General features: G+C 37.3%; 1 pseudogene; it reads right to left on the minus strand.

The window, feature by feature from the left end:
* Positions 1 to 456: 456 nt before the first annotated feature.
* Positions 457 to 53,243, minus strand: LOC113080838 (xaa-Pro aminopeptidase 2-like; annotated as a pseudogene).
* Between the last annotated feature and the right edge of the window lie 18,846 nt (positions 53,244 to 72,089).

Consider the following 72,089-nt stretch of genomic DNA (forward strand, 5'->3'; position numbering starts at 1 on the left):
CCAATCTAGCAGTTTGGTTTAAGGTTAACTGTGACTTGCCTGTTGTTTTTCTACACAACTTCATATTATCCAATAGTTCGATAATCATGAGACAATAGCAAGTTGGAGCTTGAGTAGATCAATTTTATATAATGATTATCTTGATTTACTCACCTTCAAGTGGTTCTGAACCTGTATGAGTTTATTTCAGCTGTTTAACACAAAATAATGTATTTTGAAAGAACGCTGGCAACCAAACAGTTGATGGCATCCACAGACTTCCATAGTATTTTTTCCATACTTTGGAAGTCAAATGCTACTGTCAACCGTTTAGTAACCAACATTCTTCAAAAGTCTTCTTTTGTGTTCAACAGCTGAAATAAACTCATACAGATTTGAAACCTGTAGGACGGTGCTTAAATGACAGCATTTTCATTTTTAACAAACTCCTCACTTACGTTTTCATCCAGTGTAGGTTCAGAGCTCACTACGGGTGACGACGGCTTTGGCTTCATAAAGTCTTTGAAGCTGCTGGACCTTTGCAGAGTCCAGCTGTGAACACAGAACAGTTTCTCATCAGAGTCTAATTAAAGTTTACAGTACTGTACGGTATTCAGATAGATAGATAGGATTATTGTTCATGATTCCTGACCCAGTTGGCCTTTTGGCTGAATGCAGAGTCATCCAGCATTATGCTGATGAAATTTTATCTCTATGCGTCATGAACAAATCCAGTTCACTTTAACTGACAGCTCATGTTATAATGGCCATTTAATGTTATTGCAATTCCACAAGCATATATCCTGATCAATATTTGGAGGCATTATTAGGCCTCTGGAGCAACACATGAGCAGAAGAAACAACATGATCCTTTTCAGATCCATGGACCAGATGAAATTATAAGCATGGATAACACTTCATAGGCTTTCACAGATAGGATAATGTGTTAGTGACACTTTACATAAGGTCTCAGTGTAACTGATTACAAAAACAATGTGTCAGTATAATCTTTCTACAACAAAGGGCTTTCTGCCCTGGTTTGTGCGCCCGCTGATCTACAGTTTATGATTAAAGTCACTGTAAAAGACAATATATTGCAAAGTATGACTTGTTTGAATAGAACCAGACAAGATTCATTCAAGAATAAAACACTTTTTTGAATTAATGTTTGTCATTCAGTGTGGGTTTTGTGGGCTGTTGTGCATCTCTGTTCCAATTTGACTTTTTTTCTCTCTCTTATCTAAACCTTTCGCTGTGCTGCTTTTCTTCAACTCAGGAAGTGGGTATGTCACAGTCATCATGCAGCCAATCCCTGCAGAGCTGTGCACTATCTAGACAACACACAACAGACTGCAATCTGCTGAGACAACTAAATGCAGAGAGATTGTTCAAAAATCATACTAAACGAAAAGTCCCACTGTTAAACTATCATTGCACAAATCATTCTCATTTGGAAACCTTCCACATAAATTTCTCCAACACAGTGACAACATTCTGCATCATCATGAGATGGTGAAATTACATTTCTGATAGATCTCGACTGAAATGATTACGCATAATCTAAACCATGGCCAAAGAGGAAACTGGAACATTTTAGGTGATGTGCAAAAGCTATTTTCATTTACGTGGTACTGAGCGGGCACCTCTATGGTACATCCTGTATTCTGGATAAGGATATGAGAAAGGCATTGGTGTAAAACATATAAATAAAAGACAGCAAAATTAACCTTGATGCACAGCAGCAAGATTTTCAGTTCTCACTTTGCTTGGGTTCCGGGCCTTTACCAAAGCACATGCAGTTTCACAGAGGAGAAATATCGAAAACTGTTGGCTGTCACACGCAAGATGAACCAAATCAAATGGAAAATAAGAGTAATGCTGTAGAACAGTTAACCGCTGATTGCTGTGATGACCTACGTAAATCTCACTTTGAATTGAGGAGCTTTGGTTGCTTTGCTCTGATGATGTATGAACTGTTTCAGGATGTGTGGTACGGTCTGCTGTATCTCTACAGGAACTGCTGCACAGCCATGCATTTCACCCAGAACAATCATAGAGTTTCAGTTCTTACCGGTCTCAAGTCAAAACTACATATTACAATAGGACTATTATTAATGCAGATGAATGGAAACACTTGAAAAAGCTTCTCAAAGTAGTGTTGTTAAGCAGTTAGCAACAAAACCACATGTTCTGCATAATGTGTTTGTGTCATTTACCATGTGCTTTTTAAACAGTTTATTACGTGTGTGTGCTCCCTTGGATTAAAGACGCTCTAGAATGAAATCTTCAAGAGCATAATTTCTACTCTTGCTTAAACTCTTCAAAACAGGGCCACACAGGCATTAAGACACAAACTCCTACCTTCTTCTTTTGCACCTGGCCCTGTTCTTTTTCAGATGCATTGGATGGTTTCCGTCGTAACATGTTGATCCTGTAGTGGGTGGGCAATATTCTCCTGAGGACCACGACTATAGCTGTGGCAGTATGACACTTGGTTGTGCTAAACGAACTGTCAGTCTCACTGCCAAGGTGCCACTCACAAAGAGACAAAAGCCACCAGAGGAGGAAGAGGCAGAAGAAAAGTTCTTCTCTGATCGCAGGAGTAGAGAACTAAATGCTTGAGGAAGTAAGTCACATGACTAGACAGGAACTTCTTTTTTAGGAGGTGGTTTTGGTTGAAATGGTTCATATCAGATAAAAACCAAACCATAGATAAAAAGATAATAAAAAAAAAGACCAGATATATTCAGTCATACAGAACATCCTCACCCTGAAGATTTGTCATGGAGTTCAGAACATGATGAATTATTATTATTTGTTATATAATATTATTATTTAATTTATTATTTCTTGAGTTAAACATTCAGTCTCTGACTCTAAATAGTTTGAATACTTGAATAGTTTAATATTCTAATATTTTTAAATCAAGTACATTTTTAATCCATTTATTCACACCCTGTATATTAATTATACATTAGTTAAAAACATATAATAAAAACATTAACCTTTTCTAATGCTTAGAAATATTGCATATAAACATAAACAATATATATTTTTTTTCAATAAATAATTAAAATGTTTAATTTAGAATATTTAAATGAACATTTAAATACATATTTAATTCATATTAATATAAATAAATATATTAAAATGAAAACCATTTAATGCAGAACATTTAAATACTCTAATTCTAAGTAATAGTAATCAAAAGTTCTACTCTAATAGTACTTAGAAATGTATAAATATATAAAAAAAAAAAAGATTACTAATTATTACTAACAATTATTACTAATTACCAATTAATTATTACTATCTATCTCTCTTATTATTATTATTATTTCATATATTACATGGAAACTAACATTCACGATCATGATGCCTCTGAGTCCTGAGACCTTTTGCATGTAAGTTCAGCCAGCTGGTACAGATCACAGAGGAAGTGGTGTGTATGAGTTGTCAGAGTTATTTTTATATTTATTTTTACACCACATGGCAAGATGCCTGACAAAAATAAGCATGTCATAAAGTATGAAATGTTTAGGTCAAATAGGCCGGTGCTTACAGCACATACAAGCTGTAAGTAACATGTAATACATGACTTTAGACAAAAACAGTCTTTTCTGTTGTACAGCCAGCGGTCAAGTACAATGACAACTTTAATGAAGTCATTGTTTTCAAAACCTCCTGTTGCTGCAGTTCCTCTTTATTGTAAGGTCAGAGCCTCAGCAAAGAAACAAACAACAAATATACAGAATCACACCAATCAGTCCTTTTTTTGAAAAGATAAGAAACAACGTTGAAAGTTGTTTTGAGCTGGAGGAGAACAGTCAAACAAAGAAGCGCAGAGAGAGAGCATGAGTGAGTGAGCGGACGTCAGAAACCACACTCACACCTTACTGCGGTTCTGACGGAACTGTTGCCAAGCAACAGCACCTCTGCAGACATGAGACATGCAGCAGTGCTGCTGACAGCACCTCGCTTCAGGCCTGTGACCATTAAAGGGGATTGTAAGCTGGTTCTCAGAAAGCACTGTTAAGATGTGCGTCTGCTTTGATATATGTGTGAAAGATGTCATGTCAGTTTCAGTGCCCTAAACCATGTCCGGCCCTAAAACCAACACACCCAACAGCCAATCACACATTGGGCCAATATTTTAGAAAGGATTGGTCACAAGTAATTTTTACACGCAAAAAATATGGAATTCATGGAAAGCATGATTAAATTTTTTTAATGATTGCTGACAGTTTGTAATGAAATGTATACTATTAATTATGACGTCTGACATATTAATGGCAATGAATGTGAATTTCAGAAAATTTGCAGTTTGGAGTTTAGAGGCAAATTGTTTTACTGAGCTAGTTTAATTACTGAAGTTGTTACCTCCACATAAAATCTTACAATCAAAAATATTTTGATATATATGAGCTTTTTTCAAAACATATCACGCAGGTAATGCCAGGGCCATCTCTAGACCTATTTTAGGAAATTAGGAAATATTGCACTGTGTGTAAATTATAATTGATAAATCCTTATGTCAATGGGATTATTAATGTATACTGTCCTAAAAATCATTTTCGTTTGGTGGGTTTGCAAAAAAGTCTGAAATGGTTTGTAATTCAGTTGATTTATTCACTCATGCACTGGATCGTTTCACATTGCAATAGGAATGGGATAAAGGATAAGGAAAGTTCAGCCCAGCTGACAAAAAATTCAGATCCAGTTTTGTCTTTACATTTTTATGCGTGTTCATCATGTGCTTTCATGCCTTGCAAACTTATATATTTTTATATATAGTTATACATTTGATTTTCTCTGATGCATCACTGAGAATGGGCTAAATGTAAACCACTCAATGCTGTGCATTGCACTGTATGCAAAAGTGTCTATGAATGTCCTTATAGCTGGCGTTATAATTTTTTTGGTGTCATAAGGTGTTATGTTGAGGAGGTGTTGATGGTGTCTGGATAGTATTTTCACTCAGTAGAGTGAACTCTGTTTGTCATCTACTATTGTGACTTAAGTATGAAATCATTAATAAATATATAAAATAAAAAATTTAATATTCACTTATTACCAAAGTTCTCTATATTTTCTTGAAGATCATTAGACTGTTATTCTGCCTTAGAAGGCTGTCTGAAATCTGTTTTGTGAGGTATCTTCACATGCAAATGCTGCCTGAAAAGTCATTGCCTGATAGCCCGCCTAAGATTTCAGACGCAGTCATAGACGAACCAAAGTAGTGGAGATACTGTAGTAATCTTACTTTAGTAATCTAGAAATCAACAATGATTGTCAATACAATACAAACAATGCAATGCATCATTTTTAAAACTAAATACTGTCTTTTTTAATGAAACGTATAAACGTTTGTCATAGAATACATTATAAAATACAAACACAAGTTCAAACATAGGACAAATCCTAATTAGATGGTAAATCCACCGAAAATGGCTTAAAAAAATTCCAGAAAAAAAGAGAAAAAATAGAAGAGAAAGAAAGAACACTGTATATTATAGACAACTTAACATTGAAGCTTTTCTGTTTGTACCTGAAAGTGAGTTTGTCACCTCGGCCCACAATAAGAGCAGAGGCTGTACTGAACGCTGTGAAGTGGGTTATGCTCTTCAGTGGTTGTTTTACAGCAGATTATGCAGGAAAACAGAGGGCAGCATTGTTACTAAGAGTGTGACTGAGGAGAGGACAGCTGAAGCTCCAGCACTAAGGAAGGGTGCTGTATGCTTCACCTTCCAGTCATACCCTCTCCAGCTCGGGACCCACCACGCTCCGGATGCTCTCATAGTATCTGTTGAGCCAGTGCACCTACAAGACAACACATAAAATGCTGTCAGACAGAGATGCAATCAGCACTGCTAGCCATAGCTGAGATCAGTAAGCTATTCCTGTTTCGTCATAAATGAAAACAAGGCCATTTTCAGACGTGTGCTAAGCCAATGTACCTTTGTAGTAACTGGAACAGTGACAGCAATGTCATCTATCCTTAAACTAAAGTCACTCTCCTTGTAAGAACCAGGTTCTACGGGAGAGTTTGTCAGTTTATAACCGTAATTATCACTAAGTCAATCATTATCATAATCATAAATGATTCCTCACCAATTGATGAAAAAATAAAAATAAATAAAAATAATATATATATATATATATATATATATATATATATATATATATATAGGATGGGAATAAAGACACATTAAAGGTGAGCACTTGGCAGGTTTTGTGAAGGTATCTGTGAAAAGTCTGCTGTGGATATGGCGCCCTCTTGTGGAAGTATCATGGCATGGTTGCTTGAAGGGATAATGTGATTGAATATTAGGAGATCATCATCTCTAGGAAAGACGCTTCTTGAAATCTCAAAATTTCCCATGAGCACTCTTGTGTAGGCCTCCTATTAGAGTGAGAAATAGAGAAAAACAGTTTTCTTTTCAGTATAAGCATCCTATTACACTCTGCATCATCAATAACTTCCTATGAATTTCATTCAGTACCTTCTGAAAGTCAGTCGGTTTACCCCTGTGCACAGTGCGCGTTATATCAGTAGTACCATCCCTGTAACATTGAATTAGGGGGTTTAGGTAACATAAATCAGGAAGAATGCATGCATGAGCTTGGCCATGTATTATTTTTGTTTTGAACACAAAAATAACTATGCACTATTATTACTCTGAAACTCACAGGTTCTGTCTTCCAGAGTCCAAAGGATACATCTCATCCACTGACAGCTTCCTTGCAGTTTCATTAGATGGACTAATAAATAACAGCCCTCTGCTGTTCTTCTGTTTGCTGCCAAACAGCAAAGGGTTTGTGGTTCTCAAGAAAAAGGAAGTTTACACAAGTAAATCATCTTCCGTATTAACATCCTTGATGTACTAACATGTTCTAATTGTGGAAATGATGTTATTCGAATCATGCAAGGTTAGAAAGATGGCTAATATAGAGTTCTAGAGTCTGTTTTTTTAAAGTAAATATTTCATTGATTTCTCCATATGTAAACTAATATTTAGCCATAATGGACCAACTACTCATTTTTCATTAAAAAAAGTTTCATTATTATTATTATTTGTTTCTTAGGTATTACATACTCTTGCACTTTTCTTTCTTATATTTTCACACTTTTTTGCTCTCAATAAGAATTTGTAATGTACTGACTGATCTTGGAGCTGGTTTTCAAATATTATCTAATAGTACATATACTCTTGGAACCGCAGGTCTTCAAAAAAAAAAAAAAAAACTTGATATAATCACTGTCAGTAGAATGTGTTTATCAGTGATGAGGGTTTAGCTTCACAGTTCTGTACCTGTGACACTGATCGACAAAATGTGCTGCTGTGAGCTCGGTCTCTGTCTCTTCTGGAGCTTTCTTCTCAAGCCATACCAGCAGCTGCATGACTGCGACTGCATCCCTAAGCTCTGGGAGAGAGGATGCTCAGCCATCATTGCGGATAAGAACAAAATCACTTGCTTGAGACCAGACGAATGCCAGACGGAGGCGATTAATTGTAAGCATTCAACTGAGGTATAAAAAAACAGAACTAAGATGTTTGTCCATGCATGTTGCATGTTGCAAATGCAGTTGTTTTCAATTCTCACTCTGCAAAAAATGTCAACAGAACACTGAATACAACAAACACCATCAGTAATAAAAGGTCCCAATATGTCTGATAGAGGTTTTAGGATAAGGGGCATTTCGACATTGATTCAGCAACATTTAGCTGCAATGAATGTCTGTCTGGCCTCTCAATGTGGCTTTATGATGTGATAAGGTGGCCCTCAATCTTTACAATTAAATTACGATAATACAACACAAGTATCAGTCAACAGTGTCCATCACGGTTATGACTGTTTACAAAAGTCATTTGGGGAGAAGACTGTGTGTGTGTCCTCTTACAGTACATGAGAAATTTAATTAAGTTGTCTCTAATGTAATGGTCACATTGTATTTATTTACATATCTGTCAATAATATAATTTTATTTCAGAGAGACCTGGAAGGGCAAAATAAAGTAGCTGAAATAGCTGTGTAGTGTGTCAAAAATAAAAATGGGTCCACCAATTATAGCAATCTAATTTTGTCACATGGTGTTATGTGCATGATGCAGATGTACGTAACTAAACATTTTTGACAGATGCAAGAACATAGGCTTGTTTGCTGTCTCCTAGATTACAGTTACATATTTACATTTATGTTTTCAGCCTTTAAAAAGCCATATGGGAAAAATAAACTATAGGCTACAGTACTATTTAAGAATTAAGCAAAAAATGAGAATCAGTTATTAACTCTCGAGGGGCTTGACTGAAACCATCTCAGCCATAATCAGCAATCAGACAGTTTAAGACTTTTTATTTGAGCATCCAAGCTTTCATACACATACAAATAGTCTATATTTTGGATCCAGGTCATACCTCAGCAGTGATGAGCTCATACGGGGCTTGGTTGGTGTCCTCTGTACCCACCCACACCTTCACGTTGAGTCTCTGTAGATAGGACTGCAGCTACGAGCGCACAGAGCTGTACTCAAGCAGCTGCACACAATAGGAATGGTAGAATGAAGTGTTCAGGTACACCTTCAACTCTTCTGTTTTTCATTCAATGTGCACAAAGAGCCTGGTGAAGGAGGTTACAGTAGTTAGAAACTGTACAGCAAACCAACTAAGCATAGTGCTATTAATATGAAACAGAGGAACCTGCCATATCGCATCCCTTGATAGCAGAGTGTAAGACTAGAAGAATGAATTAAAAGGGATGTTGGTTGCCTCGTAGATTAAACAGGCCTGAAAATAGGGACGCAAACTCAAATGCTTGGCCTGACTAGAGTTTTACAGAATAATTCAGAGGAAATCTCCTGCATGAGATGGCTTTGTGTTGTGCTGTTTTGTGCTTACATGCGGTCTTGTCCAGAGCTGAAAGCAGCACAGTGGTGGGCTTGTATGGATTGTCTCTTATCTGGGTTCGTATATGATCTATTTTCATTGGCTAGGTCCTCTCTGAACATCCGAACAAACACACACAGGCACAATGTTAACTTTAATTACATCAAAACCTTAAAGAAACAGTTCACCCCAAAATTAGAATTCTGTACCATTTACTAACCCTTGGGATCTGACTGTGGCACAGTCACTAACCCTTCGGTCACTCTTTTCCATGCAATTACAATAAAAGGGACCATAGAAGTAGAGACGATTGATTTTAGTAAAATCTATTCAGTGAATCACTCATCCACTTCACCAAAATGATTGAATACATTTTTGAATATTGGTTTAAAGGATTCATTAATTTGGCTCTCAAGTTCACCACGTTGACTCAACAATTAGTCTTAGCAAGAAAATTATTAGTAAACCATACTGAAAGGTTTGATATGTTCCTCACACAAAGTTATCATATGAATTCAGAAACTTGTAAGCACTGATTTTAAGATTCTTTTTTGAATCTTTTTTGAGGCTTAAAAGCCTCTTTTATGGAAAAGAGCAATAAGCAGAGAATTTCTCCTTTTATGTCCCACAGAAAAAAAAAACATGAAGTTTTTTTTTTTTTAGGTTGACTATTGCTTTATTCAGTCCTCACTGACTTTATATTGGCACCAGAATCAACTATTATATCCCCTCTATCAACTGTGATTACTGTAAGTTATATCACTAATCATTAAAAGATTAAATAAAAGCTTTAGTCTGATGGCATCATCTTATGTTCCTCTGCCCTATTAGCTTGGTACTTATCAGTCAAGGGATGCTGATAAGACATGCACACACCGATGACACTGTCAGGTAAATGTTTGGGGTTGTCAGGAGGCAGAGGAGGTCGATCTGTCCATATTTTTATCCGCCAGGTTATCAGGAATAGACTTCAGGATCCAGCCCGCTGGAGCCAGGTTGGTGTTGTAGACGTCAAATATGGCTGAAGCAGCAAAGAGTGGTGACCACATGATTCACGAATGATTTGGATAATCTTTAATTTGTTTCTCATGTGATGCATGCAAAAGTTTGCAAAAAGTAGAAAAAAAACATTTTAACATATTTTTGAAAGAAGTCTCTTATAAGTCTGCATTTATTTGATGAAAAATATAGTAAATATATAAGGGATATTGTGAAATATTATACAATTTAAAATAAATGTTTTCCAATTTAATACATTTAATCAGCAGTTTTTTATTTCACAATTATTTGATGGATAGAAAGTTCAAAGTATTTTATTAGCTCTGTTTGCTCATCTGCAGAGAAGAGGAATAGGTCAAAGCCCACCTGACTTCCCTCATGGATCTCTAAGATTAGCCAGTTGGTAAAGCTGCAAACGGAGGCTGTGATCCAGTAGAGTTAGACCAGAATAGTGCTAAAGACTCAAATGAACAACAGACAAATAAGGGGAAAATAAAATAATTCTACACGACAATCAATGGAATAGCATTTTTCAATGTCCTTTGAATATGTCTTTTAATACATTAATTCACCCACGTTCAACTTCACTTAGACAGGTTTACATTTACTGCACATTACATTTAGTCATTTTAGCAGATGCTATTATCCAAAGCGACTTACAAATGAGGACAATGGAAGCAATCAAAATCAAAGTGCTATAACAAGCCTTAGTTTAGTTAGCTTAACACAGTACATGTAGCAAGGTTTTTGTTGTTGTTGTTGTTTTTTTAATTATAGAATAAATAAAAAGAAAACAGCCGGAATAGAAAAAGAATAGAGCAAGCTTTTTTTGTTTTTTTAAGAAAACAAGCAGTTAGTAAATGTATAGAGTGCAAGTCTAAAAGGGGCAATATTTTTTTTAAAGAATAGAATTAGAATAGAGAGTGCTAGAGTTCGAAGGTCAAATAAAGACAGAAAAAATGTGTTTTTTAGCCGATTCTTGAAGCTGCTCAGATTGAGTTGGGCAGGCCATTCCACCAGGAGGGAACATTTAATTCAAAAGTCTGTGGGATGGCACAATACATTTTAGAATATTAATTAACTCGTCACCATCTCGCTCTAGCTCCCAGTTAAAGTCAATTTGTCTCTCTGCCTGAATCCAGTAGCGGCTATCGGTCCACAAAACTGCCTTGTTTTGAGTAATTACTGGGGTTCCTAGAAATTAGAAACAGACTTTTGTTCGGTATAACAGAAGACAGAAGTGGGCCGTTTGTCAAGGACCAAAGAAGTGACAAACATAATGTGACTGAGAATGATGCATGGTGATACAGCAATACTATGATCAGTTGGCTGTAAAACACATGCAGGGCCAGTGAAGCCAGACATCCAGGCCAACCTCGCATCTATTGGGGCAATGTACTCACTCTGCCAATAAAACCACAGTCAGTTACTGTCACAAAGGTAATGTCTGAGAAAAAAGAAGACTCACAGATAACACACACACACACACACACAAACTCTCTGAGCTAAGAATGGGTCTTAAAATATGAACAGAGTAAGGATAGAAGAATAGAATACCGGAGGAATTGCAGAACAGTTCCTGTCACTGCCTGACCCTTCCTCAGACCACGTGATGACACAAGAAGAGACACATGCAGGACAACAGTCACTGTTTTAAACTCACTGTCAGCACATGTGGTGAACAAAAGTCAGCAACTGTGGTTAAACGTATGCCTTTATAATTCAAGGTGACAATGTTTCAATGTCAATATGATTGAAACAGTAAAGCAACACAACAGCTGCGTTACAACTCACAAACATGCATTAAATCTCAAAAACCACAATGTAAGCAAGCCAAATAGTAAGCAAACCATATACCGTATTTTCCGGACTATAAGACGCACTTTTTTTCATAGTTTGGCAGGTCCTGCGACTTATAGTCAGGTGCGACTTTAATTGGACATGAACCAAGAGAAATTAACTAAGAGAAATGAACCAAGAGAAAACATTACCGTCTCCAGCCGCGAGAGGGCGCTTTATGCTGCTTAGTGTTCCTTTAGCATACACTGAACACATAGAGCGCCCTATCGTGGCTCTAGAGGGTAATGTTTTCACTTGGTTTTTGGTTCTAAATAAATGCGACTAATAGTCCAGTGCGACTTATATGTGTTTTTTCCTAATCATGATGTATTTTTGGGCTGATGCGACTTATACTCAGGTGCGACTTATATGGCGAAAAATATGGTATATACAATTTTATAAATAAAAATTGTATAATAATAATAATCATATGTAAAAATTTGTTTTACAGTTAGAGTGAGATAACAAATGGCATTTTATAGCAGAATTCATTTTTAGGCTAATGACATGCAAATATATTTCTAACACACATAAACCAAATACTCATGACACAACAACAGATGGTGAACAGAAATGTTGCCTTATTGAAAGCCTTACTCATACAGTGCATGATTGTCACATAGTTACACCACACTATCAAGACTAAATCACCATCATTTACACATTTTTTTGTTGTTGTTACCTTCAAGAACCACAAGACACACAGCCAGTATCCAGTCTGAGGAGCTCATTTCAGACCGTCTGCTGTGACAGCGGGGCACGAGTGTTTCTGTCTTTTGAGTCTGTGCGTGTGTGTGTGTAAAAGTGTGTGTATGACCTATCTGAAACTACATGCATTACCAGAGGCGTCCTAACCAGCTTCATATGCAATAGCTTAGGAGAAGGAACTTTCCCTGTGACTCTAAACTTTACTACTGTAATAAAAGAACAGTGTCTCTCCCTATGTCCTTCTTTAATGTGCAGTGCATTTACAGAGGCATAGTGAAGCAATTGCAGGTCACACAGTAAATTATAGTCAATGTCTCCTGTTACATATGTACTGTAGACTAGTATGATCCTGAAGTGCACTTCAATACCCTCTTCTAACAACATCAGTCTGTCTTTCAATGCCAGGAAGTTTTGCAAGAAAGATTTTATTGCACAAACACTTCATGAAAGTTCATAGTTCAACCAAAAATGAAAACTCATCATTTACTCATCCTGATGCTGTTACATATCTTTCTTTGTTCTTTGGACCAGATGTTTGGCTGAACATACAGACTGCTCTTCTCTATACAATGGATCTATACAATGTCCTGGATCGACATTACTGTGTCCCAAAATATAGACCTATCCCTTCCCCTTAACCTAACCCTGCTCATAATTTTTTTCCTAATATCAGATGGAAATGAATAACAAGGGTTTAGAAGCTAGCTGTAAGCCTAAAACTGACATTTCTTGAAAACATATTCCTCAATTCTGATTGGTTGATTGGAATGTTGACGATGTTGATCCAGGAACTTTTACTTGGTGAAATCATGTTCACCCAATCCAACAGAAAAGAACTTTGAGTTCATCTCTAATAAACAATAAGAAGCTCAGCTAAATGAAATAATACTGCATGTCACTTGATTGTTATATGAAGACAACTGTCTAGACAGAAATAATGACTGTGCCACAGTCAGATCCCAGTGAACAGCTGAGATGCACGTCTGGCCGTTCCTCTGCCACCAGACTCATTACTGCATAGCAACAGTGTCATTTGCAGACTAGGAGGAGATTTACCTCTTTACTGAGATGTTGTCTTCTTATGAGCAGATTACTACATGCAAAATCTCAACACTCAAGTGTTCAGAAAGTTTGAAATCAAAATCAGCACTTTTTTATTTTAATAGTGAGCACTGCTGCTCTTATTTTGAATTATTCATATCTCATTTCTATCGTTGGAATAGATAATCTTTATTGATGAGATAAAAACTCTTCCTCAGAAATATATTTCTTTTTCCAGTGAAATCACACATCAGTAACAACATAAAAATATTGCAACAAACCATAAAACCCAGCAAAAGCTTGTTACTAATTAACACAAGAACCCACAATCAGCGATGACAAGATAAAACCGCAGGCCCAACGATTCATTGCTCCATCATCAGGGGCATCTTCTGAGGAAATTTCCATAAGAACAAAGACAGACACTGTTTGTTACAAAATAGACATCCAGAGCTTAATGCTCGTCACATGCAAGTGTTACTAATCCACCAATAGGGGGCAGGGCTGCTCCATTAGTTTTAGTTTTAGTTTTTTCTAGCTGTAATGAACTAACTTAATATAGAGGGAAATATTATACAGCATAAATGCCACTGATTATATTATTTACAATTATATGGAACCCTTAAACATAGAATCAGAGCAGGAACATGCTTTTCTCTCTCTCTCTTTTTTATTTTTATTTTTTGTTGTAATGCAACTGGGAATAAATTAATAATAGTGATATGAATACATGATTGATTCAATTAATCCAAGCAATTAAAGCCAGGAAACATATAAAATTAATAAGAAGCTAGACGCAAATAAATCATACATTCACATACTAAAATGCCTCAGTACTTTTTTTTTTGTCAACCAGATTTAATTAGCCTGGTTGACAATTTCCTGTGGCTGCTTATTTACATAAACACAAGCATATGCGATTGCACATACTTTATGCAATATTTTATTCAATTGCACCCTTATTTACAAGCACGCAAACACACAGACAGAATTATGTCCTGTGCACATTAAGTATGTAGATTTGTATGGTCACATGCCAGCGAATCCTCCCCTGAATCCTGTGGTTGTCTTCATAATTTGCTCAAATGAGCACAGTGCTCAAAGTTATAGATAGATATTAATAAATGGTAGCCCTGGCAACCGTTCCCTGGTAATGTGGAGCAGCACAGGGAGCTACAAGCAATACCTCCACTGACACAGAGCAGCAGAGCTCAGATGGCCTTGCACTCACATCCATAGATCACTGATCTCAGATCAGTTCTGAGAGCAGCCCAGTGCATATGTGCCACACACTACATATCCAACTGTACCCACTGTCATCTGTGACTCAGGTAATGCAGCAGTCTCATTTGATATGTGTGCCAGTTAAGACCATCACTACTAAAGTATCTATGGTGTTAAATTTAGTGGATTGTTGAGGTTAGGTGCTTTTACTTTCCTGTGTAATCAGACAGGATTGTTTAATGTTTCCCATGATAATGACTGTGTCCCTTACTTGCTCACTGTTAGTCTCACGCAGTCAATCATTATCTATAATGTGACTACAGCAGTTACTGTTAAATGCCTAGAGGTGCTGGTACATAAATCATAGATATCAATGCTAGTAGAGACCAAGGACACACAGCATGTGTTGTCCACTTGAAATATGTCATGCGGTGAAAAAGAGAGAAAGATAGACAGAGGAAAAGAATGTGCCTACAGAAACAATGTGAAGTGTGCAGAAGAAATCCTTGAGGAGTAACATATACAGTATGACTATGAAGCCTCAGAAGGTTGTGAGCTGTGTCACATAATACAGTCTATCGCTCAACTTCAATCCACAGTCTCTGAGCAGAGAAAACAGAACCCATTGCACTACACAGCCCCTTTTGTCAACACAGACAATTTTAAGTCCCAAAGTCACAGACTATGAACAGAACAGTTTCCCTTTAGATTAGATCGATTACTGTGTTTTTGGCATAGACACGCAGACATTTCTCTTTCAGAATGGTAATTTCTGCAAACTTTGCAAAGTGTGCCAGATTAAAAACAGGTGGAGGTTTCGTGAAGTTTGCAGCACGTTTGAAGTCAGCTTTTAACATCCAATTCCAAACACTGCGAGGACATTTTTTGTCACTGTGAGTGAAATGCTCTTTGAATGTTCTTGTAATATACAATGTATCATGCAGTATACAGTTTTCAAAGCTACAAATGGACGTAATGAAAGTTGAAATCATCACGTGCTGCAATAAACCAGACTGTGATGAAAGGAGACAGGAACGTAAAGACAACACATGGAACGGATCACGAAACCGGATGCATGTCATCAGAGTGATCTCATTGACAAGTCAAGCAAATTATATATGTTATGCTTACTGACATATTAGAAACGAATTATGCGAACCGCACGTTTATTCAGTCATTAGATCCGCCCATTAATCTAATGGATATTCCTGGGACTTCATCTGCCAAATAAGTGAGATAACCTCAGATTGTGGGACTTTGAAGTGAATGTGGAGTGGGGCGGGTGTGGAGAAGGTTCCAGCAAGCCATGGGAGCTGTCAGATGCTAGTCAGAGTGACTGATGATTGGAGCTGGTGTTCGATCCCGATGCTGGTCCCTGATCCGTGTAATCAGAACCTGAGAAACGGCGGGATTATACGGGTCAGACAGGGTCAGGAGAGATGGATGTTGAACTTCCCTCTCGGCTGTGCTTAGACATTCAGAGGCAGAGGAGTTTTACATAATCAGCGGGTGGTCTCCGGGGTGCTGGAGTAGTGCTGTACTAACACACACACAAGCACACACAAACAGAGTCTCACACTCCACACTTACTCAAATACACTCCATGCTGCTCGCACCAGAGGAAGAGACCCCACTGTGTGTCTACTCCTCAGAATTAATGAAGGTATGTGGAAGTGCTCTAGTTTTGAATAACAGAGAGCGCTGAGCTCAGTGCTCCTCAAAAGAGAATATGGCGCCTGAAGTCTGTTTAAATAAATGTAGGCACTGTCTGTGAAGAAGGTAAAAAGAAGAGCCTAAAACAAGTAAAACAAAAATAAAAACAGGTCAGTGAAAGGAGGTAAAAAAAATAATTTCAGATGGTCAAATGAAATGTTGTTTTTAATTTTCTAGGTTTGCAATTTTCACAAGCCTGTTATCAAACAAAAACACTGAATAATCATATTTAAAAGCAAACAATTATTTTTTTTTATTATCGATAATTTAGGTTAAAGATACAATTTATATATATATATATATATATATATATGTATATATATATATATATGAATTGAAAATGGAATCATATTTAAAGCAATTTTATTTAAATATTTAAAGTCTAATTGATGTCAATTTTAAAAACAACGTTACAGATTTTGTAATAGGGTGAAAATCATTCATAACAGAATTTTTTGTTGGTCTTTACAGTTAATTAAAATCCTTTTTACAAAAAAAAAAACTGAATAGATCAGCGTCGAAATTATGACACTGTATGATTTTATCTGTTGAATACAGTTGAGAAAGTCAAGACCTCTGAGCTGAAAGAGACCCAAATCCATTCATGATAGGTTGCATTTTATGCTTATCAAACATCTAATAGTTCTTACAAAAAAATAAATAAATGTGCCTCTAATCATTTACTAAAATATCAGGACACCACAGTATTTGGGAATGTGCCAAGTGTCTTTGATGATTTGGGGTTTGCTGGGTATTTTTATCTACTTTGTAGTAGAAGTGCAATTTATTCTCTTCCTGTGATTGGTCCATCACATTAAATCACATATGCCCTAATAAAACGTCTCTCCCTTCACTACCTTATAAATATTTATGTGAGAGAGAGAGAGGGTGAGGGGTGCTGGAAACAAAGTCAAGCCAAGGGTCTTTTGCAGAGGAAAAGGTGAAAGTGAAGTATCTATTAAAGTCTGCTCTGTTAAATATTTATGGGTCAAGAGTCGCTTTTGGAGATACCAGAAAGCACAATGACAGAGAATAACCTTCCAGACTCGCCAGATAACCTCACAAGGCCTCTGTTCCTCTCTCACACACAGAAAGACTAAAACAAGTGTGTCAAGAACACAAAGAACCAAACAACCTTTGTTAAGCTGAAACTCAGATTTTCCCTCACAAGGCCCTCACGCTATATAGAGAGAATGAGAAGCAGCTGGACAATCATCTCATTACAGTGTGTTATTTGAAAGTGGGACAAGAGAGAAAAAAGCAGATACTCATCTGTCCACTGATGAACAGAAATAGCTGGTTGACCACAGAATGTTTTTGCTGTCTTTATTGCAGTCATATATTCAGTCTGGTATGAGAGTCATCTAATGTCTCTTTCCCACAGTCCTAAATGGGCATGGTTCAAATCAACACATGTGCATCTGAATGGCTGTTTCAAAATCTAGTGAACTATCTAGAGACTATCTGAATGTAGCCCATCTCCCTGTTTTGCCCTGCAGTGGATGCTTAAGCCACATGAAAAGTGAGTCACAGGGTCTGAGACCTGTCACAGGGTCTGAGTGTTTACCAGGAGGAGGAAACGGCGCTCATTATGTTTATGAATGCGGTCAGTGTGGTTAGCTGGACATGAGGTGCGTCACTGAATATTAACCTACACCGTGGCCAAATGAAACTTTAAAGACATGCACAGATAAACACATTCAAGGACATTTATTAAGCCCTTTAACCACAAAAGGGAACAAGGTCAAGCAGAAGCTAAATTTACAAGACTGTTAATGGTTGGAACCTGCTGTGCATTAAGCCAGGACAGTACTTTTCATCGAGTGTTTATACTGATATATTCCTATACATATACAGTACATCAGTGTTTTTATTATTAACTAAGCTAAAACTACTGAAATAACTCTCAGTAATAATAAAAAAACATAATTAGATGAAAACCATAAAAATAATGATCTGAAACAAATAAGTACTAAAATGACTAAAACAAAAATTTACATAAAAATAGAGCAACTTAAACTAAAATTAAAATGAAAAGTAAAATTTTTTTTTTTTAATCCTATTCAAAATATTAATACATCAAATGTGTTTATGTTTGTGGTGTGTTTGTAGATACCATAACAAAAATGTGATCACACACACACACACACACACACCTATAAATTCCCTTCTATCTCTCACTCTCTTTTTTTATGGTTATATTTTCAGATTTTTTTTTAAATTAATGTTTATTTATTTTATTAAATCTAATGTCTGAAGTCTAGACTATAAAAAAGAATTCACATTCCACTTTGGCAAAGAAGAATCTAATTTATGGTTTCAAGCTCTGCTTAATATTTTATAACCATGCAGACAAATTACAAAACCATTAATTTTCTTTATTTCTGCATAAATTTGACCTGCACTGTCATCAGATCTTCATCATAAAGTCATAAGAGAATGCAATTAAACAAGTAATGGTTTTCTATCCCCACTTAATTATCAGCCAAAATGAGTAAATCTCTCTGTGGGAGACAGTTTGTGGATGTCTAAGCTTATCAGCTTATTTAAAGAGGTCATTTGAGGAATCTTAGAAAATGTTGGGTCGATTTTTTCAAATGTGGCATTTGACCTGGAGAGTTTGAGGACCAGTGAGGTAGTGGGCTAAACCACATCCCTAACTGTGCGATAACCAAATAGAATGGGCTGATATGAACCAAATAGAATGGGCTGATATGAACCAAATAGAATGGGCTGATATGAAGGCTCATCACATCTAACAGATGCCATTACTGCTCAGAGACCTGTGTGACCTTTTTTCAAACCACACTGCATCTGAAAGCTTCTCCAGACATTAGGGTCACGAGATCATCAGTGATAAGATGGGAGGAAAAACTAATCTAAATGATACTCAGACTGTACGCAACAGACAAAGAACGGACATGCCATCACTTCAAACGGTACAACAACAGTCATCTTGGCATCCAAACTGTTCAAAGCTCCACATTCATTCTTGCTTTTCCACTCAATAGTTCACACTTAAGTCTGACAGTTAAATATAACATTCATTCGAAGGCATTGTATTTTAAGGTTCAGGTCAGATGCAAAAAGAAAAAAATAATTCCTTTAGCAACTTTCAAGTGGCATTTATTTCTCAACACAGCTCTAGTGGAAAATTAGAGCCTCTTGCAAAAACCCTAAATGAAGAGCTCTAAAATCTGACAAAGGCAAAATCCGAGGCATTTTCCAAACAATGCACCGCACACCAGACTCCATCAGACTTCCCGGAGTCGATATTCTAAGCCTTTTAATGACGTCCGGCAGCCAGAGCGAAGCGATTAAGTCAGGTGAGTGCCTGTGCGCTACAGGAAGATATCGACTCAGGGGACTTGAAGGAAAACATCCAAACAAGTGAGCGAGCAGGTTGGTAAACAGGAAAACACAGAGAGGAAGGGAGGTCTGGAGTGCATGCTGGTTTCAGGGACAGGGCCGCACTCCAACCGCTACTGTCCTCGCTTCCTATCAGCCGGCTCAAGCTTCCCCTCTCTTTGGCATCCTGTCTCTTGGCTCATTTATGTATGTTTGCATCTCTGTGTGTTAAATGATACGGTAATTAATTGCCTCTTAATTTGTCATTGGACATTTTCCAGTTGAATCACAGAGGATGCTGCAGTACCCTCAGCTGGGGAATTCTGCAATGCTTCATGGTGACCCTAATCAGACCAACAGCTCAAACACTCACACACACACACATGTCTGGACAGTATGGAGGTTCTCAGCTGGCCAAATGGACACTCCAGCTTGATTAAGGGCGGATATTTTTAAATTCCTCTTTTTCTTAAAGCCTAATCTTGTATAAGTGATTGCATATCCAAGGGACTAAGCATGTTAGCATGACTAACAATAAGACGAAGGTCTCCCTTTGATTCACAATTAACTGGGTTTTATTGAGACACCATGTGAGGTAGTTTTCATTGTGAAATATGTTTCTTATAGGAATAATTCCAATCAATAGTCTGCATTGAACCTGGCACAGAGTCTGATCCACATATTCATAGAACAATAATTAGCTTGAAGAGGGATTTGCTTGCAGCCTAACCTGACCTTTGTAAGCTTTGTGAATTTGCCTGAGACTTATACTAACAAATGGCACCTGAAGAAAAAAAAGTGATTTTCCCCCCTCTAAATTCAATTGGGAGACTTTTGAGATTTTCCCAGCAGGCCACAGACGTAAAAGAGGAACAAGACCCCAGGACAGCCAGTCAAGATGTGACCATAAGACTGGCTGATTATCATTTTGTTTGTGTGTGTGAACTTCAAACTGCCAGATGTAAAAAAAAAAAAAAAAATCACAACAGTGCATTATTGTGACATTTAGTTATTCTCATTTCTTCTGAATTCATTATCTGGACACTATTGGGAAAAGCAGTAATATTTTCTGAACCGAGACATGATGCATTATTTTAATAAGCTCTAAGGCTTATTATGAAATAATTCAGAAACACTTCACAACAAGGTTCATGTTAACACTTATTAATGAAACAGCTAACACAAAGTAACAAGAATGACCAGTAGTTTTACTGCATTTACTATTCTTTGGTAATGTTCCTTGAAATGTTAACAACGTTTGAAATCTACATGCACTACTCTAATTTTATGTAATAAATGAAATATTATTACAAAATAAAAAATAATTTATTTGAAAAAAAAAAAAACATTTTCAACGATAGTGTATACAAATACATTTTACATTAGTGTATTAATTATAAATAAAAATGAACCTTTAATAAGTTTAACAAATGCTGTACATTTTAATCATTGTAAAGAATTACAAAAATATTTTTCCAATGTCTTTGTATTTTAATTAAAAAAACTTTCTTTCTTTTTTTTTTTACAAGAGAAATCATGCAGCTTTTACATGGTGCATTGCATCAATACAAAACACATTCATTGCATTAATTTTGTTGGAAAATTGAGGCCTGCGAGGCAATATCTTACTGGCAGACAAGGACACATTGATTTTGCTCTCCACTGGGAAAGAGCAAATGAAAGTAAGAGACAAATAGACAGACAACAGAGAGAGAATTAAACCGATAGATGGGCATGAAGGCAGAAGGATCAGCCTGACACGTCAAACCCTCAGTGTGCATCCCTGTTGGCCCATAGAGAAAGGAAGCACAGACACTGACACGCATATACAGTACACACTTCAAACACACGGCCAGACTGCTAGTTCTGACCTCTCTAACACTTTCTTTCCACTCATCTGGTGACAAATAATATTCCTGGCACTCATGCATTTCACCTTTCACTTGCTCATTTAACATTTAAAGACATTAAAGGTGCACTCCCTTCAACTAGCCTTCTAATTCAACAATTTGATATGCAAATGCACATACAATGTTGATTTTAGATCAAAATACAAAATACATTTGAAGGTCACTGGCAGATTGGTAAACACATTCCGTGTGTGGGGTGTTTACTTTCAGGTTTTGTGGCCTTGAGGGCTCCTCAGAACTTGCTAGGTTAAAGTAAACTGCAGTACAAATGGGCCGTGGCAGATTGCCGCATATCTTTCTTGTAGAGAAATCTTTCTGATTAAAGTTGATTGAAGCCCTTCAGATCAGAGACTCTCAGACAGACGCTCACGCAGAGTCCATCACATCATGTTTAAATCAGAACAATTAAGTCTGCATGAGGTTGAGGTACGATCTAACCTGCTCTTCTCTATCATCCCGAGAGCCGTGTAGTTACTCAGAAGGGAGCCGTTTTCCATAAGTCTACTGCTAATGGACAAATGGTCAAAGCGGATGACCAGTTAACATAAGTGTCCCTCTGATACCTGACCTTGCCTTTCGGCTAGTTGATTCATGATCTCAACCTGCAGTCTCTTAAAGACTAGCAAAACAAGAGAAATGCAAAACCAAAAATAGCAGAGATTTCACAAGTTATGGGGATTTCTGAGCCGTTGGGTGTTGTATGAATGAAGGAGGAAAAAGAAAGTTGTGTCGTGGGAATACAGACACCCACTGAGAAAGCTGAGGCCATCACAGAGATTTTCCTGATTGTACATCTAACCTTTCAGCACCTCCTCCTGTGGCCTGCACACATAACAAGGTTGCCAGGTCTGTGTGAAAAAGCCCATTGATCAACACAACCAAACTAAAACTCAGCTCAAACCCTTTAAAGCTTTTTCAAATCATTAGGCCATGTCAAAATTCAATACCCTTATTTTCAAAAGTCTGGGATATATATATATATATATATATATATACATGGTAAAGACAAAGATGCACATCACCTCAGTGACCTTGACTAAAGTTAGGGATGAAGAGAGGATGTGCGCACCATGAGAACATTGCCCTGCACTCAAACAAACACAGGCCTCTCTGTTTCTGTTCTGCGAACATACACTGACAAACACAACCATCAGTCAATACATCTGCTCAGACTGTGAATCAGAATTTCACTAGAGCATGACAAACTCAAAACATTATGAGTAGATAATGACTTTACCACAGTTAAGATCTCTAGTAGCTAAAATGCATTCTGGAAAAAATAAACCATCTAGATCATCACAATAATACTGGGCTCCACAAGTCTGAGATCACATTAAATATTTGGCATTAAATAAAGTTTATAATTGAAATCTGAAATTCATGTTTCAGCTTTTAATTCAAATTGCTGTTATATTATTATTTGTAATGAAAGATTTGTATTAAAACAGAACAATTATTATAGAAAAATGATCAATGGTCTTGGAGTTTAAAGTTTTAGTTCAAACAAACCATTCTGGTCAGTTCTTCTGAGCTTCCTAAAAACAGAAATAAACGAAACAAATGAGGGAAAATTACCCTACAAGTTTCCCTTGATCTCTTGGCTAAAGCTTCAAGGTATAAATGGCTGGGAGAGATGTCTACTCTACGAGTGCTCAGAATGAGCATATTTTAGGCAAAAAAGAAAAAAAAAGAAGTCCAATGGATCTTCAGCAGCTTGTGTCTTTGCACTGAGGCTAACTGCAATGACTCTGCTGTGTTTATGACATGAAAACCCCGCAGCTGGACTTAGAAAGCATAATGAAGCTCTTCATCAAAAAGATGAGTTTGGAACTGTCACCGAATTGATCCATGTTTCATCTCTTTCTCATGAGAGCTGCGTTCAGCCTCTTTCTCATAATCACATCAGATTCAAAACATAAATGGACCGAGAAAAAGAGCTTAATAAAGTGCCGAACATTAACACAGGAAATCATGAGAAGAAAAATATGTTCTTCTGCTCTTAAAACATAAAAGTGCAGTAACAGTTTATAAAACACTCTAGCCTGAAAAGAGTGGCCCACAAGAAGAAAGGAAGAAAAATAATGTGTGACAAGAAAGGCAAAAATATGTGAGAACAATTTTGTAACACAGTCTCTAAACTACCAGACAAAAATTTTTGGACACACTTTCTCATTCTAATAAGTAACACAAATGGAAGTATGCAGTGATTCCATCTGGGATGCTTTTTAATCTGTATGAAAAAAAAATGAATGTATGCTACATGGATACTTGTTGACTGGTTTACCTTGGTTCAGAATTAATAGAAATAATAAGTATAATTACAAAAAATATTCTAGTTTTATTTAAAATAAGTAAGCAACTATGTATTTTATTCTACAAAATAATTTAAACTTTTTTTTAAACCTCATCTCATAATTTTTTTGTACTATTTTATGAGTTGGAAATTCTGTATTAGAATGATTTGATTTCAATGAAAATTGTATTTTTTATAACAAAACTAAGCATTAAGGTCCATTCCTAAACCTAACCCTCAATGTGGTATAAGCAGGTCGTACAAAAAATGTATAAATGAGGTAAACAACTTTGCCAATAATTTGCCATATCATAAAAAAATAGCTGCAAATTGCCATAAAATTGTTTTTTGAAAACCATGAGCAAAATTTTGGTCTGGTATAATATATTATCAGCTATACTGTAGTACAGGTGCATCTCAGTAAATTAGAATATCGAGGAAAAGTTAATTTATTTCAGAAATTCAACTCAAATTGTGAAACTCTGCTCACACAGACTGAAGTAGTTTAAGTCTTTGGTTCTTTTAAATGCCAAGATCTCAATAAATTAGAATACCTCATAAGCAGGGGAGTCGGACTGGGGGTAAAACCAGTACTGATTACCAGGGCCCCAAAGGAAGAGAGGGCCCTTGAAAAGGATATATGGAATATATATTTTCAAGGGGGGGTCATTAGGACTTTCTATGCATAGGGCCCGCGATCTTGTGCAGCGCCCCTGCTCATAAGACCAATAATAAAAAAAATAAATGTTTGGGAATTGTTGGCCTTCTGGAAAGTATGTTCATATACTGTACATGTACTCAATACTTGGTAGGGGCTCCTTTTGATTTAACTAATTGATTTAATGGCTAATTTGATTTAACTTGATTCACTAATGGGGAGGGTTAATCAACCAATAATGACTTACTTTTCTGGATTTTTTGAGTAAACAAATCCTTTAAGAAGGTTAATAGCATATAGCTGACAGTCATTAAACTGTACTTCGAATCAAGAAATCAAGACCAAGTCTCAATCAACCATGAGCTGCTCAGACATCTTTGAGTTTGTGAGGGCTGCCAGTGTGCTTTTCTCTCTCCAGCCCAGGACTTCTGTGAAGTGTCCTCTTTGCTCATCGTGTCACCAATTATGCATTCTGCCGCCACTGAAGCACTGCTGGCAGCGCTATTCTACTGTCAAGGACATTCAGTCTGGCCTCTGTCAGATGGGGCACTTGTCAAGCTGCCAGTGCACTCGGTGACACTACCCTTCAGAGCACACTGTCAGCTGACCGCAACAAATTAATACATAAACCAAAACCACCCATGAGTGTTACACTCCGGTTATCATGGAGAGGCAACCTCATGATCTCTCGCTTTGAGCCGTCAAAACAATTGAATTAGATTAAGCATACAGGTGTTTATATTGATGATTAATAGCATGGGCATTCAAACAATGCTGACATTCCTGGCCATTTCCTCAACGCACACAGTGCGGCTTTAAGGGTCTTCGGCTGCCTGCATACTTTCCAGATCTTGCATCCTCTTTATCAGTGCAGAGACTCCACAGGTCTGGATGGACAGCAGGTGTGAGGCCCAGGCGGACTTTCCAAGGATGTAAAGTCAACAGAAGACCCATTACTGCTCTTCCCTTACATCTGAAAACAAAGGGACTGGAATTCAGGAGGATGCATACTTACATGCATGTGATTTTAAAGATAGGGTCCTCTGTGCTGCATCCTGACCGGTGTGCCAAGATATTGTTTATATTCATTCAGGGGAAGTTTTTCATCTGCTTGAGATAAACCGATAACTGTATTAGTCTAAGAGGGCTCTTCTGCTGATGTCCATGAGAAACAGACAGCAATAAACAAAAGAGAACAATTGAGGATAGAGATAATAAATTAGACTTGATTTACACATATAGAGCCTCTATATTATTTTATATTATAATTTTAAATTTTATTTTTTATTATTACATATAAAAAGCTCATCTAGATGGATGTCTTTGTCTGAGGTTTACAGCGTCTCACGCCATGAGCGCTGGATGTGTTAAGTTAAAAGTAGCTGGGAAATCTATCTCAAGACTTGCACTTCTGTTTTATTCTGTAGTGCTCCGCCTAGCTGTCTTTGTTTATAAATATATACAAATTAGCTAATCTGGCTGTTCCAGTTCCGTGAAGATGAAGGAACATTTGTGCACATGGAAGTACTCCAGTGTGTTTAATCACATTTAAAATATCACCATGGTGATTATGAGAGATGGGCTTAAAAGCAGAAATTACACATAATTGGCTCTTTCTCCACATGAATGCTTTCTCAGAAGGCAAATGACACTGGGCCAAACAAATAAGCCCACAGCATGCATAAATGGCTGTGATGACAGCAGAAAAGCCAATTCACATTTACAGCATATTTAAGTAAATGTATTGAATGTTGATTCTGAGTTGGAAAGAGCAAACTCATTCAAATCAAAGCTTTACGCCACAGGATGTAAACACCAACCAAAAAAAGAATTATTAATGGAGCACTTATGTTGTTGTTTTTTTGGCCAGGAGTTTTGGAAAAGTATTGTAGACAAGTAAACTCCAGGAAAAACAGCATGGTTTGAATATTGGACTCTGGACTGCAAGGTGCTGATTAACAATAACAGTTACAGTGGACGACAAACTTTTCTCAGTCCAACAGGAACTGAACTTCTGGAGTTTGAAACATTGTTATCGAGTAGAGAGGAATGATTTCCTTAACTACTTAAAAAAATAAAAAAATAAACAAATACAGGGTTATGCTGACAAATACAGCATTGCACATTATTGAGATATTGATTCAAACATCATTTCTACCAACTAAATGCATTGCCTTAATTTATAATATAGGATTGAAAAATATTAATTTAGTTTTTAAAATATTATAAATATTTAAATGATATACACTCCCCTTCAAAATCTTCAGTGAGTCAGTGAGACGTTTTTTTTAAAGCTGTTCTTTTTAAAGCTGTTCTTTCTATCAAAGAATTATGAAAAAAGTATCATGGTTTTACATTTACAATAATAATAAATGTTTCTTGGGCAGCACATTAGAATGATTTCTGAAGGATCCTGTGACAGTAAAGACTGGAGTAATGACTGCTGAAAACTCAGTTTTGCTTACACATTAAATTTTTTTATTTTATTTGTATTCGATTAGAAAGCAGTTTTTTTCCCCCATTGTGTTAAAACTTCTGTATTTTTCATCAAATACATGCAGTCTTTGTGAGCATTAACAGCCTTTTTCAAAAGCTTTCAAAAGGCATGCTGACATTAAACTTTTGAACGGTAGTGTTAGATTATTATATTTATCATTTTATATTGTAGGGGAGAGCAGGGGCGAAAGTACCATTTTTCAGAAAAAAATAATTTTAATAACGTTGTAGACAGAGATATATATTTATGCTGTGGTCAGTAACTCATAAGTGTGGTCTAACAATACCAGGTGGTATTTTGTAGAAATGTAGAAAGACTTCAGTATAATTTCACTTTGAACATAAGTTGCACATTGTTACTTTCGACCCCATCGGTTGGGACGAAAGTAACACACAGGTGGGTCAAAAGTAACACAACAATATAAGATAGATTTTTTTCTGTTACTCTTATTTTTATTAAGTAAACCTGATTATGGCCTTGTTAATATGTAACTGAAAACATATTTTGACCTTTATTTTTGCAAAAAAATATTAAATTACAAATTTATATTTTTATTTTAAATTTAAGTTTCATCAAATGTCTCAAAACCCAGTAATGAGACATTTGTATTCAGAAATTTTAGTCAAACTTGATTTTTTGTCAGTGTATTTTTATAAAACATTTTTTCATTAGAATTAACAATATAATAATTAAATTATATTAGCATAATATAAATTCTAAACATAATGTAACAGTAGGCCTATTCATGTTTCCATCCAGTTGTTTTTATGCATAAATTGAAAATGTGCATTAAAACATCTGGAAACACTGCAAATTCATAGGTGGAGGTGTAAAGGCTAAGATATGGCTAAAACCTAATCATAACTAAGGTAAATGTGAGGTAGGAGCTGCCCAGATGTTCCTCTATGTCCAGAAATGCCCTCTCAGAAACATCTGGATAAAACCATACCTCTGTTTGTCTTTCGGACCCTCACTCAGACCTATTCTTTTGGTATAATATGACATTAACATTTTAATAAATGATGCAAGACACAGAAATTCACAGAATAGCATGTATCGGAACAAAATTAATACTTCTTGTCACTGTAGCGGGACAAACGTAACAACTGTTACTTTCGTCCCTCCAGAAACTTCTGACATTTAAACCTGATTTACTTTTATACTAAAAAACTTTGATAATGCAAACTTTAGGATCTGTTAAAACACTAAATAACCTGTAGATTGATCATTACTTTGACACATGAAACAAGAAAAACAACACAACGAATTAAAAAAAAATTACCGCTTAAATAATTTACTTTTTGTTGTGGAAAACAGTTTTACGGACCTAACTGCGGGAAATGATGACGAAATCACGTGATATTTCTCAGCTCTGTGAAGGGTTGCGTGTTGAACATGCTGTCATAGCTTGGCATGCAAATGTGGTAATAGGCTCGGACAAAATCGCTTTGTTACTTTCGTCCCACGTTAATTTCGACCCCGCTCTCCCCTATATATAATTAATAAAATAATATTAAATTCAAACATTATAGCTATATTTAACAAAAATAATATATTCGTTTTATAATTCTAAAATGATTATTTTTCCAAATAATCCTCGTCCTGAGAGATTAATTAGCTATATTTGTGTCTACTGCTTAGTTACTATCAATTTAATAGTTAAAGGGTCTAATGAAGTATTGAAACATCTCAGCTTCCTGTTTGTGTTCAAGATGTCAACCTTGTGCATGTTCACCTCAGCCTCGGCCGTGTTGTCACAGTGTTTCAACAGACTGTGTTGACTGATGAGTCCATTACTGCAGAGCTCCATGCAGCATGTCCAGCTGCAGCCGGACTTGTGCTCGTTCTGTCATAGGATGTCACCTAATTGTTTGCATAAGCGGAAACAAATACATTTGCAAAACAAACAAACAGAAATATCTCCCACCTGACTACTTCCTGATGATAAGAAAAGAAGCTGGCCTGCTGTGTGTGGCTGACAAGCTTGTCAACTGCCGATTGCGGTGGTCAGCCTGGTTCCTGTGGGACAGACGTCTTCCTGAGGTTTTGTCCTTGGGATCTACTTTGCGGGCCGAGGAATGGTGCACACATTTAAAGCATGATGCGAAGAGGAGCAGCTGTTCTGTGTTTCACGTGCACCGCCAATGCACAGTCTTGTAGTTGAGGGATGGGATCACAGACAGAGCTGCAGCAACAAATATAGTTAATGGAAATGAAGGTTTACCATTATCGTTCTGCATGTTATATGAGCCACATTAGTGGGGCCTCTATAAGCACATACACATGCACTCAAACTCACGAAAACTGCATTATGGCCAACAGAATTTCCGTGGCTTCAGGGAGAAAAGCAACAAGCTGGTATGGTGATACTTATGTTTAAAATAACTGTATACATTGGGTCAGCTTGTAGCAAAGCTGAAATTGGATGTATTGTTTTATGAGGGAAGGCATACCGGATTGGTTACACACCCACGCTAATCAGTGACAGGTGTGTCCAGCACTCAGCGGTGCTAACACATGGGCCCAAGCAGTGGAGCCTTAGGGGAGGTCTATGAGCTAAAGTCAAACACACACACACACACACATATATTTATATATAATATACAATTAATTCCTGTGATGGCTGCGTTACTGCAGTTTTCAGAGTCACATGATCCTTCAAAATTCGAATCTAATTTTAATATACTGATGCTCAAGAAACGTTTCTAATGAAGGAGTGGATGCCGATTTGCCATATCCTTCATACTGATATTAATTATTTTATTACATGATTTCTTGTTTGACTATTAATCAAGTTATAGCAAGAGTGAAATGTGTAACCTTATGTGTGCTGTATTTCTTTTCCTCAAGATTAATGTCCACATATTATGTGTGTGTATCCAACCGTAATGATAAGACACTCGCCAGTGCTAGAAAGCCTTGAAATTTAGATAAGTTCTCTGTGTATGTGTGTTAGTATCTGTCTGTACAGGGTGAAGCTCAGACAGTCCCAGGATAAACGATCAACTGCCAGTGTCCAGCATATCAGATATACGTCTTTGGAGAGTTTTATCTAGGTTTTGGAACCAATCAGAATTTTGTTGACTCATGTATTGACGCAATTAGTGTCCTCTGTCAGGGTATAACTGTGGTTGATTTTGTATTGTACGGGGGGCGGCCTGCGAACTCCTTCGAGAGTGTTGAAGCTGACTTCTGCTGATGAAATTGCAAACTATTTTCTTCAAGTAAAATTATTATTATTAATTGAACTCATCTCTGAGTCCTGGTCTTCATTGCGACATATCTGGTCCTTGGGTTTTAACTGTAAATTCCCCTACAGTTAATGGTGGAGGATCGACGGGCAATAGTTCTTTGCTGACATCCCTGATCAATCATCAAACCAAGGTAGGAAAGATTTCAGATTTAATATTATTGGTTAGGGACTGTCTGTAAGTGGAGGGGGTCGAGAGAAGGAGGAACGATAGACTCACTCAGACGTGAGGGGGTAGACACCAGCTCCAGGGTGGAGTAGGTAAATTGGTGTCACAATATACCTGTAAATAAGTAACCTTGTGAGTATAAGGGGTACAAGTACACATCGGTAGGTCTTGATATAAGATATTTAGAGATGTGTACAGTTACAGAGGGAACAGGTGCACACCTATAGGTCTTAGAGAGAGACGTAAAAATTTGTTTCTAGGTGTGCACAGTCCAGGGGGGGACAAAAACGCATTCTTAACAGGCATGTGAACCCGTAAAGGGCAGTGCTGGGTCAAGCACCGAGGGACAAGGGACACATAGGGCCGTAAATAGGCAGTGCTGGGTCAAGCACAGAGAGCCGAAAAGCACGAGAGGCCATAAAGGGCAGTGCATTTACGGCCGGGTAAGCCAAAGTAGGGGTATGGGAAATCCCGAGAAGAATGTAAGACGCTAGACGGGGGTTCTAGTCGTATCTCGCTCTTCCAACTCTCGATTACCCACCATTACAGACAGGGGCGCCCCGAGCTTAGAAATAGGCCAGGTCAGTGGTTAGGGAAAAGAGTATCCAAAATTAGTGTTTAAAAATAAATAGTGATAATTCATATGTGCACCTATAAAAATATAGGGATATATGCAAAGGGAAAGTATTGATTGATCTGGGATGCCTCAGGAACAACCCCAAAAGAGCTAAAATGTAGTTTTCATGACCCTGATTGGATTGGACCAGTATATGGAAATTCTGGAATATACTTTGCAATTTCATCAGGCAGAAGTCAAGTGCTGTTGGTAAGATCGCCGCCTCAATATGTTTTTGGTTTATGATAGAAATATGACTGACAAATTAGGTAACCTGGTCAGCCCTGATAGAAATAATGAAACAGAAGAGAGCAAATGCTGTAAACAGTTTGGCTCTGAAGCTCTGACTTTAAAAAATATATATATTCTCTGAATTCATTTAAAGAATGGTCAGTCTGAGCTTTGATTCTGATTGGAAAGTTAAAACTAAAAAATTGATTGGCTTTAAACAAAGACAGAACCAGAGAAATAAACATTTATAAATGTATGTGCCGATTTGTTAAAAATAATCCCAGAAGTAACTGAGTGATGATTTAATCTGATTCTCTGTGCATAGAAGGTTTAAATGACAAAGAATGATATCATAAGACCTGTTCCAGTTCCTATATAATTGTTGAAAGTCCTGACAAGGAATACTGAACAGAATTCTGGGTTAGTGAAAAAAAAAAAACTGTAGGCACAGAAATTGGCAGTGGCATTTTGGAAAAACTTAGAAGCTTATGTTTTGCTTTAAAAGATAAAATTACTTTGACTACAATGAAGCCGTTGTTTTATCTCATGCTGGCCCCCACCATGACTCTGGCTTAAGCTTTGAAAGTACCAGAGACATGTTCTGAGTAAAAAAAAAAAAAAAAAAAAAAAAAAAAATAATGTAATTCCTATATTTACTAATGTTTGGCCAAAAGAGTAATTTTATTGTTGGATTGCAAAATTGTAGTCACGCAGCATCATAAAAAAAGAAAAAAGAAGAGAAAAGAAAATTATTTTTTGTTTATGAGATGATAAAGTTGTAAACAAGTAACATAAACGGGGGTTTCAAAGTAACTTTGAAGACAGCATGCTAGCAAGACCCAAAGTAATATACCTGGGTCAGATAACCTCTGACAGATTTAAAACCAATGTTGAAATTCAGAAGCCATGGCCAGAATTAAGTGAATGAATAAATACAAGTTGATGTAAAAGTAATGACAATGACTGCAAAGAACTTTGAGAAACATTTGAGTTGCGAAAATAAAGTAAAAATACAAATATAAAGATGTTTATTTTTAAAATGCATATAATTTCTGACAAGTTTTAAACTGGGCTAGAGTAAAATGATAGTACGATGAAATTATGTTAAAAATGAATGAAAATGCATTGTTACGAGTCCTGAATCCCTCAGAGTTCTCTCTCTCTCATTCAAAGTAAGCTAAAATGCCGTTATCTGAGCTTGTGTTTAAGTGATAAGATATTTATAGTACAGCACAGTGTTTCAGTCAAATCATAGGCACTGAGATGCTAAAGGACATGATAAAAAGAGTTCAGATTTAATGCATTAAGAGGGCAATCGGTAGTTAAATGTTCAACTGCCCAATGCATGTAAGAAATAAGAGATTATAAAAATAATGAATAACAATTTAGGAGCAATTGTTGAAGAGACATGAGGTCTTTAAAATCATAATACAGACCCTGAGCTATAGATGTAATAATTTTGAATAGTTAAACAGTTGTATTGCTATTTGTTCTATGACCAGTAACTTATCTGTCTTATTTTTAGTCTCCACCATCATACAGGGCCTGATGGCTGCAGCTACAGAAGCAACAGAAAATTACAATGAATGGACGGGTGTGAAAAATAAATTCACTGAGTAATCTCAGCATGATAGTTTGGAGGTATCCAATTGAGTTTAGCGATTAAATATTAGTTTGATTAACCTTTTTCAATGTTTTAACACTAGTAGGTGCTGTCAATGGCTCTCATGGTTCTTGAGTGCACCTTTCCTAAGCTGCAGGAAATACTGGATTCTGGAAGAAGACTGTCGAGGATGTTGCAACGGGAAAGAGTGGTTACCAGTGTGCATGAGGTGATTTCTCAATGACGGGTAAGATCCTCTTCTGGCCAATAGGGGACAACCTAAGGCAGGGGGTCACCGCCACTGGGCACCTGCCCTGAAGGGAGGTGTTATATGTGAGATGGTAGTGGAGTTGAGCGGATGCTTGATAGGCCTAGAGCATCATTAAGAGGGGAACTGTATGAAGTACAGCAATCTGCCTCAAAATGTGAGCTCCTCCAGACCTGATCACCAGCAACCACATTCCTTGACTGGTTGTTGTGACAAGCGTCCACAACTTGATGCAACTATGCCAGTGGATCACACCCTGAGGACAAGGAGCTTATTTATAAAAAGTTAATGGCAATGGGCTTTCAAGAACCATCTGAGACCATATGATGACAGCCATTATTTTGAGACAAAAATTTCTTATGAGGCTAAAATGATATTGAACTAATATGTCTATATCATAGTCTTTACTCATGCAGGTCATTAGGCATGACACAAGATGATAACAAGATATGGTGGTGGCTAAAAATGAAGACTGCTTCTGCTTAATCAAGAGATGGTTTAGATAACAAAGGTTAAGGGAATTAAGCATGTAAGGTAAAAATAATTTTAAAGAAATGTTCCTAGCATTATGTATTTTAAACAGTTTAAACTGAGATTTTAGATCTAGAAACTTTGACATTTTTAACTTATTTGAATAATTTAGGGTTATATGTTGTAATGAATTTTATATTATAGTCTAAGTTAAAGTTTGGCAAAAATTGTCAAAATAAATAAATAAATAATATTTTGCACAGTAAGAGAGAGAGAGAGAGAGTGCTTGAGTGGAGGCAGGGATGGTGCTCTTCTTCTTTTATTGGCCTGCTAAGAAAGAGTAACCAAAACAGAGCAATAATTTTAAGACCAAAACAACCCAGCTGATTTTTCTCAAAATAAAAATCATTAATGAACAGGCAAACTTTGAGATTAGATAAGAGATTAGGTACAAACTTGGTAAAATGCACAGACAATGTTTGAGTTTAAATCCTTCCGATTTAATACCAAAAGGAAAACCTTAAATATGAGCTGTTAAAATATAAATGTGTTAAGTATGTGCATGCATGAGGATGGCTATATATATATTATTGGGGGACAATTCTGTTCCTGTTTTGTTTCAATTGAGTCACTAACCTCTGGAATGAGTGTTTTATCATTACAGATGTGTAAGTGAAATTACTTTACAGAAGTCGATAATTCTGAGTGAAACTAATGAAAAGATAATGCCAAACATGGGACAAGCTTTAAGTGGATTGGTTATTCAGCTCTGTCTGCTACTGGTAATAATGACTTGTTTTGTCTTTTATAATACTGATTTAAATCACTCTCTGGATTAATATGTTAAAGAGTGTTTATATGATTGGATTTGTGAAATTTAAGTTTGCCGTCCAAAATGGGTTTAAAATCCATGCCTAAATTTAAATGAGGGTCTAAATTTTAACAAGTTAACACTTTGTTGTTTGAATGGTGAAGGTAAATATTTTAGACTTGACGGCAGAAAAACAGTGACAGATTGGCTACGTCACTAACCAAATTATCCAGAGAGCACCCTCACATAAAGAAGCCTGGTGGGAAAACAAAGGAGTGAATCCTGCTTGTGTAATATAGTGCAAAAGCTTTATGTAGTGGTTTATGTAGAACAGAGATAAGTTGAACAAAAACGTGTGGATAGCCCCTTAATGGAGCAAATCCATAACAAGAGGTTTGAATTAATTGAAATAGAACAGCAAAAAAAAAAAAAATAATAAAATAAAATAATAATAATAAATTTTGTTTGAACAAAACAATTGTAATAGGCTCTATGGAGCTGCTTATGAACACCTGTCAGGTCAAATCAAATTAATATTGTGAACACTGACAGGGCTTTTTGATAATGTATACTGTTTCAATACAGATTTACAGAAACTGAGGATGTCTCTTTAATAAATATTTGGGCGTTTAGAACTAAGTAATAGTATTGTTCATTTAGTAATAGTATTGGGAAATCTGTGTGCTCTTTTTCAGTTTATAATAATTTTGAGTAAATAAATATCACTGCCAAATGACAAACATGAACAAGGGTTTTAAAGACATTGATCACGTAGCTGATGTGTAAGCATTTCTAACTGACAAAACAGTGAGAACTAAATTGACTTTATACGAAGTATTGAGGATTTGCTTCTGAATGTGTCGTTAATATAGTCTGAGTACAGAAATATGGTATGATAATTGACAAGATTTGCATAAAAAAAAAAAATTATAATAATAAGGCAATGAGTATGGTTAACCATAATGTCATGGTATAAAATACATGCATGACAATAAGTGGACAGGTTAGTTGTATTTTAAAAGTTAGACACTTCGATACTTGAAATGTAATTTTGACCAAATGTTGTTAACAATGACAAGTTTAGGTTTATGGTTCATGTATGTTTAAACAGCATGTGAACTATGATGACTGCAACTGGATTCGTGGTGAAAGTAAAACTTAATAAAAGGGCTATTAAGTAATAAACTAGGAACTGCTCTAGGTTTTCGAGGAAATAATGATTATGATTATTTTTATTTTTATTTTTTTAAGATTGCTCAATATTGATCTTACTTATTTTTGGTTTGTTTATTTTTGTGTTTTTAACACCAAGTTTGGAATGAAAGGGTAAAATAGATAATCAATCTCTATAATTGTACCATTGATGGGGAAAATTATAGATTTTCATAAAATAAGGGTATCTTTACTGGGATTTAGGTTATAAGCAATGTCTATATTTGGTATCTGTGAGGTGACTGAGGGTCGGACATATGTCAGGAATGCAATAACAGTGGTTATTCATTTAGCCCGGCTTCCAGAGAATAATATATATACGTTTATTGTAATGAGTTTATTTTAAGATATGACCAAATTAACTAAAATTCATCATAGTTGTATAAAACATGCTAAAAGAAAACAAATAAGGCAAATATCCTTCTTAAGGGTTAAAAAAAAAAAAAAAAAAAAAAAAATGAATTGGTTATAGTGTATGCGGTTTTACAAAGATATGTTGATGAAAGTATATATGGATGGAGGACACTTTTCCAGGTAGAGGGACACACAGAATGATTCACTGGAAAAGACATTATGTGAAGAAAGACTAGTGCAAGTGCCGATATTGTGGGATTAAGTAAGTAGATGAATGTATATGGGAAGTAAGAATGATTATGGGAAGTATTTTGTACAAAATAATGTGTTTATTACTAGAAATGTCAGCCAGTACCAGAGATCTTAAGTATATGCACCTGCTTAAGTTGACAAACAGCCTGTATTATTAGCATGCATCACAACTACACCTGACCTCATTTATTAGACCAGATGTGGGGTATTAGACCCCACATTGATCTAAAACGGGGGACTGAAGGAGTGGATGCCGATTTGCCATATCCTTCATACTGATATTAATTATTTTATTACATGATTTCTTGTTTGACTATTAATCAAGTTATAGCAAGAGTGAAATGTGTAACCTTATGTGTGCTGTATTTCTTTTCCTCAAGATTAATGTCCACATATTATGTGTGTGTATCCAACCGTAATGATAAGACACTCGCCAGTGCTAGAAAGCCTTGAAATTTAGATAAGTTCTCTGTGTATGTGTGTTAGTATCTGTCTGTACAGGGTGAAGCTCAGACAGTCCCAGGATAAACGATCAACTGCCAGTGTCCAGCATATCAGATATACGTCTTTGGAGAGTTTTATCTAGGTTTTGGAACCAATCAGAATTTTGTTGACTCATGTATTGACGCAATTAGTGTCCTCTGTCAGGGTATAACTGTGGTTGATTTTGTATTGTACGGGGGGCGGCCTGCGAACTCCTTCGAGAGTGTTGAAGCTGACTTCTGCTGATGAAATTGCAAACTATTTTCTTCAAGTAAAATTATTATTATTAATTGAACTCATCTCTGAGTCCTGGTCTTCATTGCGACATATCTGGTCCTTGGGTTTTAACTGTAAATTCCCCTACACTAATTATTATCAATGTTGAAAAGCAGCAATATGTTTGTGAAAACTGTGATACATTTCAATAATTAACTTGTTTGCTGTTACCTTGTAGAATTCTTAAAATGAATCGAGGTGGAGTTTAGAAAAGGATAAATGGGGGTTGATATAAAAATGTTTTGAACAAGGTCATTTATTTACCAAAATGACTGCACGTCCATGTTTGCAGTGTCACAATGTTTGTACAGCAGTATTTGCACATGACACTAATTGTCACAGTTTATAAGTTGTAGATTCCTAATTAATCTATAAGTTGTAGATTCATCCAAAAGTTTAGCCCACAGGCTGAGAGCAAAACTGGAAAGCTTGATCTTGAAATTTCCTAGCTCTCAAAGGGTGTCCAAAACTGAGATCTGAGAACATTGAGATGGAAGTATAATACAGAACAAATCTGCTTTTACAGATCATTTGTATCATGTAGTGTGTTTAAGATGATAAACTTCACTTGTCTGGTAGGGTCATTGGTTCCAGAGAAGCCCAATTCCTGACATGCAGTAAATCATAGGGGTCTGGTCCACGGGGATTTATCAGATTTTTTTCAGGAGGTGTGCGTCAGATGGCCTCACGGGATTGCATGTGAGAATGTAAAGGGCTGGTTGCTGCTGGATTGATACAGAACACAGCACGCCATCAAAGCTCCACTGAAATGGAGCCATAAAAAATTTACCAACCTGAAATAAATTTTTCACTCCAAGAAAACTTGGAGTGGTCCAGAGAGTAACAGGGCAGGAAAAGAGGTTGAGACGGGGGGCACTCAACATCCCAATGACTCACAGAGTACCAGACAAGTAGAGCAAAACTGCACAAGAACCAAACACTTAACCAGTGCTTTCAAAGGCATTATCAACACAGTGCCCAAACTTCTATTGCATTAATCAGGAAGTTCTCTGTAACACTAGTCATTTTTCATTTGTTAATAACAAAGGAACAAAATACATCAGTTGGGAGAAATGCAATGTCAGACTATGATCACACCTGCAGGAATAAAGCTTTCCCAATGTAGTTTTAGTCATGGGAATCTTGAATTACATGGATTCTGGTCTTATGTGTGTATTTTTAATTCATGCGTGTAGGATCATTTACTTGCACAAACATTTTTTTTTTTTTTTTTTTGGAGATGAAGAAATCAGCAAAAACTTACATTGGAAAAAAATCTAGGTACATAAAGCTACAATAATAAAAATAAAAATAAATAAATAATAAATAAAAAGGCTGCACACTATGAAGATAAAAAAATGGACACCAAAAATGATAAAAATAATAATATTTTTTTTTCACTTTAATTTATTTAACACGTAAAAAGGTCATGTTGTGACCAAAAAGTTTTTTTTTTTCTTTCTTTTTTTTTTTTTTTTACTAACATTTGCTTTTTGGTTGCAACATTTCCAAACACAGGACTTGGCACAAACATCATAGGAAGATGATGACAGAAAAAGGCAAAAATTGGTGACCCCGCTAAACCTTTCTCAATGTCTGAGCACTTGTTTTCTGTAAATAACATTGAACATCTGCACTTCACCCAACACCATTATAATCCATCTACTTCTTCCTCTCTTCCTGGTCAAATCCCATCACAATCCCATGGATACACGGATTACTCCCATCCTGCGCAGTGGCTTTTGGGTGCCAGCGAGCCGTGGCTGTGGACACAGATGGGAGCATAGCCTTGTGATAGCTTCCATATGTCACAGTGAGAGGTTCTGAGGGCGATTTCTTCTTTTTCACATTTCAGTTTTTGCCCTATCTCTCTTCTTTCTCTCTGGTTTTCTCATTAAATGTTTTGTTCATTGAAGAATATGTGAGCATACACACAAAATGAGCAGATGGGCCATTTAAATGAACAATATATAAATGGGTTAGAGATGACATAAGGCAGAATTTAAATTTTTCATTTTCATTCTTTAATCATCCCAGTGGAGAGAAACACCTTAGATTTGTTAGGCAAGTTAAGCCCTTTATCTCTTTTACTATACATTTTCTGGCCTTGCCATGGATGCTGAAAGCCAAGATATGAGGAAGGACTTTGTTGTCCTCTAAGGTCTTGCAAACTTGAATAATCTGTTAAGCATAATTTATCTGTCATAGACGTTAGGCTGTTAAAGTCACCCCTGGGGAGCAGTGACATGGATCTGTATGGCTCTGTGGTAAATAAGAACTGCGTGGAAGTAAAACAGATCTTTTTGACACCACGAGTCTGGGAGGTTCACTCATCTGAGCTGACACATATGGTCAGTAATATACCCCTCTGATTATAATCCTTGAAGTCAACCTCATTTACCAGACATCCGCATTGAACCCTGACTGAAAAAGGGCAGAAAGTTTGCCTGTCAGTCAACTCCAACTGGCTGAAAAAATGCATTTAGAGAAAATGATCCAGGAGCTACAACTTAGACCAGCTGCACTTTCTCATCACCTTAAAAGTCTGAGACTGAGACTAATACATTTTCAAAAATTGCAGGTTTATAAATAACTTTCAAAAGTAAGACTGTCAACAATTACAAATTAACATGAATAAATATTAACTAAAAAAAATGAATATTGTGAAAAAAAAGAAAAAAAGAAAAGAAAATTATCAATGGTAAATTCTAATATTTACAATTTTAATAAATTAAAAGTACTCTTTAATAAATATTATCAACTAAAACCATTAAAAACATTTTTTGTTACTTGAAATAAACTAACCATTAACTGAAATAAAATAAAACAAAACTTATTTGCCAAAGCAACATTTCATATATATATATTTTAATAAAACTAATAAATTGAAAACAGAAAATATAATCAAAATATTAATTAATAATAAAATAGAATCTAATCAATACTAATCGGGGTAACAAAATAAATAAATAATAATATATACATTTATTTTATTATTAATCATGCCTTTAATAAACCTTTAATAGACTTAAATTAAATTAATTATTCATGATTTATAATATTATTAAAAAAAAGAAATAATAAAAAAAATGTTTTTATTAATTCTCAGTTAATCATGCACCCTAAACCGTACATTAATGCAAAAATTTTACTGCCATCTGAGCAGGGCCTTGAGATGGGTTTTTAAAATCTGAAATACTTTTAATATATTAACTTAAATTAACTGGCATGCAATTCATACAATTAAACTTTTCAATCAGTTTACAGCCCAATTTAGAAGCCATTGTAATAAAGCTCACAGTCACCTGATCCAAATCAAAGAACCAGTCCCGAGAGACGCCACAACAGAGCAATGTTGATTTAAGAGCAGTCTCAGTTATGCATGCTCACACTTACTCAAGCTGGAAAGTAATGTAAACCGCAGTAAAACAAACAGAGTGTGTCATACATTGCATGATTTAAAACGTCATCTTTGAAATGTGGTCCATCCGAAAATCTATTCTATAATGAAATTCAAATGTGTACATACAGCATCTAAACCTGTAAAGCAGATCTAATGCTCCAACACATGCTCTGGCATGACAACATTACCATCCAGTTCACGGAGGGTTTTTGACAGCGCGCTTTGTGCCCAAGCCCTGAGTCAGCTTCCCACGCAAGATCATCTGTAGGGAACATGCCACGCTTTCAGGAAAACACTAGCAGCTTCCTGGAAGAAAACATCATCGTACAAAGTGATGGTGGCTAAGGGGAGACCTGAGGCTAAAGACCCTGTGTCTGACAAAGTGATTTATGATGTGTGTCCCCCACCCCACATCTCCACAAGGTGACAGATCTAAGAGGAACTTTGGTGAGCTTGCATTAAGGGACCCCTTGACTCTTAAAACATTCTTCTGATGTTTAGGAGGTATGGGCTAATTTCACATAGACTGCTGTGTAACTGACAGCGGCAGAGGACTATGTAGCCAAACAATCCTGTGTTCTATCAACAGAGAGAACGGCAGGGTGTTGACAGGAAATTAAGAGTAGACCTATGTAATTGAGGCCTTGTCCACATTTATTGTCCATTTTACAATACAAAAACGCTTTAAAGGGGTAATGAACTGAGAATTCCAAATCCCACTGATCTTTTAACAGATAAGAGGACATTGTACTATAAAACATCTCAGGTTATGCATGTTTTCATGGTTCCCCAATAGAAAACGAAATGCTGTAAGGGGATTGCTGTCAGCAGGACCAGTCTCTGAAGCATGAGTGAAACAACTCCAATCCCATTGGCCCACGTAGCCTGTGATGTCACAGGTGCCCGGATGCATAAGAGCACAAAGAGAAATGACAGACTTTCACGTGACCAGGTTATTTCAAGCATCCTAGTAGCAACCCTCTACATTGCGAATAAATCACTTGCATATGCGACTTAATTTTACTCTATGCGACTAAATTATGTCTATTATTAGCCATTTTATGCCGATTTTACTCGCCAGTGTGTGTGTTCGAGGCCATTATAAGATTAGCACATTTTCACTTGCTGAACACTGACTGAGTGCTTCAGAGTTTTCTCTCCATGAAGCGATTTGTACTTTTCAGTTAATCTCAATGGACGCACAGCGCACCGATATTTGCCGAACTGTAAACTGTGTAAAGGCACACAACTCGCCGTTGCTTTGCTGATAGTGCTGTTTCTCACACATGCAAAGAGAGAGAGCGAGAGTCTTACCATGCTGAACTGACGCGCTACATGTAAAATATATTATTTGTTGTTGTTTTTTCCTGTAAAAATAATGGAGTTCATTTAGAACTATTTAGCTTTTTAGAACAAGCAGAAGATAAGCCAGTTTTTCCAGTAGTTACAGAAACCCTGAATGACCAACAATATCTTAAGCATCACCACCGGTCCTGAGTTCAGTTAAAATGACAAATGCATTCATACATGGTTACCAAGTTTTAGTTCTAATCACTAAAGTTCTATCATGAAATACTTACCATAATATAATGCTTGACTGACTGATTAAGAAGCTAAGATTTAAGAAGCTGTGCCATTTTACAAAGATGATTGTTATCATATATATATATATATAAATATATATATATATGTATATATATATATATATATATATATATATATATATATATATATATATGTGTGTGTGTGTGTGTGTGTGTGTGTGTGTGTGTGTTTAAAATAGTATATCAGTCTGGCGAGTAAGCTGAAAAATTAACTAGCCAATGGCGATTATATTGCCAAGGTGTGCGTAGAGGGTTGAGTATTGTGTGCCATTATGTCCAACATTCCCTGTTTGTGGAACTGGAGCTAGGTTGGGGAGATTCAGTTCTCATACTCTCATCTCCATCGCCAACCACCTTCACCAGATGAGCCCAGTGTGGCACTATCCGTGGGGTCAGATGACCCAAGAGAAAGAGTATCTGGATCCCATCGAGTGCCTCGATAGCCAGACAAGCTCATGGGATTGCTGACTACTGTCCCTCAGAAGAGAACAGAATGAAAGGAACTCCAGAAAGGGAAAACACTTCCCATCAGATTCCTTCCATACCCTGCCTACAATCCCTGTGATTGGTCTGCCTAACTGCCTTGGCAGCCGTGGGACCCAAACCAAGCATATAAGGCATTTCTCAGTGCAAATGCATCATACAGAGTGCATTTAGCTCTCCAGAGAGCCAAACACGCTCTGTTCAAACACTAGATTCCCTCAAGAATCAGGCGAGAACAGAAACTGCTGCAAATGCTAAGAGTCTTAATTGCATTGAGTCTGTATGACTCCCTCAAGAGACAAGCACACTCATTCAAACCCTGTCTACATTCTTGAGTAAAAACACAGAAGCACACACTTTCTAAAATGCCCAACTGCCTTGGCTTTCTCCATAACGCCTTCACATGCGCTGTCAAAAAAAAAAAACTCCTGAAGACAACAACAGTTGCAGACGCATTCCGCGGGTGCTCTCTTATGCTTTCGGGCACCTGTCTGTGACGCCACGGACTACATGGGCCAATGGGCTGGGAGTTGTTTCACATGTGTTTCAGACACCAGTCCTACTAGGGGCAGTCCCCATAGCGTCCGCTAGAGGATGCAGCACAAGTTCCCTAGAAGGGGAAAAACTCAATTCACTTTTTTTTTATATTGAAGCCAATCTGCCAAAACGACAGGTTGTTGACAGGATGTGTTACTTTATGACAGCGTGGCTAAAAACCCCCTCCACTGAAGAAGATCAATGCCTGCTTCTACATCACTCCTTGTTTAGCCCCGCCCACCAATTCATGCATGTAAATAGGCAGGTAAACAGTAGGTTTGCAAACGAAGCACAATTCTACAGAAGATTTTCAGAAAGAATTAAACCAAAGACAATGCTGTGTCATCTATATTGGATCCGACAGTAATGTTCCACCACACAAGAGTGAGTAACTGTTTTTATTACGTGGTCACCATTGCTTTGTCTGTTATACGAGATCACTTGATATGTTCTTAGTATATATGCATTTTTGACTTAAATGACAGCAGCGTCCATCTATGGAGGAGGTAGGGTGTCTACAATCCACCATGCCTATTCAAATAAATGTTCCAATGATGGGGATCAAAACAGGACAGAAAATAGCCTATTACTTGTAAATTATGATGATTATTTTTAATGTAAAAATCTTGAAAACATTATAAGTGGACCTCAGGGAACAGTTTAAAATGAAACCCTTTTAAAACACCGTTAAAGCAGGATTTGTGAGACAAATTTACCACTTCTAACATTTAATTTCAAAACAATTTCTGTCAGATTGCCATCTGTGAGCAATCCATAATTATTCTCAAATCAGAGCCCCAAAATAAAAATTGCTTAAAATTTAGTCATCCTCAAGCCAACCAAGATGCAGATGGGATTGTTTGAGTTCAAACAGCTGATAAAACATTAAAATAATCCAAAAGTAATCCACACGACTAGTCCATCAACTGATGTCTTGTGAAGAGAAAAGCTGACCATTATTAAGATGTTTTAACTCAAAAATATGAGTCGATAATCCATACTTCCTCCTGCGAAAAAGTTCTGTTGTTCTCTCACATCAAAATCCACTAATATATTTGTTTAGGACTGTTTTCACTTGTAAATGGTGCTTGATCTGTGCATATTTCTCTCCTGATTCAGATAAGATGTATCTATACAATATTATGTATAGAGGATTATTTCAGCTGGAAGCAAAAATGTTTTACAATGAACATACAGCTTTTAGACTAGAGTCATGCTATCATTTTCCCCAAATCTCTTCTGGTGAAAAAAATAAACTTGTCTACATCTTCTTTTAAGATGGTGCCAAGATATAAACATTTATCTTAAACATGATGCCTTCTCTTTAGTTTTGTTGCACTCTGTTTATGAACTTGTGCAACACTGACACTGTTATTAAACTGAACTTAATTAACACTTAACTACTTAAGTTGAAACTGAATGCGTTTCATGACTGATGAAATCTAACACCGATGAATTTTAGCAACATTAATACTGTTATTACAACTGTTTGTTAATCTGCTTTGAAAATATCTGCATTGTAAAAAAGTGCTACATAAATAAATGTGACTTGATTTTGTGAATACATCAAATATGCAAATATATAGATTTGGAAAACCCTGGTCCAAATGATTAATGGTCTAACTAGGGGGCAGTGGTGAGTATACACAAACATACAGAGATGGTCCACACAACTACCTTCCCAGGTGGGCGCCCTGTTGTAATGTTGGACTTCTGCCTGAACAACAGATGGCATGCAAATGCGGAGGTACCCCCCCCAATGCGAACTTTGCTGGTTAGTGCTAACCTGCGACAGTGCCCACTATCTGTCTGCCTGTATCTCCACCGAAATACCCCCATTATCCTCAAAGCCATCATGAGATTAAGAGGGGTATGTCAGAGCCGAAGGGACAGCTGAGCCTCATTATCCAACATATGCTGTGATGTTTCATCAAAGCTTTTGTTTGTATCTGGTTATCGACACAAAACATGTTATGTGAATGAATGTTGAACCAGGCCTCACCCTTCTAGCCAGGATGAGGGTGTTTCAGATGAATGCCACGCAGCATGTTCACACCAATCAGATTTAGGCAATAAGTCATGTAAGAGGGATCAATGGTCAGGATGTATTTAGATGAACTCCATTTGCCCTGCTCAGCCAGATTAAATGGGGCAAACAGATTTGAGCAGAAATCTTCTCAAACGTACACAATGATCATCATACAACATCTGACATCTGTTCCTAAAAAGTAAAAAAATATGTATATTTATTTTCCTAAAAGCAAGCAAATCTTCCATCAAATTCTTCATTAGTTTTTCTGAGACTCTTCAACACTGGTTAATCTTTTAAGAGGCGGTGTTCTTCCATTCAAAGAGGCTCATCAGAGAAGATGATAGCATTTAAATATAAGCTTGTGAGCGTGTTTCATACCCCCTGCTACCATGTCTAATCTGGTTGGGAGGAAATGACTTGATCTTTTGCAGGCATGGGGCATCTCAGAATCTAACAGACTGAATCACATAAACCAGAGCTCACCAGCCAACCTTGGTTTTTCATGTCGACATATGAGGGACTCCCCGTTGAGCTCTGGAGCTTGCGGAGCAGCGTTTTGGGCTTCTCACTCTCTTGATCTTCTGAAAAAGCCATCACATCTGTCTCCCCTGTGATGTCTGCAAGGGTAAAAGGACATAATGTCACATATCTTCAGGCTGTTTTGTCATAAAGGAAGAAGGAAGAAAAGAGGAAGGTCAAGAAAAGAATTACATGAACCAAAGAAAACATTTAACTTGTATAGTAATATTTTTTGTTTTGAGTGCAAACTTTTCAAACCTTTAATTTAAATAGAAAAATAAAAAAAAGGATTAAATTGCAAAACATTTTTACGTATCCTCTGGGATAAAGCAAATTCTCTCTCTATATGTATGCTGTATACAAAATTCATAGTATTCTGAAGCACAGTATAAAAAACGTAAAGAGATATTTGAAAAAGAACTTGAATTAGAGAACGGTTACAAGTTATTGGTGTTAATCTGGCACCTGGTGCTAATTTCCTTAATTATATGACAATATTTAACTGGCAGCTTTTCTCTAACTTTCACTGAGATTGCAAGATGGTGGGATGCTCTAAGTTATCTGAAACCCTGCAACAGGAGGCGGTCCAGATGAAGGTCAAAAGTGATGACCCTTTCAGCCATTGCAAGATAAGCTGGTCATTCCATATGTGATTTCTTGAATATTGCAGCTTTACACTGACACTCATTTATTCAAGTCCACCAAAAAGGTTGGTCGTCAATGTAAGACAAATGCACGTTTAAGAGAAATTCGGATTGAAAGAACACTCTCCAGTGAAAAAGCCTCTCATCAGCAGAAATAATCAAAAGGCTCAACTTTGCTGAGGAGCATGATGTGTGGAGAGAAAAGAACTGGTCCAAAGTTCACTTTAGTGATGAGAACAAGTTTAATTTATTTGAGTCAGATGGGAAACATTATGTTTGGCATCAAACTGGAGAAGTACTGAAGCCCAAGTGTGTTAAGAAGTCAGTAAAAGGTGGAGGAGGAAGTGTCATGGTTTGTTCTCTGTTCTCTAATTTTGATCACTGTTTTTCATGAAATAAAGGTTTTTGTTGAAATGCCTTATTCTGTAAAACATGTTAGTATAACAGTTGTATACCCACAGCTAATATTACTTTAAATTTTGTGTGATGAAGATTAACATGAGAAAAAATCAAGTATTTACAGATTGTTCTATAATTTTGATCTCCACTTATGTGTGTGTGTGTGTGTGGTGTGTGTATATGTATTTATGTATATTATATATATATATATATATATATATATATATATATATAAGAGTTTGATCAAATGTAAATTAATTCATTAAAAAGTTGCATAACTGTAACAGAAAAAATATAGAGAATTATTTTGATTTGATTTTGTATACTGTATAATAAATCTATACATAGTTAATATAGTTTAATATATAGTTTAATTTATATACTACATGCACACATACTTATAATCACATGCATACATTCTTTGAAATTTAAGTAAATTTATTTTATTTGTTTAACTGTCACTTTGGATTACAGAAGTGCTAATGTGCTAATATGCTAATGAAAATGAATATAAAAATGTACAACGGCAGAAATATTCTAAGCAAACAAGTAAATAATAGTGACATGGAAGTGGGGGAAGTCGTGGCCTAATGGTTAGAGGGTTGGACTCCCAATTGAAGGGTTGTGAGTTCTAGTCTTGGGCCGGACAGAATTGTGGGTGGGGGTAGTGCATGAACAGCTCTCTCTCCACCTTCAATACCACGACTTAGGTGCCCTTGGGCAAGGCATCAAACCCCCAACTGCTCCCCGGGCGCCGCAGCATAAATGGCTGCCCACTGCTCCGGGTGTGTGTGTGTGTTCACTGCTCTGTGTGTGTGCATTTCGGATGGGTTAAATGCAGAGCACAAATTCTGAGTATGGGTCACCATACTTGGCTGAATGTCACTTCACTTTCATTTCTACGTAACATGAAATAATTATTATATTATATATTGCACTACTCTGTAACTGAATGACGTTAGAGAAATACCTCACCGCATGGCAATGTGACTGAATGGGGAAAAACATTTCAAGGGTGACATGAGCTTGACCCTGGCTGACTTTGATTTTCAAATCTGTCTTATACATTATGCTCATGATCTTTGACACGTTCCATAGGTTTAATCAGTGTTTTGGCACGAGGCTGTAATACTGCACACCTCTCTGCACCTGGTCACAAATGCCTGTGATTGAATGCCATGTGTTTTACATGTTCTTTAGATTCTGTTTGAAGTGATCACCCACATCACCGAGGCCTGGTCTCTTGCATTTAGAGTGCTGATGGCTTTTGGCTCAGGTTCTAGTACCTGTGTGTGTTTACTCTCTCTGCTGGCCACAGACATCAGGAAGCACATTCACTGCTTGGCAGACATCCAGCTCCCATTTGATCCTGCGAGAGTCTGCTACATCTGCACCAGCTGTACGGCTGCACAGGGCCAATCGTTAGGGTCAGATTGACGTGTGCTTTGAAGAGGGTGAAAATCCTGATTACCTTTTGTTCTCACATTTTCCTAGTGCAGGTGAATAACTGCTGGCCATCACTAGGCTTACATGCCACTGCTAGACACTACAACATCTAAACCAAAATCCTCCCATCCAGACAGAGGAGTGTCGTGGGTTCACAGAGCCAGCCATGTGTAGCTGCCTACATGTTTCCACAACTGACACAATGAAAGGTGAACTAAAAATTAATCTGCTAGGATTAAATCAATCGCTATAGTGTGTTGTAAGGGGACACTGAAAAGGCAGCACTAAATGTTCTGGCCTACAGTCATCTAAAGGCAAGTGCTCTCGATGTCTCAGCATGGGTACTGGGGAAAATTGAAATCTGTGGAGGTGTTAAATATTTTGCAGACTGTATCCTGAACAGCATAAACTATGACACGCTGACTATAAATATCTAGGTCTGCTGTTTACATTGAGATTACATTAAAGTAAGTGGTCTAACCTATCAGCTGTAAATGCATGAAGAGTGGATCAGACAAAATAAAATCGCAACAGGATAACATGTTAAAAACTGAACAAATCTGAAAGAGATACAATTTAAATTCTGTCATCATTTACTTACTTACCCTCATGTCATTCCAAATGACTTGCTCTCTTCTGCTGAAGAAAAAGGAAATACAATGTTATTAAACATGCAATATTTACACAAGATATTAAAATTCAAACCTTTGTGGAGCGCTTATGCTCACCAAGGCTGCATTTCTTCGATTAATTTAAAAAGTGAAATATTTTGAAATATTCTTAAAATGTCAAACAACCGTTCTCAATTTTAATACATTTTACAATGCCATTTATTCCTGTAATGTTCAAAGTTGAATTGAACATTATGAAGCATCTTTAATCTAGTCTTCAGTGTCACAATGATTCCTCAGAAATGATTCTAATATGCTTTTTTGCTGCTCAAGAAACATTTCTTATTATCATCAGTGTTGAAAACAGTTGTGCTGCTCGATATTTTTGAGGAAACCATGATACCCCCCCCCCCCCCCCCCCCCCCCCCAGAATTTCTGGATGGACATAAAAATAAATAAAATAAACTTTCTTCCAGAAACAACAACAAAAAATCTTTCTGACAACGACAAAAACAACAAACCGTTTTCTGACAACAACAAAAAATCTTTCGGATTGTACTGTGTGTCAAAATGTTAGAGGAGCACTATAACAAAATGCAGCTTTTAGATACTCATTATAAACCCAGCCCACAAACAAACCGTAAGACTGCCGCACATAGAGTTTTACTGGGAAGGACTTATAACCTACTGCCACAATGAATTATCCCCTAATCATGCACACAATTACACAGATGATAAAGTGTGCTGCCCTAAATTAGAAAAAATGTAGGACATCTGTGTCTGTATTTTTTAAGACCTTTATCTCCAAAGCATAAAGACTCAGTTGGGGATGTTTAGTTAACAGTCGATAACGTGAGCCATAAATCAGTCATACACAGGATTATGAAGTGAATCCTATGGTGCAGACGGCTGGCCTGTAGCCAACATACAGTATGAACAAAGGTTGCCTCTCCACTTCTAACCACTCGGTGAAACTCTTGCGGATTCCCCCCTGTAGTATCCTGTCCAAATTTCAAACCATTTTTCTCCAAATGATTTTTCTGTTTTCCTTACTTTCTCTCTCTCTGCCTCTCTCCTCCTTTTTCTAATTTGCTGGCCACAGTTAGAAATCAGCCAACTGGGACACGCCAGTAATTGAAGTCTCCACAGTGACTGCCTAGAGCACTGCTTTTAGTGATTCATGGGGGAGGTTTCCTGGGGGAAACTCAATAAGCTGCTCAGCGTTAACTATAGTCATCATCAGACTTTTTCCACCACAGGATGTAGAACAACACTTGTTGACAGAATCTCAGAATAGCATCAGGAAGCATGACCTATGACGAACTGATAATACTAATACACAGGATTCAATTCATTTAAGTGCAGAGATGCGCACAGAACTTCACTCTGATTAATAAAAGTCAGTGTTTGAATTGAGAGAAGGTGGAGAAGTAGTATTATGCTGGTGATATGATCTTAATATGTCAGTCTGTATGAAGTGACTTTCTCTATGGTTTTATTTTTAAAAGAACAATTTATTGCTTAAAGGGATAGTTCACCCAAAAATGAAAATTAGATTTTTATTGCTTACCCCCTGGGCATCCAAGATGTAGGTGACTTTGTTTCTTCAGTAGAACACAAACAAAGATTTTTAACTCGAACTGTTGCAGTCTGTCAGTCATATTATGGAAGTGAATGGGAATCATGGCTTTGAGAGTCATACAGAGACAAAACCAAATTAAACTCTGTGGCTTGTGACGATACACTGATGTGTAAAGACACAAAACGATCAGTCTGTGCAAGAACCTGAACAGTGTTTATATTGTTTTTCATTATTGACTCGCTATCTATAATCTCAATTAGGTGGTGGTAATACATTTATAAGTCTGCAATCCGCTCTAAAGCAAAAATAAGAAGAAAATGCACCATGCGCTGGCTGTTGAGAATGCAATTCTTTCACAGACAGATCGTTTTGTGTCTTTGCACATCAATGTATCATCCCATTCACTTTCATTATAAGACTGATAGACTGCAATGGTTTGAGTTAGAAATCTTCATTTGCGTTCTACCGACGAAACAAAGTCACTTACATCTCGGATACCCTGGGTGTAAGCAGATAAACATCGCATTTTCATTTTTGGGTTCACTTTAATGTGAACAAAAAAATTATAATGAGGGTAACATTAACTTTATCTTTTGTAACCAGAACCAGTTACTGAATGTATGATTTTTTGTTGTTGTTTTAATGATTCAGAAACAAATAGCACAGCCAGCATTGTACTGACTTCCAATGAATGACTCTTATGAACTGGCTCTTTTTAGTGAATCAAACACATGCAGTTTACAGCTTAAGACACTGACTTAAATCAGTAGTTGTCATCTGAAGCTAAAGCTAAAGCTAAAGATGCACATTATGAGTTTTATGACACATTATGACATTATGAGTTTTTTCAGTAGTATTTTATAAATATAAATTATAATATTTTTATATTGGATATTTAAGGCCAGTTATTGAATTATATTTATGCCACACTATTTATTCCACCTTAGGATATTCTAATAAAATAATCTGAGGCAAAACAGATCTTTCCAGACCTTGAATATGTTTGACCTTGAAACAGAAGTATGGTGCATATTCTTTATGACATCTAAACTGCTCTGAATCACATGTAGTTGTTGACCATTCCCTGATCTGTGTGCTGCACCGGTGCACCTGGAACTGCATAGTGGGACTATGACCGGTGCACAGTGAGCATGTTATAAATGACTCCATGATCGTGCACATTTAACAACATCCTGAATCAGGTAAAATTAAAACCCCAGGAGTGAAAGCAGGTTTGTAATTCTGCAAGCTTCTAGAAACGTCAACATGTTGAGCCTGAGTTAGACAACGAGCGCTTGATTATGTCTCAACTGGGCCTGTGTGAAAATTGTATTCCATTATTTCAGCTGTCAGAATTTCTCACTTCTGAATTTATCATATTCCAGGTTCTGTTGAATGTCTTTCTCTTGAAACTAAGAACAAAAAACAGCATTTAGCTTTAAAAACATTATGTCTTACCAGTGTGGTTTGTGTGATGCAGTCCTCACTCTATAATCAACGCCTGGAAGGAAACAGATGACATGATTGCCTGTTGAGAAGCTGAAGTAACTAATTAAAACAGGAAAAGTGATGACTCTTTTCATCCTCATTGAGTTATCATGCTTGCTGTTGGCTTTGGCCTTGACGTAGCCCCCTCGCTCCTTCCTCCTGATAAGTGCAAGAAAGACGCTTTAGGAGAAAAATGAAGGAAGGCCAGAGACAATTTCTGCAATTTTGAATAAGAAACCAACAAAGACACTTTAGATAGAGAAAAACAACTATACAGGATGCTTTGGATTTGTTTTTGTAGATTGGGTAGTTCATCCCAAATGTTCTTACCCTGGTGTCATCCCAAACCTGTATGACTTACGTTTTTCAGTGGAACACAACAGCAGATATTCTGAAGAACTAACCCTAACCGGAACGCACTGATATTTCAAAGAAAGAAGATATAAATAAGCTTCAAGAACACTTTTTCATTACCCAAAGCATCGAGAATGACTTTACAGGCCAAATGCATTTAACTCTTCAGCTGTTTAAGAGTTTTCCATAGTCTACATAATCTTTAATGAATCAGAGTGTATTTACACGAAAAGGTCAGAGATATTCCTCTAAGCGCTCCAGAGCTCCAGAGCTGGATCGGGAGGTTTGACATTAATCCTGAGGGGAATATGGGCCTTCCTGTGGCTAATGAAATCTGAAGCCTGAAAATGGCCGCAACTAATGACACTCCCTGACAGTTTTTGAATTAAACAGCCATGGCTGCTGGGATTAATGTAAATAGCACACAGATGGCCAGCACTATATTCTCTCCTTTTCTACCCATAAGCACTTGCATATGGGATCAAATTTACTATCTCTAAGCTGTTCAGGACACAGTGCCTTTTGCCTGTTTGTTTCACTTGGGTTTTAAATATTTATGTTAATATTAATGTAACCTCCACAGGTTCACAAATGATTGCTGATCAAAATAAAAGGGATAGTTAATCCAAAAATGAAAACTCTGCCATTATTTAATCACTCTGATGTTGTCCCTGTATGACTTTTGTGGAACGAAAAAAAGAGAGGTTTTTTTTAAATTTATTTAATGAAAGTTAATTAACTCCAATGTTGTTTAGCTCTCAGAAAGCTTAAAAACAACATATTTTTGGGTTCTGCTGAGAAAAAAAGTAATATATTTATAACAATATCAGGATGAGTAAAAATCATGAGATGATATAAATTTTTAGGTGGACTATCCATGTAAGCTACCATTCATATATTGCATCACATCATTATGAATATAAATGTACAAATATCTTTGACTGCACTGGAAATAAATGCTATTTTTTATATATCATTCTTTGCAACTAAATGGTAGACTCTGAAGTATGTGCATACCCACACATTCATACAGTACATAATTTACCTCCATGTAGGAAACCAATAAAGGTGCATCATAAAGTATCATGATCTTACTTTGCCAAAATATTTCTTATATAACCCTGACAGGCACACAATTTTACAAATGCATCGAGTTGTTAAAATATTCTTTTCAAACTGTGCACTGACAAAAATATACCGAAGAGGTGTTACAACACAGATTTAAACCTTTGCCTGTTTCTCATGAGTGATGGTGTTGATGATTCTAGGAAAAAAATTTAACATAACACCCTTTTTCTAAATACAGCAAGTACAATGAACCTCTGTCTGAAATTAGATTAGATAGGGGATTCAGACTCGAGCCAGGTACATATTAAAAAATAATTCATAAGCATTATAAATTACTGTGTGAAATTATATGTGGGTTTATTTACCCTGTAATGTGAGGATAGTATATGAGGTGCAAGTTTTATGCTTGATAAATGGATTTAATTTCTCATCACACAGAAGTGTACTCTCTCTCAAATAATTACATTTACCAACTGTTAGTTAACTTGTGAAACTGGGAGAACTCCCTTGTCAGAATATTTCATATGTTTGTGCCATGTCTAATCAGCATCAATTGAAAGTTTCCAAGTCCATTCTTGACATCTAAAAACAAACAAGACATTCTCACGCACAACAGAATAACAGAATCACTTTTTGACAGCCCACTGAAGGATACCTGAAACGCTCATCACGAAGCCATTGTTACTATAATAGCTCTCACATTTCTGGGAAGGTTTTCCAACTAAATGTTTTAAATGGCTTCAGGGATTTACTCACATTCAGACCAGAGAGCATCAGTGATGTCAACCAGTGAAGTTGGGTAATGAGGCCTGGCTCACAGTTGGTGATCAAATTTATCCCAAAGGTGTTCAGTGAGGTTCAAGTCTGAGTTTTGTGAGGGCCAGTAAGTTTTAAACCACTTTTGTTGCCTAAATTGCTGAACCAAACACTGAAGTTCATTTACAGGCTATGAGTGGACAAACTGTCTGTTTTGATCAAGTGGGCTGATGATCCTGAATCAGAGAAGCGCGGGTCACTCCATGGTGGAATTAGGCATGACCCTTACTGGTTGTTGGAAATCTGATTAGTGGACACTATGAATACCACCTTTAAATATTCACACACACATTATATAAGAAATATTAAGGTATTCAGTTGAGTCACACCCTTGCAAATGAGTGCCCATGTGTAAATGATTAATCTGAGGGATCTTAGGCGTTCCCTTACATCAGTACTAACAATCATAGTACAAAGTGGATGTGGGAATCTGAATTCATAATTTGAGAGAGAGAATTATGCATCTCTGACCAAAACAATGAATTCTGGTCCATGACATAGAAAGACCTAAACAATGCTATTTTCTATTGCCCTACCCCAACCCTACACCTAAACCTAACCCTCACCGGAAACTTTGTGCATTTTTGGATTTTCAAAATAACTAATTCTGTATGATTTATAAGCGTTTTGAATTACGGGGACACTGAAAATGTCCTCATAAACCACCTCCTCATTGTAATACCTGTGTCATACCTATGTCATTATACAAATTTGTGTCCTCGTTAACCACATAAACAAGCTCCCACATAAACACACACACACACACACACACACTATTTGTACATATGTCTGCAATCTCAATCCAATCAATCACATTATGAATTAAGGTTAAATGCATGTGAAAAGCCATTTCATGCTATTTTTTTAAAGAGTGCAAATCATAAAAATGTTCATTTTAGCTGTAGATCATTCAGGAGTCTGTGGTGAAACAGCTGTGAAAAACTCCTGAAGGTAGAAATTCACAGATAACAGATAAGAAAAGGTGTCTGCAGTTAACTGCCTCATGAGACAGATGAAGGATTTCTCAGAAACGCTGGTCAGCAGCCTTACGTTTTGTGCTGATTTGTGTGAAATTGAAAAATCTGCACATTGTGAAGCAAACCATTTTAGTCTCACCCCAAAACCCCCTCAGACCCCAGAGGGTTAAATCACAGATACCACTCAAAAGAGAGACATGGATCTTTGGGATTCTGCATGAATTCAACATAAGTAGAATAGAAGAATAGATAAGTTTGGTGGAAATAGCAAACAAACAAACAAACGTCCTGCAAACTATATACACAAATGCATGCCAATAGACATAAGAAGAGTTTTAAACATATTCCTCTATATTTCTGCTATGTGGACTTCACTGATTTCCCCCACTGAAGGTCTAGTTGCTATGTAACAGAGAAGGGTCAGTGGCACTGTGAAGGGTGAATGGATTCCTCCAGAACAGTCCATTTATCAAGTGCTGCCAACATGCCAAATGCACAAAAGACAACACATCCAACAGCTAGACCCTGTTCCTTTCACAGTTTCTTTCTAACCTCCCTTTCCTTCTTTTATTTTAACCTTTATCTTTGTCCCTTAAATCTTCCCAAAAAGTTACACCTACGACCCAAACTACTTCGAAATTCCTCATGAGATGTTAAATGTTAGGACTGGGACAACAGGAATACATCAAAATTAAAATATTTCCAAATGTTTATGTTTTGTCAAATAAAAACCAATAACATAAGGTTCCCTGAGAACTTTGTACAACAGGAAAAAGATTTCATATGTTCTCCATCGCTATATAAGCAAAAACTAATGAGCTCCTGATCACGATGAAAAATGACCCAAACTTGCACCCCCCCCCCCAAACACCACTTACAGGTGGAAACCAAGGCACAACCCACAGGAACGAGTTATGATACGGATTCGGCGGCATCTGAGCTGGTCATTAAGAATATGGGTCATTAACCCTTTTTTTGCCTATTTTAGCTGATAACAATATGCAGCTGGGGTAAAAGCATCTCAAGAACTATTGCTTTTGACTTTATGCGTGACCCAAAATAAATTGTATTTATGGCTCTGCAGACTAAATCAATGCTACAAGGTGAAGTGTGAAATGTTATGTTATTCTTCACAGACAGAGCAAAGAGAATTCATAACAGGGAAGGTGTCAGCCCATCAAAGTCAAATTTCACAGAGATAAGAAACAAAGCCCGGGTTCAAACCACTGCCACTCCACCATAGTTTTTATGGAGGCTTCTTATTTCATATTCACTCAAAGGCAAAAGAAGGAATCCACTGAATTTCCACACCTCAAATTCTTCCCTTCATTTCCGAAACCGTGTGTCGCTTCCAGAAAGAAAAAAAAAACTGACTGAGCTTCTGACAATGACTTTAAGGGCAGTGAAACAGCAATCCATCAGTGCGCCCATGGCGAATGTAGGGTAAAAATGCACTGCTGCTTTGATACATCCGTTTCTTTATCGACTCCTCTCCTTGTCTTTTGTTCACCTTGGCCTGATTGCATCAGAGCAAATAATGTCCTCTTCAAAAAAATGAGTGCAATTTTCCTGCAAAAAAACCCTGGTGCTGGCAGACTGCCGCAGCAATACTCAGAGGAGAGAACGGCAGGCGTTTAACTGATGCTAAAGATGAAATTAAGAACACAAACCACTAATGAGCACAGATAAATGATCAGAATATGAAAATCTTAAACGTAGTAGAACAATCTGTTTTGCATAATTAGCAGTTCCCTTTGTTGTTTCATGACTTCTGTGCAACAGTTGCTGTTTTTCATGTCCACTGTTTTTCATGTCCACTCACATTTTCGGACATGTTTCAGACTAAACATGAAGTGTGTAACACCTGGAATATCGGTTAACGCACATTAATGGGATCTAAGATTAGCCTGGCAGCAGAAACTGTAAACAGGAGAAATTGGCGAGAAAGGATAGCGTGGTCATTTGCAGATCATTCATGAAGATGAAGATCATTAGATCTGATGGAGGAGTGGGCATTGTCCGACTTCAAAGTCCTGTTCAGGAACACTTAAGGCCTACTACCGCTTTTCCTGAAAGCAGTCTCTTATCTCTCAACTTGCATCAGTTCCACAGACTCTGATCCACAGCCAGGCTGAAACTGGACTTTCTAACTCCGAGAACTTACAACCAGCATCCATTCAAACCAAACCGGCCGTTTCTAAACTGCGTGCGATGGTGTGAACTGATCGCAATTCCGATAAGCAGAATACCATCGGGGAGGAAAACGCAACACGCTCTGCTATGGCTTTCTCTACGACCTCTCAATTTGTTTTGACTACTTTCATCTAACTGCTACAATAAATGAACTCCGGATCTGGATGAACAGCAGATATCTTCTTTTAGATCAGTTTTTTTTACATGACAGAGATGGGAGAGAAGCATGGGAAAAAAACACTGCTAAAGGAAAGAAGGATCTTAAAAAGCAGTGCATATAGAAAAACAACAGCATCACTAGAAGTCCAAAGAACCATGAGAAAAGTTGGCATGTCTCTCCAGCAAATACAAAAGTCTACTAAGCACACAGCTATAAAGGATCCGTGATGTATTCATCAGAGCTTTTGAGACACAGACAGCCGGGTGACTTCAAAATCAGCACTTGCATTATCTGGCTCCTGTGAAATCCCAGAGATGCAGATCTCTGATTAAATGCTGGCTGTACAGTCAAAGCTTTTGTTTTTTGTAAGGTTTCTGGAGTAAACCTATGACAAGGAGTATGTGGGCTTCAGACAATATAAAGACATCTTTAAAAACAAGACATCTCATTGATTATGCACAAAGGTTTTTTCCTGAAAGTGTACTGAATAATCTGTACTAAAAAACTAAACAAAACAAAATCAAATAGTAAAGTTCAATACAATGCAACTCAGTGTCCACGCAAAGGTGAAAATACCTGAGATGTTTGGATTCCTTGCATTGACTATGAAGTGAAAAGGATTTGAAACCTGCTCTATTGAAATGACAGTGACCCTAAACTGTCATCCTATGTTAGGCATGTTAGCACGCTCTCACTGATGGGCCGGATAACCTGGATTATGGAGACAGCTGCTGCTGAGTCACGCAACACTGGAGCTAGTGTTCACTGCAGATAATTGGCTGGTCCAGGGTAAATAACGAGCTAGAAATTAACAACTGTCTGCAATGCATAGGCAAAAATCCTCTGCAATAAATTTCTATGAAAGCAACTCACAGGTTTAGAAAAAAACAAAAACAATATTCCTGGAAGAAAACCAATCAGTTTAATACAGTAGGAGATTGGTAGAAACTGCATGGTTTGTCTCTATTGAACAGGCATGGCTTGGTAGACATCATTATGGGATGAAAGTTTTATCCACTAATATGAAGTGTGCTATGGGGAATGTGCATATGTTTCTATATTTTACTAATTTAGCTTCATTGTTGCTGCCAAAACTAGCTAAACATTAATGGCATAAATTGAATGGCACTGTTTAACTAGTTCTTGACTTTTCAATGTTCAGGCATAAAACAACACTTACTATATGATGGTGTGCTTCAGTAGCCCGGCTATTTTAAACCAACAGATCTCTCAACAGCATTAAACATCCGCCCGCATTTATTCAGGTACTGTGTTTAATGCCTGGACTAAACACAGATACAATTAAGAGGCTGACAACAAACAGGAAGAACATTAATCAATAACGGAGGCAAATCATAAGGTAGACATTTCATGTCATAAATTGCCTTTTATAGCTTCAGAAGAAAAAAACATTTTTCCTAACTGACAGATATCACTAAACTTGAATGGGCGTCAGCTTTGTTTTCTATAACCCAGACTGAATTCAATTGAACTGGCAGTGGGGACTGGGAGGACAGACATTCTTCACTATTAATAAATCATTAAATCAGGAAGGGTTTTGGATGATGAACGGCATCAGCATGTGAAAGCAACAGCTGACCGGCAGCATACATGGCATTCCTACAGTCAAAGCACTTCCTGTAAACATCCAAGTACTTCCTGTGAGGTCAGATATCCCAGGTGCATTATGAACATGTCTAATAACAAAGTAATGAGGAAAAATTTCCAGCTCTGAATTTAAAATATGAAGAAAAAGCAGACCGTATGCCACATACTTAAAATTGTTACCAAACATAAAGAGGATTAAAAGTAATTTGGAGCATTTTTTGGGGACTTTACAACCACCTTTAAGTCTGCATGCTCTTATGTATCTTTCTTGAGCATTACAACATACCATTCACAAGCTACTGGAAAATACAGTTGCATTTTCTAAATCAATGTAAATTTATGTTGTTGTTGTTAATTGTTAAATTAACCCCCGCATTAAAACAACTAAATCGAGTGAGGCATGTTTGAGCAGATAACAGCCATACATAAAACCTGGACAGTGTTTTTCAACAAATTATCTTCTGGCTAAAATTAGTTCAGCAGAGGATAAGCACCTTCAGACTTTGCTTTGGACAGTACCAGATGAGAGAGTTACTTCACAAAGAGAGAAGGCTTCAAGTGGACCATGCTAAAACGGAAGGTACTCTTGTTGTTAGGTCTGAAGAGGGTGTTACAGACATGCTTGCCTGGGGTGGATGACCACAGAAAACAATTCCACATGGAGCCACGGTCTGAGAAATTAGAGTTTAGGAGAGCAAAATTCAGTTTGTGAACTAGAGAGCTTTGGGAAGCCACTCCATTTATTTAATATGTATTTAATTCCTGCACAGGCACCCGTTGAATTTAGACTAATGCATCTTCAGTCTCTTGGAAATGAAAACATCATTCAACAGTGGCATTAATTGTTTGATCCAAACATTTTGAACACAAAGTATTTTGAATAATTACATTTAGTCTTGAAAGACGCATAACTGAGCTAGAGTACCAAGAAACAAGAAGATATTTTTGCAACAAAACCATATGGCAGGCATCTTTATTAAAACAAATCTGAAACATTACAGTACATAATATGTTCATCCGTCCTCAAATGCCCTAGTCTCTTGGCCTTTAGCTACATTTGTATTTAATTCTCTTAGTGAGTGGATTATAGGAACCAGATTAACAGCTCCAGAGTTTGTAAATACAAATAAATGAAAAACAAATATTTCAAGCAAAAAAACATCAAAAGTATTGGAATAAGCTTATAATACACATCAACTTCACGTCTATATAATTCATGAAAAATATAAGAAATGTTTTATCGCTCCAAGGCTTTTTTTGTATCACTCACCATTCAATATGAAAAAAATTGGAAGACAGAAATTCTGTGCAGGACCCAGTGTACCTCTTGAAACAAACAAATGAATCAAAGAAAACAACAAAAGAACTGATAAGTTTTCCTCTCTCACACACAAAATAGACAGAAAATGTGCCACCCAGTTTATGGAAGTGAACTGAGTCGGTCTGTTAAACTCTGTATATGAGGAGATGTTTAAGAGAAGAAAAGCATCTTTCCTTCATGTGATGTTGCTTCCTGACAGGCACCAGATAAACAATTCTGAGAAGGGTATATGTCATAAAGCTACCCTCTTCCTCTCTTTTTCTTTCTCAGTGGGAGGGTTAATACTGAGGGTGGGAGGGGGGGAAGCCCCTTTTTCCATGACCCCCAGAGTCAGGGATACATAAGCAACATGAGGGACTTGGGCTCTTTTTCCAAGACAAACAGCTCTGATACAAACCAACTCTCTTCACACTCATTCTACCAGACTTCCACTTCACTAAAGGGAAAAGTGCACATCGCGACGAGAGAACTCCATCAGAAACCTGTCACACACTTGCACATAGATATACAAACACATTCACAGCCATACGCACAGACACACGCACACACTGAAGAGCAAACAGTCTCTCTCCCTTTCTCTCTCGCTCTCGCTCACCCACTCTCCTCTCCCTCCCATCCACACGCGCACACCACTACAGTATATCAGCTAGCGACTGGCAGGGAAACGGAGGGGAGAGCAGAAATGAATGTGAAGATCTTGACGCTGGTGATTGTGCTGGTGGTTTCTCTGCTGTGTTCAGCCAGTGCTGGTAAGTAGGGAGCGTGACGGCTGTTGCCTGGAGCCTCCCCATGTTTATCTTTTTCTCTCTGCTGTTAGCCTTGGGATTGGGAACAGGATTGGGCAGCTGTAGTTGATCAGTTACCCAGCATGGTTAGCCTTCTGGGGCTGGGGAGAGGAGGGAAACAGCACCTGGCTGCGTGCTGTACTGCACTGCAGAGGTTTGGCTTGTTATTGTACCCATTTAATGAAGTTAATTGTGCCATTGGTGAATTACTTGCTGACTCTACCATGTTATAAGTAGGAAAATAATGGCCATCATTATGATGATGATGATTCTTCCTGGTGTCATGCAACGCTTAGCTTTCTAGGATTATGTACTCCTGAATGTCTTAAATGTAAGGTGTATGCCTATACCATATTGTAGTGCATGCAGTGAGGTGTTAAAAACAGCAGATGGTTGTATAATTTGGATTTCACAATGAAAACCCCAGTGTTAGCTCTTAAAAGGTGTATTTCATTCTTTTTCTCTTGGGCTGTGCCACATCATGGATGAATTCTCAGTCTCTCTGGTCTGAAGCTACATAGATAAGAGCTCTTATGCTTACCTTCAAAATGATTTATTCCAAAAAAACAATCTGCTATTGTATTGTTATGTAATATGTGCTCAAACACCATGGTATTTTGCATTTGTCTCAACAATAAAACGTTTTATGATTAGGATATCATACAAGTCTCAAAGCTCTGACCAAGAGCTCGAGTCAGGTGACCGGTGGCCACCCTGCAGATGTGATGCAGGTAACAGGCTTATGTTAAAAAACAATTGTGGCCCTTGTGTAAATGCTCACACCTCTCTAAAGTCTGACTGCTGGGAAGCATGTGTGTTTGAAGGGTGCTGGCTAGCGGCTACTCTGTGTATCAAATGGCCCCTTACGCACGCATTTCCTTACACGCTTGTTATGGAGACGCTGCTATTTTGCTCTCCGCATGAGTAAATGTGAAGAAATTACCTTGCATTACGGTCAGTGTCATTTTTCAGTCTCCCTGCATGTGTGTGGTGTCTGAGCCTGATCCTTGGAAGGACAGAATCAGGCTCAGTAGCTACGGCAGCTAACGTCTGATCCGGGTCAGACTGCCTGCTTCTCATTATTAGTAGTATTATCTCTATCATGAGATGGGGGTGAGGGAGCCGCGGGGAGCCGGAGCTGCGCGCTGTAGCAGGAAGGTGTTGGAAGCGGCTCGGTGTGTAGGCAGCGGGTGTGAAGCCTTTCATCTTCAGACAAACGCTTTTCCAGTACACTGGGAGTTTGCTGGAAATTGCCATCGGTCTCAACCTTATGACAGGGGTTATCTGTGCACTGATTTCCCTCAGGTTAAAAGAGGATGGGAATGCGGAGGAGAAGTCATGGTACAACAGGCAATGACGGCTTTGCCACCGCATCTATTGAGTGTCACCCAGCAGAACGGCTCTGGCCCTGCTAATCTTGTCTGCGCATACCTCAATCTGCTCGTCTTGTAATGGGCTTTCCCTCAAGAATGGGCAAATCTTGAGCTCATTGAGCTGTTCATAATTCATCCTGAAAGCAATCAGTCTTCCACTCTCAAGTCTGGTATGTAAACACTCCATATTGTGGAGACAGTTCAGCCACTTTGAGTTGTCAGTCCGAGTCTGGTATCGACACATCATCTTTCAAAGTCACGGAAGGAAGTCTTATACAGTCTGGAGAGCAAACACGCAGATGTATAGATGCACAGAAGTCCTGAGATGGTGTAATTTTAGCTATAGGTTTGTCCTCTTCATCCAGGTGAGGGTGTAGAGATCAGATTTCACTCATTATCTGTTTGAAATCAGCTCTTTGGAAAAGGGCGATTTGATGCAAGCTGTCAACAACGCTATTATTTGCCATTACACTTTGAAGTAGCGTTAAAGATCTTGAGCAGGCTTGTCGCTCGCCATGCATCCTGGGTCGGCATGAGACCCCTGCAAAACAAATATAGGGCTCATTAGGAAATCTTCAGCCACACAATGTTTCTTTTTAGAAGAAAACAGGGGAAAGAGCAGGACATTTGGTGAAATAACACCAGTGGCCCTTTGCTGACAGCATGCAGGAAACATTAAATCATACTTCCATGAGTCCTACTAATGTGAAGAAGGTGTTTGCGGTTATGCACTTGATTTTAGGGGCCATGGAGAGTACACAAACAGCCAAACTTTTCTAGATGTCCAGTGATAACATGATAATAGTATCGTAACAGCATGAACAAAGATGGGCACTACAGAAAGGTCATCACGGGATTATGGAGAATCATTCAGCGGTGCTTTGAGGCATGATGAATTTTTGGCCAAGGTTCTCTCTTTCACAAGCATGCACACACACATACATGCACATGCTCTCACACACATACAGAGGGTCAGTGACTCAGATCTATTTTATGAGTAACCTGGATATCCTCTATGGTTTCACTGCAGCACGATTTTTCAGAGACTGTAACACAGAGGGATGTGCAAATAAATTGCAATAACAAATTTAATGTGATGCAACAATATAAAAATACAAAAATGGATATACTTTCATCATTTACTCACCCTCATGTCATTCCAAACTCACAACTTTTTTTCAGTTTCTGACTACAAATTGTAAATGTTGGATTTTCAAGCTGCTTCATAAAAATAAATAAATAAATAAATAAAATAAACACAAACCACCATATCATAATGGTAATAGTAATATAATATAATAGTAAGTTATTATACTAGAATAGTAATAGTAATGACTTTTCTGCTGCATTTCATATGTTCTGAAGCTTTATGATAGTTCAGTATAAAAAAAAGACTAATTTTATTTGTTATACACACACTAACACACACAAAAAATCTTCTTACAATTTGAATATGTACATGTGTTTAATATGCAAACATGAATGGGTTGTGGAGAGGGGGAGATTACCAGTGAATATTACATTAGAATTACATTACATTACATACAGAAGACTTAGAATATATAGTTCACAACCCACATGGACCACTTTTTGATATCTTAATAGTGCTTTTTTATTTTTAGCACTTTCATTGAAAGAGCAAATGAAAAGAACAGCGTAAACACTTCCGTTAAACGTATTCATTTGAAACATTTGCGTATCTCAAACAGTTGAGCATGGTGCTTACAATCATGGTTTTGATTTCCAGGGATTGTATTAACTGATAAAATGACAGTTGCTTTGGATTAAACCATAAATGTAAATGTTTCATGTAAGAAAGAAAATGTTAAAAGTTTGGAACTGAAGAAATGAAGGTGACATTAAGGTGATGTATTCACTGAACAATTATTACTTTATATTAACATACATGTTTATATTAATGTCATTTGTAATGTAATTAATATAGTATTTTTTACATACACAATGCCCTTTCAAACAGATCAAGCAAACGGTCATCTGCAGTCTCTGCCAACTTGTTGCATCCTTTTATAAATCCTTCAGAAATATCTGTCTGAAGCTGTGGAAGTAATTCTTTTTCTGGCTACATGACTTGGCAAAGCAGAAACAATAAAACAATGCCCTTTATAAAACAGAGCGCATTTTCTGAGCTCTATTATAACTCATGTGGTAAAGACATAAGGTAGCCTTTGAGAAAAGCTCCCCGGTGGCAGTACGGTGGATGTCTTGATGTGTGTGATTGCTAAAGACCAGCATAATGCAATTCAAAGCAGTCTGAATAAATCAGATCACCTCCACCATCAGACATAAACAGATGCAGAGGAGAAAGCCTGAAGGGTGCTGATGGAGGAGAAAGAAAAGAAAAAAGCGATCGTACAGCCTTCTGATGTGGCGAGGAACACAGCCGCTAAAATATTAAAAGGTCTTTAAAACTTCACAGCTGGTGGTCTTCCCAAATTTGCAGGTGGACAAATGCGGGGAATATAAAGGGCCCGGTGCCAAAATTGCATCAAATGGATGCTTGCTAACTGCTCTCTCTCAGAGCCACACTTCTGCATCTGGCTTAGCTATATGCAGTCTGTACCCACAAGCAAGCTGACGAACCATTAGCTAGGCCCCTTCCACCAAACATCAGAAAACATATCCCCTCAACACCCCCAAAATCTCCCACTCTTTCCCCAACTTTTTAATTAAAGCCAGATACACCGAATGCCTCGCTATATGTCCACAGGGGCCACGTATTAACCTGATTTATGGGTCCCTTCTCAAATATTAAACATTACATTTATTGTGGTTGCTGATCAGAAATGATCAAAGTGGACATTTTTATGAACCACGGGGCAAAATGCTGCATAAATATTTCAAGTCAAGTAAATGTGCTTAATTATTTTCATGCTCAATTTAAAGAGTAAGGAATGAAAAACACAATTGCAGTACACAGGGCTGGTTTTGTTCACAGTTTACGACATGAACATAGTGCATCGTTGTTTGCACTCCTATTGTGAGCTTTCCCAGACTATTTCAGAAGTATATCACATCAAACCATTAGCCTGATGTAAGGTTTCTGCTGTGGGCACTTCATTAAATTTTTCTCCGAAAATATAGAGCCGGCATTTCGATTTCTCCATGTGGTATGGATGTAAGAAACTGACTGGATTGTTTATGTGAAGTGTTTGAGAGTTTTTGGAACACTTTACAGATGTCCCCACTGGGACTACCCATAATTCCAAGCCTTAAGGTACAGGATATATGTGTTATGCCTTCAATTTTATTGCTCTAAATACTATACTGCCAATACAAGACTAAGCCTCAATGTGTTCTCTGAACTTTTTAATAAGGGCCACGCACATTAAATGCAGTGCCTCTGAACATATTATTGCTATTATTATGAACTATTCTGATAAGTATATTGAATGTTTGAATGTCATCGAAATTGTTGTAATTCATTTTCAATTCATATCTGATACATTAAGATTTTTATATTTTTTTAAATGTCCAGAATGTACAATTAAAAAAATGTACGATATTAGGTTCCAAAGCAATCTTAGCATGCTTTATCACTTCTTAATTTTCAGTATAGAACAATGATGGTTGATAGTTGATATCATGTCTTATGGTTGACATCATATCCCATAGGAAACAAAACATACTGAAAAAAACATGTTGAATGAATACTTGTTTGTTAAACTAGCATGTTGAAATTGGAACTGGATTATGTAAATACATATACAATTCAGACAGAGAGTTTACTCAAAGATTGCGAAGCTTTACATTTAATCTTATTCGGGTTAAACAATGTGGTTAATATACTAACATACATAAACAAAAAAAGTAAATGGACGGTCAGTAATTTAAAAAAAAAAAAGGCCTGTAACTTGACCCACAAATTTACTGTGAGAACCAGGGCAAATTTTCTAAAACAAAACACTCCATCACACAACACAAGCAGCTATTCACATCTGAGAGCTGTTAATCACGCACCATCAGTCAGTTCTCGTCCACATGACACATATGTATCTTTTCATGACTGATTGTTTGGTGTGATCTCAGCTGGAAATATCCCAGCATGCACTGGTTGACACTCCTTTCAGTAACTCGGCTCTGGGCCCGAAGCAGGAGAATTGAAGCTATGTCGTCACACATCCACTTTAAAGACCGTATGCATGCGGGCTCGCAGCTGACAGCACAATAGTAAGGGGTGGATGTGGTTCATTACCGATTAGAGAGCCCTTGAAAAACAGACTGCTGGAGAATCCCGTCGCTAAACAGCTAGCGTTTTCTTGACGATTGCTAACATGCTGAGTTTGAGCCCATCACTGCTGACGAGAATATTCAGGTCTAGATCGCCACTGAGGCAAATCCTCTTTGAGGTGGCATGCTGTTTTGCCCTGGAAGCCAATTCAGAAGAAATCGCACTTAAGATGCTTTGTATGATCGGCTCTCTTGATTTTCTTGTACTTTAAGGTCCAACCTGCAGTAACCTCTACCTAGTGATTCACCGCTACCAGTCTGAAGTGCTGGTGCAAGAGCTTGAGCAAGTCTTAATCAGCCTTCTCCCCCTTTATTTTCCTCTTTTCTCTTTCTCTCAACACATCATTAGCAGTCAAGGCAGTAGCCGTAGTGCTTTGAACCTGCAGCTCTCTGATCATTCGGAACCGGGCCATTTCGTACCACATTATTATAGCTTAGTCCTAATTTGGGTCATGTGTAGTCTGCTTGCAAGGCTGCACACCATCTGAGAGTGTCAGAAATGATCAGAGAACAGCACTTTTATCCAAGTGCCGCTCTTATTTTCAGTAACGGTGGCTCAATTGGAGGTGTGGGAAAGTCTGTGAACTTTTCATGCGATTTTGTTCCTCTGCGGAGTCGCAGAACACAATGCATGCCTTCATTTCCTCCTGCAAGCCACGTGCTCTCACAACAGCACAATGCTGAATATCAAACAGCCCCCATTTTGATGGAGAACAACGCAAATGACGAGTGGCCTGATGAACAGGGAAAGGGTTAAGAAATCTTACTGCCTACCACACTCTAATAATGGACGTGTGCTGAAATTTGTAAACTGGGAAACCTGATCCATTCCAGCTAACAATGTCATTCTCTTGCTCCTCAGTGAGTGCCTTTCACAGCGGCTGCCATGGAAACATGGTTTGAGAGCATGTTAGTGATTGGTACCAGTTTATGCCAAGGCCCTGTGCTACTGGTAGGCATGCGATAAGCAGTACAGCGACTCCAGGCTTCAAAGGCCAGGCTGCTGATTTCAGATGCTGCTCTGGGAGTCCTATTGGCTTCTTTAACTTAATTTCCATATCAGAAGTATATTTAGGGACATAATAGCACTCTTAGGAAATTTAGTGTAACAGGGTCTTATTTATGAGCTAGGCAAGTGATTCATACTGGGGTTTCATGCTGATTAACGTGTCTCATTCTAGGCATAATGCTCATGATCAAGTGTGACTAGCTTAAGGATAGTCTTAGCGGGCAACAAATTGGCATGCCTGTGTGTGTGGCAGAGAAGTAAGCTGCTAAGAGTGGAGCTCTCTCTCTCTTATTTCATTGAATGAATGTCCTCTGAGACACGGGATCACGCCTCTGACGTCACACACCGTCAGCTAGGTTGCACCCCCATGGGACGCCAAGCCTCTTCTCGCACATATGGAAGGCAAAACAAAATACTTACAGTCACGCACATGAACATTCATTCACAAAAAGCTTTTGGAAATGATTTGGCCTGAATAGAAATTATTCGAATGCAGTGTTCTCACATACAGCATAAATGCCACACCTTTCTGCGTGCAATTTCATACACAGATGAAAATGATTCATTTGTAGCTGAGCATCAATTGCATTTGCATAAACAGGTACATCAATATCAGAAATCAGCTCATTATATTACCAAACTAACAAACTGTTTGTCTTTGGTTTTGTGTTTGAAACATAATAAGATTTGAATAGGATACAACTGGGTTAATGGACAAATAAATCTGACCAGCCTGATCTCATTAGTATTTATAAATATTCCTATGTAATGCTTACACTTATATATTTTTTTTTACGTCTGGACTATTCAGTCTTTTACAGACTAAGAAAACCCAATAAAATCTACCTATTACTTCCATTAATTCAATATTCTATTTTAGGTTTCATAAACAACTGCACATCTCAGTAGTTGTTCATTCATTAAATGCATTCTAGCTGTTGTCAATATGTAAATAATACATTTAATTGTCTATGCATGCGTGCAAGAAACACTTATTATACAGGAACGTATACATAAACCAGTTAATACATCACCCTACACACTGACTGCTTATTCAATTTAAGACACCTGTAAGCGCAATCAGAGTCCTCTAAAGGCCTGTTAACTTTCTACATTTGAATTACAATATTAACAGGATGCTCTGTTCAGACATGCATAGATTCTCATGGTAAAGCCACACACAAAACCTCAATAGCTTCAGACTGCTATTAAAAACAAAAGATAAGAAAATACACAAACCTCCATAACACTTTGTGTCACCTTTACTTATGATGTGGCTGTGTTGCCGGTATCCATTATGCATGTTTGTGGAGACGCCCTTACAAGAGCTGTTATGACTGCAGTCTCATGCTGTGGGGAAAGTGAGGCTGAATGTCTGACAAACACCTAGGAAAGATCCTCTCATCATACCCGCCGCTGCATTCGTGTCTCCACAATAAATGGATAGGGTGTGACAAGAAGAATATTCTTTAAGCAATGACAAATAAATCAATATTCCTGTATAATGTTGCACAAACAAACTAACCAAGCAAGACTGTTTTGATTCGCATAGACGGAGCAATTATATTTTTTACACTGACTGGTCTTTGCATTCAGATGATTTAAGACGGGTAGTGGTGGAGGTGCTAGAAGGGCAAATGTATAAGCAGAGATAATGCATGTAGTACAACCACCCATAAATAAGTGTTGCCCTCTCCTCACCTGGTTCTGCTTTGCGTGTAAGTAGATCTAATCTCTCACTTCCTGGAGTAGTGAGTGAAAGATTAGATCCATCTGGTGCCCCAATCTTAAAGGTCTTCAGACTAGCCTAAACGTTTTATCTATTGGAAGTCACAGTTTTTTTATTTGTCATGTTGTGTGTTTGTATAGGGAGTGTATTGTAAATTTAGGCCAGTCCGAGACATTCGGTAAACCATTAATCAGATTGTGCTTGGCCCTTTATAAACGTTGCCGACCCTGGGCCTCTTTCTCCCTGTCAGGAAAGTGCTGGGTGATGGATAACTCTCTCGGCTAAGAGGCAGCCCTGGGATTTACAGGAACACACTTTCAGACACAAGGTGTCCAGAAGAGGCGAGGCACGGCTAGGCAGTCATGTTAAATAGTCAACATAATGGATAGCACCTAAGGAGTGTGGTACTAGAGGATGAGATGCCAATGATCTGGCTGTTTATCATTAGCTTGGAGGAAAGCTGACCAAACTGGACAACACCTGTCATGCCACCATCTCTGTGGAAGCAAGTTGTGGTGACTTCAGCATTTCAGTGTTGTCAGAATTCTCACTTTATTAAAATGTAATTGACAAAATGACTCCCAAAGTCATGCTTAAAGGGATAGTTCACCAAAAAAAATAAAATAAAATAAAATAAAATAAAAACGTAACTATACTCTACATACGATTCAGTGCAGTTTCCTGCTGAAATGAACACTAGTTACAGTTAAAACGGCAACAACTTTTATTCATTTTCACACAAATGATTATTAAATGGGCAGATTATCAAAATCTTATTTTTGGCCAGTGCTTGCACAATTCTATGTCATGACCTCAAAACACTTTTACCATAGTGCATGATTTGTAAACTAATACATTTTGATATTTACATCTCATAACAAGCTCCATGTGTATGACTTTCTGATGCAGTAAACTTGCTCAGTAGCTCACCTAGTAAAGTGCCCAATGCAATAGGCTACAAGCTGCGATAAAAGACTCAAAGACTTTCAAGAAGCACTCTAAAATGCAGCAAAGATGTTTTTTTTTTATCTCACATTTGCTTTTGTTAACACTATTGGTTAAGTTTAGTGTAGGTGGAACTGTGTATGATATGTACAACAACCAACAGCCATATTCATGGTCATCTGTTTCAAAGAACACTTTAAGTGGTTTTAGCGCCACTTATTAAAACCTTTGTCTATGAAAGTACTAAACGTGCAAAAAAGAACATGATAATATTTTGCAGAAATGTTGCCTGGGTTGGAAAATTTACATGCACCTCTATGAGTTTCTCTGTGGAACAGAAAATAAAATTTTGAACAATTGTTTTTATCTATGCATTGAAAGTCAAAACAATACTGGACCCTTTTTGTCTTTCATTGTATGGAAAAAAACAACAACACTCACCTGTGCTGCATGCATTTTAGAACAACATTAAGATGAGTAAACAACATAATTTTCTTTTTTGGATGAACTATCCATTTAAGGGGTCTTCAAATAATACTCTTGGTATTGTGAGAAACATCTATGGGAATATTGCTTTTACCGACTTGCTTGTCATCAGGTGGTAAACCTGGAGGAAATTATGTCAGTGAGAAGGAGGCCCACTATCAGCACCATCAGATCTAATGCAATAAGGCAGCTAGAGCATTTTCATCCCTGAGTGGGCCTGGTAAACAAGCAGCAAGTTAGGGGAAGATCCCATCAGCATATGCTATCTATTATAGCATATCCACGGTTATTGCTCTTGTCACTTTGTATTCACCACAGTGTGGAAAGATACAGCCCGCGGTGTAACAAGGAGCTATGCAAATTGAGAAGAAGCCAAAAGTCATAAAACAGACAATGGAGCTTTTTCAGAGTGATTAAAATAGACCTCCCTCTTCATCGGTCCAATGCATGTCTTGAGTTAATTCATATATGCTGTTCTCATCACTAGAGATTATTTTTAGTAGCGTTATTCCTGTTTGACCGTTTTCTGAGAGATTTGCTTCCCTCAAAGCTAAGCGGGCAGCAAATGCAGCCTGTCAGAAGGTGATGGCAGGAAACATCTAAATTGTGTCATTACAGAGAGGTTTAAGACAGACAGCAACAGAAGAGCTGCAGTGATGCACTGTGTTCAGCTCAGCCAGGTGTAATTACAGCCTCTTCTGCCTGTTTGGCCAAAAACATTGTGTTTTGCCCCTCAGAGAGATTTCAAGACTATTCCTTATGCTAGGTGAACAATACATTGGGTTTAGTTTTTGCTGAAAAAGCAAAATAAACTAAGACTTGTGGCTTGCATCTCAAAGCTGATCCAAGCGTGGAGTGTTTTAAAGGAAATTTCTGATCACATGGAGCCTTTCAGATTAGAAAGAAATGACTTGAACGCTGACAGAACGTATAAACTTGCTTTCATCCATTTCAGGAGAAATAACAGGAGGATAATGCTCAGATTAGAAGGCCTAGTGGAAAAAAATGGGCTTTTAGCATGGTTTCCTTCTTTCATGAGACATTGAAATACGCAATGAAGTCTTTCAGTGGGGCAAATGAATTAGTCCACTGTTCGCAGAATTAGTCTGCTGTGAACATGTAATGTGTCAGCTAAAGGCGATTAGTTTGTAAATGTAATTTGAGCTGTCAGGAATTAAA

Source organism: Carassius auratus, unplaced genomic scaffold (genome assembly GCF_003368295.1).
Source record: "Carassius auratus strain Wakin unplaced genomic scaffold, ASM336829v1 scaf_tig00032156, whole genome shotgun sequence".
In the NCBI taxonomy this organism is placed as follows: Eukaryota; Metazoa; Chordata; class Actinopteri; order Cypriniformes; family Cyprinidae; genus Carassius; species Carassius auratus.